Consider the following 72,089-nt stretch of genomic DNA (forward strand, 5'->3'; position numbering starts at 1 on the left):
GACCCCCAGAAATGGCAGATGGGTTAATGTAGGTTCTGGAAGTCTTAGAGTGGTGGATAGAAGACATGTCCCACAGTCGGTGGTTCTCCATAATTCATTTGCAGCACTCTCAGAATGTAAGGACAACATGGATATGGACTCAAGCACAGAGGGTGAGAAACCATCGACTCCTATGTCTAATGTATGCAACAAAAAAGATAAAGTGAAGTCTCAAAGGATGCAGCTGTTGCTGGGTGATTCAATCATTAGAAGTGTGGAGCTTAAAGAAAATGGTTTTGTGAGATGTCTCCCTGGGGCTACTGCTAGAAGAGATAGAAGACGTATTATTAATATTGTTAAGCAAGCAAAGCAGGAAGGGGACGTGGATGTTCTTGTCCATCTAGGGACAAATGACCTGGCTTGCAATGAAGTGTCAGAGGTGAAAAAATCTTTTATCACACTTGGTAATGACGTACAGGATTTTGCATCCACCATTTCATTTTCTGAAGTTCTGCCTGTGCATAATGTTCAGAATGATAGGCAGAGGCGCATAAAGGAGTTCAACATATGGCTTGGTAAATGGTGTCAAGAGCAAGGATTTGGCTTTGTTTCTCATGATAGCTCTACTTGGAATAGAAAGGAACTGTACAAAAAAGATGGTTTGCATCTTTCTCTCAAAGGAACAAATGTACTTAGTGAACAACTCCAAGAATTTGCGAAAGAGTATTTAAACTAGGAAGGGGGGGCAAAAGAGTGAAAATAAAATAGTCCAATTGCCCCCCGAAACAATGCCAGAACAGGTCAGAAGCACAGAGGTTAAGAAATGATAAGATCAGAGTCCTGTCTACAAATGCTCGCAGTTTAGGTAAAAAAATCAATGAACTTGGGTCAATAATGGCATCTGAGAATATAGATTTAGTGGCTGTTACGGAGACATGGTTTAATGAAAGAAATGACTGGGACATAACCATACCAGGGTACTCTTTATACAGAAGAGACAGAGAAGGCAAGAAAGGAGGAGGAGTGGCCCTGTATGTGAAAGATAGCATTAAATCTAACCTAATACAAGTTGGTGAGGCCAACATAGAGTCAGTTTGGGTTACGTTGAAGTTTGCTAACCATGCAGTAACTCGTGTAGGTGTGATATATAGACGACCTGGTCAAGTTAAAGAACTAGATGATCTACTAGTTGAAGAAATAGCTAAAATGACAATGAAAGGAGAAGTTATCATTATGGGAGATTTCAATCTTCCAGATATAAACTGGAAAACCAAAATAGCAAGTTCTACCAGGAGTACAGATATTCTAAATTCCCTACTGGGGTTATCTCTACAACAAGTGGTTGAGGAGCCAACCCGGAGGGAGGCCATTTTGGATTTGGTATTCACAAACGGGGATTCGGTATATGATGTCATTGTAGGCGAAACCTTGGGATCTAGTGATCACCAGTCAGTGTGGTTTAATATAAGAACTGTGAAAGAGTCCCACCACACAAAAACAAAAGTTTTAGATTTTAGAAAAACAGACTTTTCAAAAATGAAATTAGTCATAAATGAGTCCTTATCAGACTGGAACGGATTACATGGAGTCCAGGAGAAATGGGACTACTTAAAAGGTGCATTATTGAAGGCAACAGAAAATTGCATTAGACTTGTCAGTAAAAGCAAAAAAAGGAGGAGACCAATGTGGTACTCAGCAGAAGTGGCCCAAATCATTAAAAATAAAAAGCTAGCATTTTGTAATTATAAAAAAAACCAGAGCAATGAAGATAAGGAAATCTACAAGATTAGGCAGAGAGAGGCCAAGCAAGTTATAAGAACTTCTAAAGCGCAGGCAGAAGAAAAACTAGCTCAGTCTATGAAAAAAGGGGATAAGACATTCTTCAGATATATAAATGAAAAAAGGAAATTAAAACAAGGAATAACTAAATTAAAAACAAAGGACGGAAGGTATGTAGAAGAGAATAAAGGGCTAGCCGACTGCCTTAATGAATACTTCTGTTCAGTTTTTACAAAAGAAAAAGGAGAAGGACCTCCACTAGAAAGAATGACTATTAAATCGTTTGATGCATGTATCTTTACAGAGGAAGATGTTCTAAGTTTGCTGTCTAAGGTGAAGACGGATAAGTCACAGGGGCCTGATGAGATACACCCAAAATTATTAAAAGAGCTTAGTGGTGAGCTGGCAAAACCGTTAACAGATTTATTTAACCAATCATTAGTAACAGGAGTCGTCCCGGAAGATTGGAAATTGGCAAATGTCGTGCCCATTCACAAGAAAGGTAGTAGGGAGGAATCGAGCAACTATAGACCAGTGAGTCTGACATCAATAGTAGGCAAATTAATGGAAACCCTATTAAAGGATAGGATTGTGGAACATCTAAAATCCCATGGATTGCAAGATGAAAAACAACATGGGTTTACTTCAGGGAGATCATGTCAAACAAATCTTATAGATTTTTTTGACTGGGTGAATAAAATAATAGACGGTGGAGGTGCAGTAGACATCGCATATCTAGATTTTAGTAAGGCTTTTGACACTGTCCCACATAGAAGACTTATCAATAAACTGCAGTCATTGAGCATGGACTCCCATATTGTTGAGTGGATTAGGCAGTGGCTGAGTGACAGACAACAGAGGGTTGTAGTCAATGGAGAACATTCAAAACAAGGTAATGTTACCAGTGGGGTTCCACAGGGATCTGTACTGGGACCGATTTTGTTTAATATCTTCATAAGTGATATTGCAAAAGGCCTCGCTGGTAAGGTTTGTCTTTTTGCTGATGACACAAAGATATGTAACAGGGTTGATGTTCCTGGAGGGAAACGCCAAATGGAAAAGGATTTAGGAAAACTAGAAGAATGGTCAGAACTCTGGAAACTGAAATTTAATGTGGATAAGTGCAAGATAATGCACCTGGGGCGTAAAAACCCAAGGGCAGAATATAGAATATTTGACACAGTCCTGACCTCAGTATCTGAGGAAAGGGATTTAGGAGTAATTATTTCAGAAGACTTAAAGGTGGGAAGACAATGTAATAGAGCAGCACGAAATGCCAGCAGAATGCTTGGATGTATAGGGAGAGGTATAAGCAGTAGAAAGAGTGAAGTGCTTATGCCGCTGTACAGAACACTGGTGAGACCTCACTTGGAGTATTGTGCGCAGTACTGGAGGCCATATCTCCAGAAGGATATAGATACTCTAGAGAGAGTTCAGAGAAGAGCTACTAAACTAGTACATGGATTGCAGGATAAAACTTACCAGGAAAGGTTAAAGGACCTTAATATGTATAGCTTGGAAGAAAGAAGAGACAGAGGGGATATGATAGAAACTTTTAAATACATAAAGGGAATCAACTCGGTAAAGGAAGAGAGCATATTTAAAAGAAGAAAAACTACCACAAGAGGACACAGTTTTAAATTAGAGGGGCAAAGGTTTAAAAGTAATATAAGGAAGTATTACTTTACTGAGAGAGTAGTGGATGCATGGAATAGCCTTCCTGCAGAAGTGGTAGCTGCAAATACAGTGAAGGGGTTTAAGCATGCATGGGATAGGCATAAGGCCATCCTTCATATAAGATAGGGCCGGGGCTATCCATAGTATTCAGTATATTGGGCAGACTAGATGGGCCAAATGGTTCTTATCTGCCGACACATTCTATGTTTCTATGTTTCTATGTTTCCATATATAGCTATGTCCAGATATGGAGTTAGTGCTTGGGGACACCCAGTGTATTTAAATCTAATTTAGCCTGTATTTCAGAAAAGTTTCTGCTGGAATTCAAGCTCACAACCTTCTATAGTAGAGGCAAGGCACTTAACCACTCAGCTATAATAGCTGCATAGCCAGTTTCTTAATAAAAAAAGACTTCTACTATATTGTACTTCTACTGAGACCTATACAGTAGAAGTCTCGTCTTTTTTTTTTTTTTTTTTAAGTGCCTGGCTATGTAGCTATATAGTGTGGTGATTAAAGTTGTGGGCTGTGATGCAGAAGCTGTGAGTTCAAATCCTGTCACAAATAGAGTTGAGCGAACATCTGGATGTTCGGGTTCGAGAAGTTCGGCCGAACTTCCCGGAAATGTTCGGGTTCGGAATCCGAACCCGACCCGAACTTCGTCCCGAACCCCATTGAAGTCAATGGGGACCCGAACTTTTCGGCACTATAAAGGCTGTAAAACGGCCCAGGAAAGGGCTAGAGAGCTGCAAAAGGCAGCAAAATGTAGTTAAAGGGCTTCTGTCACCCCACTAAAGTCTTTTTTTTTTTTTGGGCTAGTTAAATTACTTATCCTGCGATATATGAAAATATAATAGAGTTACTTACTTTGATTCAGCAGTTTCTTCTAAAAACGAACTTTTATAATATGTAAATTAGGTCTCTACCAGCAAGTAGGGCGGCTACTTGCTGGTAGCAGCTGCAGAAAACCGCCCCCTCGTCGTGTTGATTGACAGGGCCAGCCGGGATCTCCTCCTCCGGCCAGCCCTGTTCGCATTTTAAAAATCGCGCGCCTGTGTTCATTCTGCGCAGGCGCTCTGAGATGAGGAGGCTCGCCTCCTCAGAACTCCCTCAGTGCGCCTGCGCCGATGACGTCTTCTATTTCGGTGATGTCACCTCATCTCAGAGCGCCTGCGCAGAATGAACACAGGCGCGCGATTTTTAAAATGCCGACAGGGCTGGCCGGAGGAGGAGATCCCGGCTGGCCCTGTCAATCAACGCGACGAGGGGGCGGTTTTCTACAGCTGCTACCAGCAAGTAGCCTCCCTACTTGCTGGTAGAGACCTAATTTACATATTATAAAAGTTCGTTTTTAGAAGAAACTGCTGAATCAAAGTAAGTAACACCATTATATTTTCATATATCGCAGGATAAGTAATTTAACTAGCCCCAAAAAAAAAAATGACTTTAGTGGGGTGACAGAAGCCCTTTAAATCCCCTGCAAACAAATGTGGATAGGGAAATGAATTTAAATGAAAATAAAATAAATAAAAATTAACCAATATCAATTGGAGAGAGGTCCCATAGCAGAGAATCAGTCCTCATGTCATAGCAGAGAATCATGCTTCACGTCACCCACCACTGGAACAGACCATTGTCAGATATCTAGGCCCAGGCACCCAGGCAGAGGAGAGAGGTCCCATAGCAGAGAATCTGGCTTCATGTCAGCAGAGAATCAGTCTTCATGTCATAGCAGAGAATCAGGCTTCACGTCACCCACCACTGGAACAGTCCATTGTCAGATATTTAGGCCCCGGCACCCAGGCAGAGGAGAGAGGTCCCATAACATAGAATCTAACTTCATGTCAGCAGAGAATCAGTCTTCATGTCATAGCAGAGAATCATGCTTCACGTCACCCACCACTGGAACAGTCCATTGTCAGATATTTAGGCCCAGGCACCCAGGCAGAGGAGAGAGGTCCCATAGCAGAGAATCAGGCTTCACGTCACCCACCACTAAAACAGTCCATTGTCAGATATTTAGGCCCAGGCACCCAGGCAGAGGAGAGAGGTCCCATAGCAGAGAATCTGGCTTCATGTCAGCAGAGAATCAGTCTTCATGTCATAGCAGAGAATCAGGCTTCACGTCACCCACCACTGGAACAGTCCATTGTCAGATATTTAGGCCCCGGTACCCAGGCAGAGGAGAGAGGTCCCATAACAGAGATTCAGGCTTCATGTCAGCAGAGAATCAGTCTTCATGTCACAGCAGAGAATCAGGCTTCACGTCACCCAACATTGGAACAGTCCATTGTCATATAATTTAGGCCCCGGCACCCAGACAGAGGAGAGAGGTCCCATAACATAGAATCTGGCTTCATATCAGTGACTCAGCAGAGAATTAGTCTTCATGTCATAGCAGAGAATCAGGCTTCATGTCACCCACCACTGGAACAGGCCACTGTCAGATATTTTTAGGCCCCGGCACCCAGACAGAGGAGAGGTTCATTTAACTTTGGGTTGTCCCGCAATATAATGGTAAAATGAAAATAAAAATAGGATTGAATGAGGAAGTGCCCTGGAGTACAATAATATATGGTTAAGGGGAGGTAGTTAATGTCTAATCTGCACAAGGGATGGACAGGTCCTGTGGGATCCATGCCTGGTTAATTTTTATGAACGTCAGCTTGTCCACATTGGCTGTAGACAGGCGGCTGCGTTTGTCTGTAATGACGCCCCCTGCCGTGCTGAATACACGTTCAGACAAAACGCTGGCCGCCGGGCAGGCCAGCACCTCCAAGGCATAAAAGGCTAGCTCTGGCTACGTGGACAATTTGGAGACCCAGAAGTTGAATGGGGCCGAACCATCAGTCAGTACGTGGAGGGGTGTGCACAGGTACTGTTCCACCATGTTAGTGAAATGTTGCCTCCTGCTAACACGTTCCGTATCAGGTGGTGGTGCAGTTAGCTGTGGCGTGGTGACAAAACTTTTCCACATCTCTGCCATGCTAACCCTGCCCTCAGAGGAGCTGGCCGTGACACAGCTGCGTTGGCGACCTCTTGCTCCTCCTCTGCCTTCGCCTTGGGCTTCCACTTGTTCCCCTGTGACATTTGGGAATGCTCTCAGTAGCGCGTCTACCAACGTGCGCTTGTACTCGCGCATCTTCCTATCACGCTCCAGTGTAGGAAGTAAGGTGGGCACATTGTATTTGTAACAGGGATCCAGCAGGGTGGAAACCCAGTAGTCCGCACACGTTAAAATGTGGGCAACTCTGCTGTTGTTGCGCAGGCGCTGCAGCATGTAATCGCTCATGTGTGCCAGGCTGCCCAGAGGTAAGGACAAGCTGTCCTCTGTGGGAGGCGTATCGTCATCGTCCTGCGTTTCCCCCCAGCCACGCACCAGTGATGGGCCCGAGCTGCGTTGGGTGCCACCCCGCTGTGAACATGCTTCATCCTCATCCTCCTCCACCTCCTCGTCCTCCTCGTCCTCCAGTAGTGGGCCCTGTCTGGCGACATTTGTACCTGGCCTCTGCTGTTGCAAAAAACCTCCCTCTGAGTCACTTCGAAGAGACTGGCTTGAAAGTGCTAAAAATGACCCCTCTTCCTCCTCCTCCTCCTGGGTCACCTCCTCTTCCATTATCGCCCTAAGTGTTTTCTCAAGGAGACATAGAAGTGGTATTGTAACGCTGATAACGGCGTCATCGCCACTGGCCATGTTGGTGGAGTACTCGAAACAGCGCAACAGGGCACACAGGTCTCGCATGGAGGCCCAGTCATTGGTGGTGAAGTGCTGCTGTTCCGCAGTCCGACTGACCAATGCGTGCTGCAGCTGAAACTCCACTATGGCCTGCTGCTGCTCGCACAGTCTGTCCAGCATGTGCAAGGTGGAGTTCCACCTGGTGGGCACGTCGCATATGAGGTGGTGAGCGGGAAGGCCGAAGTTACGCTGTAGCGCAGACAGGCGAGCAGCGGCAGGATGTGAACGCCGGAAGCGCGAACAGACGGCCCGCACTTTATGCAGCAGCTCTGACATGTCGGGGTAGTTGTGAATGAACTTCTGCACCAAAAATTCAGCACATGCGCCAGGCAAGGGATGTGCGTCAAACCGGCTAGTCCCAGAGCTGCAACGAGATTTCACCCATTATCGCACACCACCAGGCCGGGCTTGAGGCTCACCGGCAGCAACCACTCGTCGGTCTGTTGTTCTATACCCCCCCACAACTCCTGTGCGGTGTGGGGCCTGTCTCCCAAACATATGAGTTTCAGAATGGCCTGCTGATGTTTACCCCGGGCTGTGCTGAAGTTTGTGGTGAAGGTGTGTGGCTGACTGGATGAGAAGGTGGAAGAAGAGGAGGAGGAAGCTGAGTAGGAGGAGGAGGAGACAGGAGGCAAAGAATGTTGCCCTGCGATCCTTGGCGGCGGAAGAACGTGCGCCAAACAGCTCTCCGCCTGGGGCCCAGCCGCCACTACATTTACCCAGTGTGCAGTTAGGGAGATATAGCGTCCCTGGCCGTGCTTACTGGTCCACGTATCTGTGGTTAGGTGGACCTTGCCACAGATGGCGTTGCGCAGTGCACACTTGATTTTATCGGATACTTGGTTGTGCAGGGAAGGCACGGCTCTCTTGGAGAAGTAGTGCCGGCTGGGAACAACATACTGTGGGACAGCAAGCGACATGAGCTGTTTGAAGCTGTGTGTGTCCACCAGCCTAAATGACAGCATTTCATAGGCCAGTAGTTTAGAAATGCTGGCTTTCAGGGCCAGGGAATGAGGGTGACTAGGTGGGAATTTACGCTTTCTCTCAAATGTTTGTGAGATGGAGAGCTGAACGCTGCCGTGTGACATGGTTGAGATGCTTGGTGACGCAGGTGGTGGTGTTGGTGGTACATCCCATGTTTGCTGGGCGGCAGGTGCCAACGTTCCTCCAGAGGCGGAGGAATAGGCCGAGGCGGCAGCAGCAGAAGAGGTAGCAGGGGAGCCTGAGTGACTTCCTTGTTTTTAAGGTGTTTACTCCACTGCAGTTCATGCTTTGCATGCAGGTGCCTGGTCATGCAGGTTGTGCTAAGGTTCAGAACGTTAATGCCCCGCTTCAGGCTCTGATGGCACAGCGTGCAAACCACTCGGGTCTTGTCGTCAGCACATTGTTTGAAGAAGTGCCATGCCAGGGAACTCCTTGAAGCTGCCTTTGGGGTGCTCTGTCCTAGATGGCGGCGGTCAGTAGCAGGCGGAGTCTCTTGGCGGCGGGTGTTCTGCTTTTGCCCACTGCTCCCTCTTTTGCTATGCTGTTGGCTCGGTCTCACCACTGCCTCTTCCTCCGAACTGTGAAAGTCAGTGGCACGACCTTAATTCCATGTGGGGTCTAGGACCTCATCGTCCCCTGCATCGTCTTCCACCCAGTCTTGATCCCTGACCTCCTGTTCAATCTGCACACTGCAGAAAGACGCAGAAGTTGGCACCTGTGTTTCATCATCATCAGAGACGTGCTGAGGTGGTATTCCCATGTCCTCATCATCAGGAAACATAAGTGGTTGTGCGTTAGTGCATTCTATGTCTTCCACCCCTGGGGAAGGGCTAGGTGGATGCCCTTGGGAAACCCTGGCAGCAGAGTCTTCAAACAGCATAAGAGACTGCTGCATAACTTGAGGCTCAGACAATTTCCCTGATATGCATGGGGGTGATGTGACAGACTGATGGGCTTGGTTTTCAGGCGCCATCTGTGCGCTTTCTGCAGAAGACTGGGTGGGAGATAATGTGAACGTGCTGGATCCACTGTCGGCCACCCAATTGACTAATGCCTGTACCTGCTCAGGCCTTACCATCCTTAGAACGGCATTGGGCCCCACCAAATATCGCTGTCAATTCTGCTGGCTACTGGGACCCGAGGTAGCTGGTTCACTAGGACGTGTGGTTGTAGCAGAACGGCCACGTCCTCAACCAGCACCAGAGGGTCCACTAACACCACCACGACCATGTACGCGTCCGCGTCCCTTACTAGATGTTTTCCTCATTGTTACCGTTCACCACAATAAAAAAAATATTATTTGGCCCAATGTATTGAATTCAAATTCAGGCCTTTTTTTTACAGACACCTAACACTATCTGGCTATCTATTTTGGTACCGTATAACACTAATACAGGCACAGCAGTAATGACAGATTTAGCTGAATATAAATTTGAGGCCTATTATTTAGGCGCTGGGTGACAGGTATACGTTTACAGACAGAATTAGACTTGGATATGCACAGTAGCGTGTGTGTGAAGTTATTGAGAATGACCCTTTTAGCACCATGAATCTAATATACCCTTTTAGGGATAGATTTAAAGTAGGCCTGATACAGCAGAAACCACTAATTTAGGAAATTGCTAGGTTGGGAATTGTATTTCAAACCAGAACAAAAACTGTGCTTTGACGGACACAATATAACTTCACCAGCTACAGCAATAGCCAGAGATTTAGCTGAATATAATTTTGAGGCCTATTATTTAGGCGCTGGGTGACAGATATACATTTACGGACAGAATTAGACTTGGATATGCACAGTAGCGTGTGTGTGAAGTTATTGAGAATGACCCTATCAGCACCTTGAATCTAATATACCCTTTTAGGGATAGATTTAAAGTAGGCCTGATACAGCAGAAACCACTAATTTAGGAAATTGCTAGGTTGGGAATTGTATTTCAAACCAGAACAAAAACTGTGCTTTGACGGACACAATATAACTTCACCAGCTACAGCAATAGCCATTGATTTAGCTGAATATAAATTTGAGGCCTATTATTTAGGCGCTGGGTGACAGGTATACGTTTACAGACAGAATTAGACTTGGATATGCACAGTAGCATGTGTGTGAAGTTATTGAGAATGACCCTATCAGCACCTTGAATCTAATATACCCTTTTAGGGATAGATTTAAAGTAGGCCTGATACAGCAGAAACCACTACTTTAGGAAATCGCTAGGTTGGGAATTGTATTTCAAACCAGAACAAAAACTGTGCTTTGACTGACACAATATAGCTTAACCAGCTACAGCAATAGCCGGAGATTTAGCTGAATATAAATTTGAGGCCTATTATTTAGGCGCTGGGTGACAGGTATACGTTTACGGACAGAAATAGACTTGGATATGCACAGTAGCGTGTGTGTGAAGTTATTGAGAATGACCCTATCAGCACCTTGAATCTAATATACCCTTTTAGGGATAGATTTAAAGTAGGCCTGATACAGCAGAAACCACTAATTTAGGAAATTGCTAGGTTGGGAATTGTATTTCAAACCAGAACCAAAACTGTACTTTGACGGACACAATATAACTTCACCAGCTACAGCAATAGCCAGAGATTTAGCTGAATATAAATTTGAGGCCTATTATTTAGGCGCTGGGTGACAGGTATACGTTTACGGACAGAATTAGACTTGGATCTGCACAGTAGCGTGTGTGTGAAGTTATTGAGAATGACCCTATCAGCACGTTGAATCTAATATACCCTTTTAGGGATAGATTTAAATAACCACACTATTGATGGTTAAATGGACTTGGTGGCAGCTTGCCCCTGATGTAGGATATAGCCAAAAGATAACCACACTATTGATGGTTAAATGGACTTGGTGGCAGCTTGCCCCTGATGTAGGATATAGCATAAAATAACCACACTATTGATGGTTAAATGGACTTGGTGGCAGCTTGCCCCTGATGTAGGATATAGCAAAAAATAACCACACTATTGATGGTTAAATGGACTTGGTGGCAGCTTGTGCTGGCGCACCACAAGCCACAAAATGGCCGCCGATCACCCCAGAAAAATGTGACTGAAAAACGCTCTGGGCAGCCTAAAAACAGTGAGCAATTGAATAGCAGCAGTTCAATGATCCACAGCTGTAGATCGATCACTGTCTTAAGTGTTTTGGAGGAGTTAATCACTGCCTAATCTCGCCCTAACGTCGCAGCTGCAACCTCTCCCTACACTTGTAACAGCAGAGTGACGTGCAGCGCTACGTGACCCAAGCTTATATAGAGGCTGGGTCACATGCTGCACTGGCCAATCACAGCCATGCCAATAGTAGGCATGGCTGTGATGGCCTCTTGGGGCAAGTAGTATGACGCTTGTTGATTGGCTGCTTTGCAGCCTTTCAAAAAGCGCCAAGAAAGTGCCGAACACCGAACCCGAACCCAGACTTTTATGAAAATGTTCGCGTTCGGGTTCGCTCATCCCTAGTCACAAACTTTTTCAGAAATAGAGGCTAAACTTAATTTTGACATTTTATATATATATATATATATATATATATATATATATATATGTATATATATGTTTTTAGCCATAATATATTTACACATATTATTATATTTAGTACAGACCAAAAGTTTGGACACACCTTCTCATTCAAAGAGTTTTCTTTATTTCCATGACTATGAAGGCATCAAAACTATGAATTAACACATGTGGAATTATATACATAATAAACAAGTGTGAAACAACTGAAAATATGTCATATTCTAGGTTCTTCAAAGTAGCCACCTTTTGCTTTGATTACTGCTTTGCACATTCTTGGCATTCTCTTGATGAGCTTCAAGAGGTAGTCCCCTGAAATGGTCTTCCAACAGTCTTGAAGGAGTTCCCAGAGATGCTTAGCACTTGTTGGCCCTTTTGCCTTCTTTCTGCGGTCCAGCTCACCCCAAACCATCTCGATTGGGTTCAGGTCCGGTAACTGTGGAGGCCAGGTCATCTGGCGCAGCACCCCATCACTCTCCTTCATGGTCAAATAGCCCTTACTTTCAAAGTTTTCCCAATTTTTCGGCTGACTGACTGACCTTCATTTCTTAAAGTAATGATGGCCACTCGTTTTTCTTTACTTAGCTGCTTTTTTCTTGCCATAATACAAATTCTAACAGTCTATTCAGTAGGACTATCAGCTGTGTATCCACCTGACTTCTCCTCAACGCAACTGATGGTCCCAACCCCATTTATAAGGCAAGAAATCCCACTTATTGAACCTGACAGGGCACACCTGTGAAGTGAAAACCATTTCAGGGGACTACCTCTTGAAGCTCATCAAGAGAATACCAAGAGTGTGCAAAGCAGTAATCAAAGCAAAAGGTGGCTACTTTGAAGACCCTAGAATATGACATATTTTCAGTTGTTTCACACTTGTTTGTTATGTATATAATTCCACATGTGTTAATTCATAGTTTTGATGCCTTCAGTGTGAATCTACAATTTTCATAGTCATTAAAATAAAGAAAACTCTTTGAATGAGAAGGTGTGTCCAAACTTTTGGTCTGTACTGTATATCTATGCACAGTTGCAATAAAAAGTATGGGAACCCTTTGGAATGATATGGATTTCAGAACAAATTGGTCATAAAATGTGATCTGATCGTCATCTAAGTCACAACAATAGACAATCACAGTCTGCTTAAACTAATAACGCACAAAGAATTAAATGTTACCATGTTTTTATGCCGCGGGCATCCTCCACCGTATGCATTTTGCTGGGGATTGCCATTAGCAACGGGCCACAAGTGCAGGATTTGCTCCCGTGTATATATGCACAACTGCATGTGGGTTCGAGCACCTCCTGCTAATGCCAACCTGTCTTCTTAGTTTGTATATATAGATTCCTGGAGGTGTATAAACTCCAATTTAAATGTGCCTGTTTTCCATCTACAGGCCACATTTAGGTGCACCTGTGAGGCCTGGGACATATCAGCCAGTCTTGAGTGGGACTCGCAGACTCCTCCCTCCTCCCATTGCAAGCATGGCTACATGCTGGAGGTAACTGGTGAGCTGTTTGTGAGTCGGCCTTATGCTCCTGTAATTTGCCCACTGGCTCCTTGTATCGCCCATATGGCTCAGGTAGGAGAGTGTTAGGTCCCGGGCTACTTGAGAAACCTTGGCGTGGTGCCCGGGCTTAGACATGTTCTACACCGTAGAACATGTTGACTAATCTCTCAATTTTAAAATCAGTTTGAGGGTTTAGTGAGACTACAGAGTGCACCTGTGTTTGTTATTGTTTTGTTATATTGTTATATTAATTATGACATCCGCACTTGTTACCTTGTGTAGGATGTCTATTGTGGTACTTGTGGTTCGCCGCGGGCATCCTCCACCGTATGCATTTTGCTGGGGATTGCCATTAGCAACGGGCCACAATGTAGGATTTGCTCCCCTGTATATATGCACAACTGCATGTGGGTTCGAGCACCTCCTGCTAATTCCAACCTGTCTTCTTAGTTTGTACATGTTTTTATTGAACACACCATGTAAACATTCACAGTGCAGGTGGAAAAAGTATCTGAACCCTTGGATTTAATAACTGGTTGAACCTCCTTTGGCAGCACTAACTTCAACCAAACGTTTCCTGTAGTTGAAGATCAGACGTGCACAACATTCAGGAGTAATTCTTGACCATTCCTCTTTACAGAACGGTTTCAGTTCAGCAATATTCTTGGGATGTCTGGTGTGAATCGCTTTCTTGAGGTCATGCCACAGCATCTCAATCGGGTTGAGGTCAGGACTCTGACTGGGCAACTCCAGAAGGCTATTTTCTTCTGTTTAAGCCATTCTGTTGTTGATTTACTTCTATGCTTTGGGTCGTTGTCCTGTTGCAACACCCATCTTCTGTTGAGCTTCAGCTGGTGGACAGATGGCCTTAAGTTCTCCTGCAAAATAAATGTCTTGATAAACTTGGGAATTCATTTTTCCTTCGATGATAGCAATCCCTCCAGGCCCTGACGCAGCAAAGCAGCCCAAAACCATGACGCTCCCACCACCATACTTCACAGTTGGGATGAGGTGTGCTGTGCCTCTTTTTCTCCACACATAGTGTTGTGTGTTTCTTCCAAACAACTCAACTTTGGTTTAATCTGTCCACAGAATATTTTGCCAGTACTGCTGTGGAACATCCAGGTGCTCTTGTGCAAACTGTAAACGTGCAGCAATGTTTTTCTTTGGACAGCAGTGGCTTCTTCTGTGGTATCCTCCCATGAAATCCATTCTTGTTTAATGTTCTACGTATCGTAGATTCGCTAACAGGAATGTTAGCATATGCCAGAGACTTTTGTAAGTCTTTAGCTGACACTCTAGGATTCTTTTTCACCTCATTGAGCAGTCTGCGCTGTGCTCTTGCAGTCATCTTTACAGGACGGCCACTCTTAGGGAGAGTAGCAGCAGTGCTGACCTTTCTCCATTTATAGACAATTTGTCTTACTGTGGCCTGATGAACAGCAAGGCTTTTGGAGATAATTTTATAACCCTTTCCAGCTTTGTGCAAGTCAACAATTTATAATCGTAGGTCTTCTGAGAGCTCTTTTGTGCAAGGCATCATTCACATCAGGCAATGCTTCTTGTGAAAAGCAAACCCAGAACTGGTGTGTGTTTTTTATAGGGCAGGCAGCTGTAACCAACACCTCCAATCTCATCTCATTGAGTGGACTCCAGTTGGCTTACACCTCACTCCAATTAGCTCTTGGAGATGTCATTAGTCTAGGGGTTCACATACTTTTTCCACCTGCACTGTGAATGTTTACATGGTGTGTTCAATAAAAACATGGTAACATGTAATTCTTTGTGTGTTATTAGTTTAAGCAGACTGTGATTGTCTATTGTTGGGACTTAGATGAAGATCAGATCACATTTTATGACCAATTTGTGCATAAATCCATATCATTCCAAAGGGTTCACATACTTTTTCTTGCAACTGTATTCTTAGATAACACCCAGCTTTAATATGTTGTTTTGGGGGCCACTGGTCTATAATCACTTTTTATAGACAAGACGTGGCACTCTTGTCTATTTTAACCACCTGCCATCTGGGCCATTTGCCCCCTTCCTGACCAGGCCTGATTTTGCAAAACTGACATATCTCACTTTATGTGGTAATAACTTTGGAACGCCTTTATTTATCCAAGTCATTCAGAGATTGTTTTTTCGTGACACATTGTACTTCATGATAGTCATAAATTTGAGTCAATATATTTCATCTTTATTTATGAAAAAATCCCAAATTTACCCAAAAAATTGAAAAATTCGCAATTTTCTAAATTTCAATTTCTCTGCTTTTAAAACAGAAAGTGATACCTCATAAAATATTTATTACTTAACATTCCCCATATGTCTACTTTATGTTGGCATCATTTTGGAAATGTCATTTTATTTTTTTAGGACGTTAGAAGGCTTAGAAGTTTAGAAGCAATTCTTCAAATTTTTAAGAAAATTGCCAAAACCCACTTTTTAAGGACCAGTTCAGGTCTGAAGTCACTTTGTGGGGCCTACATAGTGGATACCCCCATAAATGACCCCATTGTAGAAACTACACCCCTCAAGGTATTCAAAACCGATTTTACAAACCTTGTTAACCCTTTAGGCGTTCCACAAGAATTAAAGGAAAATGGAGATCAAATTTTTAAATTTCACTTTTTTGGCAGATTTTCCATTTTAATCAATTTTTTTCTTTAACACATCGATAGTTAACAGCCAAACAAAACTGAATATATATTACCCAGATTCTGCGGTTTACAGAAACACCCCACATGTGGTCATAAACTGCTGTATGGGCACACGGCAGAGGCGCAGAAGAAATGGAACTCCACATGGTTTTTAGATGCCATGTCCCATTTGAAGCCCCCTGATGTACCCTTACAGTAGAAACTCCCAAGAAGTGACCCCATTTTGGAAACTAGGGGATAAGGTGCCAGTTTTATTAGTACTATTTTTGGGTACATATGATTTTTTGATCATTCATTATAACACTTTATGGGGCAAGTTGACCAAAAAATTGGTTGTTTTAGCACAGTTTCTATTTATTTATTTTTACAGCATTCACCTGAGGGGTTCAGTCAAGTGACATTTTTATAGAGCAGATTGTTACGGATGTGGCGATACCTAATATGTATACTTTTTCTCATTTATTAAAGTTTTACACAATAATAGCATTTTTGAAACAAAAAAAATATGTTTTAATGTGTCCATGTTCTGAGAGCTATAGTTTTTTTATTTTTTGAGAGATTTTCTTATGTAGGGGCTCATTTTTTGCGGGATGAGGTGACGGTTTTATTGGTATCATTTTGTGGGACATACGCGTTTTTGATCACTTGGTGTTGTACCTTTTGTGATGCAAGGTGACAAAAATTGCTTGTTTTGACACAGTTATTTTTTTTTTTTTTACGGTGTTCACCTGAGGGGTTAGCTCATGTGATATTTTTATAGAACTGGTTTTTACGGACGCGGCAATACCAAATATGTCTATTTTATTTTTTCTATTTTTAACTTTTTTTTTTATTCCTTACTTGGGGACTTTTTTTTTTTTACATGTGAAACTTTTTTTTTTTTTTTTTTTCAACTCTTTATTTTTTATTTTTTTATTTTACACTTTTCGTCCCCCATAAAGTCATACAAGACCTCTGGGTGACATTTACTTCACTTTTTCTTTTTTCCACTGTTGATTTCTCCTGTAACTGGGGCTGACATAGTAGCCCCAGTTACAGAAGAAATATACCCCGCAGAGAGGCTGTACAGCGTAATTCTGCGCTGTACAGCCTCAATGCAGGGCTGATCGAGGTCTCTGAAAGACCTCACACAGCCCCTGCACTCTCCTTTCACGGCGGTCACATGACCGCCGGGCCGGAACAGGAAGCGCACAGTGAGCGCTCGGTGAGCGCTGTGTCTGCAGCGATCCAGAAGGCAAGGACACCTGGGAACTGTCCCTGCCTTCTCTTAGGGTTGCCCTGCTGTCACTGACAGCGGGCAACCCGATAAGCAGCTGCACGATTAGCGTGCAGCTGCATTTTCTGAACGGACGTTTTAAAACGTGCGTTCAGAAATAGAGATCCACCCATAGGACGTTTATATCCTATGGGCGGACGGAAAGTGGTTAAATCATGGTGCTTGTTGTGCTGGCTTCCCAGCCAGAATCATACAATGACGAGATAAACAACAGCACTCAGTAGAGAACTTTTGTTCTGATTATTTATTTTATATGGCAACTTCAACAAATTGTGACGTTTCGGTCGTAGGACCTTTATCAAACACAAGTTGCCGTAGAGGAAGTGTATGAAAAGTAGATGGAGCTATATAGGGCTATTAGGCTCTATGGTGTATCCACACCCATATAAACTTGTTTATATGGGTGTGGATACACCATAGAGCCTAATAGCCCTATATAGCTCTATCTACTTTTCATACACTTACTCTACGGCAACGATGTGCACCTGCAACTATATGCAGGTGCACATCGCTATGGCGAAATACATATACAAAGAAAAAGACACAAATGCAATAGCACTCTGCAACCAGCATTCTGCCCTGCCTCTATGCTGGATGAGGCATTGGTGTACATTTTGGCCAAAGCGTAATAAGCCACTCACCACGTCAAGGTCGCTTCTATGGAGTGGTCCCTAACACTAGTTCCTACCTGTTTACGGGCCATGACATACATTACATGTATTTCGCCATAGCGATGTGCACCTGCATTTAGGGTTGTGCTGATTGAATCCCCCACATTTTTTCTTTGTAGTATATATTGGAGGCGTGGCGATCTCCATGCAGTCATGCACACCTGACCAGTCAATCTGTCCTGGAGGCTGGTTTTAAAGTCAGTATAAAACTGAGTCTGCTTATATAGCACCTACCAGTAGCCATTTGGCTCCAGGAGAAGTATATAGTGGGCTCAGCATGCATGTTGGTACTTGCATCCCTGGATTGGATGAAAGCTGTAATGGCACCGAACGGGGTTAAAAGCAGAGTGTGCTTGGTGTGCATGCTGCACCTGCATTCCCTGGACTTTGTGTGGCTGTCATGGCCCATAAACAGGTAGGAACTAGTGTTAGGGACCACTCCATAGAGGCGACCTTGACGTGGTGAGTGGCTTATTACGCTTTGGCCAAAATGTACACCAATGCCTCATCCAGCATAGAGGCAGGGCAGAATGCTGGTTGGAGAGTGCTATTGTATTTGTGTCTTTTTCATTGTATATGCATTTTGCCATAGCAATGTGCACCTGCATATAGGGTTGTGCTGATTGAATCCCCCACATATAAAATAAATAATCAGAACAAAAGTTCTCTACTGAGTGCTGTTGTTTATCTCGTCATTGGTCTATAATCACACTAGTTATAAAAATGTTTTCCTTTAAATTTTCTCACTGTGTGTAGCAGAGGTAACGCAGTGAAAGCAGATAAATTTCATCAGTAACCAAATACACCATTGGAAAAGTATATTCTTAGATAACACACCGCTTCAATATGTCGTTTTGGGGGCCACTGGTCTATAATCACACCAGTTAAAAAAAAAAATTACTTAAAATTTTCTCACTGTGTGCAGCAGAGGTAACGCAGTGAAAGTGGATACATTTCTGCAGTACCAAAATACACTATTTGAAAAGTATATTCTTAGAAAACACCCGGCTACAATATGTGGTTTTGGGGGCCACTGGTCTATAATCACACCAGTTATAATAGTTTTTTCTAATTGCGTTTGTCACTCTTTGTAGTTGTAGTATCGCTGCAGAACCGATCACCAGTCACAATGCTGCACTATAGAAATCCACTATAATATGCTTTCTATATTAGAAAGTATATTATAAGTGTATTACACCCCTATATACTGCACACCAATCAATAGTACACCTATACCAGTCCTTAAAAGGACTTTTGTGGCCCTATTAGCTAGTGTTTGGTGTCCCTAAGAGCCTGTTCCTGCTCCACACAGCAACCTCTCCCTACACTGACAAAAGACAGAATGTAAAATGGCAGCCAGATCAGGTCTATTTATAAGGTAGGGGGTATGTCCATGTGCGGAAATGTCTCAATTGGCTGTACTGTACCACCTGATGGATGTGTCATGGGTCAAAGTTCTTCACAATGTAAAAGAATATGGCGCAGGCGAATATCGCCATATGTTCACATGTTCGGCGAACCGCGAATGACTAAAGTTTGCCGCGAACCGACCACCAGGCGAACCGCAAGGCCATCTCTACTCCTAGGTCGCTGCTGGGAACGATGTAGTCCGAGTAGTACGCCACTTTTACAGACTGATAATAATACGCACAAAACCGAAGAGAAAATCGATTTTAGAGGAACATTTTTTAGGAAACATTCTTTTCTTTATATTTACTTGTATATAAAGTGCAAGGGCTGCCAAATATTACAAGGAAGAGGCACTATGATACAATCTGTATATCACATAAGGGAGGGCCTCATTCACATTGTGGTACAATTGTTCATGTAGTGGGACTCCTACACTCATAAAGCCTATGCACTAAGGGAAAAGGCTGCCAAAAATTACAATGAACCAGTACTCCAATACACCATTTATTACATATAAAGGAGGGCATCATACACACCCTTGAAAAATTATGATTGATTGCCTGCTGATCTGACCATCTAAAACATTAGGATTGTGGGTCTGCTGCTGAACTGACCCTCTAAAACATTAGGGGCGAGTGCCTGCTGCTGATCTGACCCTCTAAAACATTAGGGGTGATGGTTAGTGATGGCAGTTTGCGGTGAATTTTGCGCGTTTGCGATTCGCCAAACATGCGAACATATGGCGATGTTGATGTTCGCGTGCGCCATATTCTTTTGCATTGCGCTAAACCTTGACCCATGACACATCCATCAGGTGGAACAGGACATCGAATTGAGAAGTTTTAGCACATGGACACACCCCCAACACTATAACAGAACCCAATCTGGCCACCATTTTATATTATGTAACATATGAGAGTGAATCTAGATCACAGATGCTCAATGCTATGCTTTTGATATAACAACTGTTTTTCAGCATAATAAAACATGCCTTCTCAGCACAATTTATAATAAATATAACCCTCTACTATACACTAAAAGGAGGCATTGCTATAGAGTTTGATCAAAGAGCATAGGCCCACTTACCACGACAAGGTTGCCTCTTCAAGTGAGAGTCTGTGAACAGGTTAGCTTTTTGCACCTATTCACATTATGCGATGCTGCGCTGTGGCCATTGCTGCTTTTGTGCTGTGCTAATGGAGTGATGGGGCCCAGGGCCAGGGTGGCTTTGCCGCACAGTGGGGGTCCCGTCTCCTGCTGGTCCGGTGCGTGGGCGCCGGTGGGCGCCGCGCAGCGCCGAGCCAAAGCTAGAGTATGTCCCCTCTTGAAGAGGCAACCTTGTCGTGGTAAGTAGGTCTATGCTCTTTAATCAAAATGTATACCAATGCCTCCTTTTAATGCATAGTATAGGGTTATATTTAGGATAGAGGAAGGATGTTCCACAGGAGCGGAAGGGGTCGGGCAGGTGCACCAGGGCAGATCTTAAGTGGGAAGTTGGATAAGATGCGTGCGATTATGTCAAAGGACGCACCAGAGTTGGTTGAGTGGCTCACTCAGCCTTCCGCTTCTGCACCCTCCTTATCCTATGTATCTGCACCCTCCTCACTCTCTGTTATTTGCACCTCCAAAGACACCACCACCACCATAGCCCCTCCACTCGAGTCAGAGGAATTATTTTCCCATCCATTCCCAGACCTTACCGATGCGCAGCCATCCTTGGCATCGGATGAGGATAAGGAAGAGGAGGTAGCAACGGCCGCCACCCAGCAGTCTGACAACAGTACCCAGATCAGCCCAAGGAGGGTGTTCCCCGCTGTTGCTGCCTACTCCAAGATCTCTAATGTCTGTGTTGGTGAAGGTGACGATGATGACGTGTCGATGGACGTCACGTGGGTGCCCACAAGAGAGGAAGAGGAGGGGAGTTCAGCAGTGGCGTCTCTAGCTTTCAAATTTTGGGGGGGCACACTGGGGGCCAGGACAATAGTAGGGGGGGCAGCTATAACAACGATACATTTACACAAGTACGCTTAGAAATGCTGCAATACTTTACCCAATACCTAAAACCGCAACAGGGAAGAAAAGTCCAGCTGTCTGTGGATGACACTTTTATAGAGAGGGGGATCTGTGGGTGCCACATACCGTATATAGCATCTTATGCTATATGTGTCATCCACAGATCCACCCCATGACAGTGTCATCCCCATTTCCCCCTCCATAACAGTGTCATCCACAGATCTCCCTCCCTATAAAAGTGTCATCCACAGATCTCACTCCCCGCCTAATAAAACCCACCATAATGCCCCCCCAGTAGAAATAATTCTCCTTATAATGTGCAAAACATACCCCCTTATGCCCCCAGTCGAGCTAAGTCCCCCATAATGTGACAGTATAAAATACCCCTATATAGTGCCCCAGTAAATGCCTCCATAGTGCTCCTCTTCCCCCTTCCTGCTAGTGCCCCCCATAATGTACCAGTATAAAATGCCCCATATATCGTGCCCCAGTAGATGCCCTCAGTGTCCCCCATAATTTGCTAGTATAAAATACCCCTTCTTAGTGCCCCCCGTAGAAGACTCCATAGTCCTCCTGTCTCCCCTTCTCCATAGTACCCACCATAATGTGTCCCAGTATAAAATGCTACTGTACAGACCCCCCCATATAAAACACCCCTTCTTTGTGGCCTCAGTAGATGCCCCTATAGTGCCCACCAATAATGTGCCAGTAAGAATTGCCCTCAATAACGTGCCACTGCCAGTAACAAGAGCCCCCCAATGTGCCAGTAATAAGCCCCCATCACATGCCAGTAACAAGAGCCCCCATCACGTGCCAGTAATAATCCCCCCATCACGTGCCAGTAATAAGCCCCCCATCACGTGCCAGTAATAAGCCCCCCAATGTGCCAGTAATAAGCCCCCATCACGTGCCAGTAATAATCCCCCCATTACGTGCTAGTAATAAGCCCCCAATCACGTGCCAGTAATAAGCCCCCCACCACGTGCCAGTAATAAGCCCCCCATCACGTGCCAGTAATAAGCCCCCCATCACGTGCCAGTATTAAGCCCCCCATGTTCCAGTATTAAGCCCCCATCATGTGCCAGTATTAAGCCCCCCATCGTGCCAGTATTAAGCCCCCCATCATGTGCCAGTATTAAGCCCCCCCATCATGTGCCAGTATTAAGTCCCCCCATCATGTGCCAGTATTAAGTCCCCCCATCATCATGTGCCAGTATTAAGCCCCCCCCATCATGTGCCAGTATTAAGTCCCCCCCATCCTCATGTGCCAGTATTAAGTCCCCCCATCCTCATGTGCCAGTATTAAGTCCCCCCATGATCATGTGCCAGTATAAAGTCCCCCCATCATCATGTGCCAGTATTAAGTCCCCCCCTATCATCATGTGCCAGTTTTAAGTCCCCCCATCATGTGCCAGTATTAAGTCCCCCCATTGTAATAAGCCCCCCCAATGTGCCAGTAACACTATTGAAAAAAAACAAAAAAAAAACAACACTTATACTTACCTCAGTGTCAGCGATGCGATGCAGACTCTTCCTGTGTCCCGCGCTGTAAGGCTCAGGCGGCGCGATGACGTCATCGCGCCGCCTGCGCCGGCCTCTGATAGGCTGCCGGCCTAGTGCCTGCAGACTATCAGAGGAAGGGGAAGGGACATGCCTCTCCCTCCCCTGCATCTCCGCTGTCACAGGCAGATTACAATGGAGATGAGCGCAATGGAAGCGCTCATCTCCCTGTGCCCGGCGGCCGCGGCTCCCTTAGGGGGGGGGGGCATTTTAGTTGTGGGGGCACAGCATGATGTAGGGGGGGCCGTGGCCCCCTCTGGCCCCCCCCTGGCGACGCCACTGGAGTTCAGAGGGAGAGACGGAGCAGCAGATAGGGAGAAGGAGAAAAAACAGGCAGAATTTGCAGGGCACAGGAGGCAAAAAGCAGACTGCAAATGTATCTGGAGCGAGCCATCCACCAAGCACAGTCACAGACATGTGATCTAGCAAACACGGACAGGGAAGGTACATAACTTACTGCCCACTGGGTAAACCTTCTGACAGCCATCAAGCATGTAACCCATCACACCCATGTGGATTTTGTGTTATCGCCACGGATTGCATGCGGGCCGGTCTCTTCTCCTCCTAGTCCATCCTCCGTCTCCTCCTCGGCTGACTCCTCCTTTTCAACTGATACCGCCTCTTTCGCTGCACTTCCCAAGCTCCCCAGAACCTATTTGACATACCAGGTGAGACGTTGCCATGCTGTGCTACGGCTGTTGTGCCTGGAAGCCAAGAGCCACACCGGTCCTGCACTGCTTTCAGCTCTGTGGTCACAGGCCGATCAGTGGCTAACCCCGCTCAATTTGACAGTGGGTAAAGTGGTGTGCGACAATGGTGCCAATCTGCTGAGTGCTCTGAAACAGGGCAAAATGACACACATGGCACACGTCCTGAACTTAGTTGTGCAGTGATTTGTTGCCAAATAACCCGGGGTCCAGGATGTCTTGCGGCAGGACAGAAAAATCTCTGGCCATTTTAGAAGATTTTACACGGCCATGGCTCACCTTGCTGATGTTCAGCGGCGATCTACTTGCCCATAAGACATCTGATTTGTGACTGCTCGACACGCTGGAACTTCACCTTGTATATGCTTGATAGGCTGCTCAAGCAGAAACATGCTGTTCATGACTACTTGTATGAACTCTGCGGCAGGACAGGTTGTGCGGAGCTTGGTTTCTTTTCACCCCACCAGTGGCTGCTCATGGGGGGGCTACTCCATCTGAGACAAGTCAGCAGGAGTCTGAAGAGGAGTCAGAGGAGGATGGTGGCTGGGGGGAGGAGGAAGAGCAAGAAGAGCAGGCTTTAAACTTTTCGGGTTTCCCTGGTGTTGTCCGTGGCTGGGCGGAGGAGACCAAGGACGTCATCCTCCTCGGCGATGAGCAGGAGCCAGGGCGCTCCACCACTTCATGTTCCAGTGTTTGAAGAGGGACCCCCGTATAAAAAGCATAAAGGGCAAGGACCAGTACTGGGTGGAAACGTACTTAGACCCCCGGTACAAATACAAAATGGCGGACATGTTACCAGCATCACAAAGGGCTGTCAGAATGCAGCATTTCCAGGCCTTGCTGTGAGAGATGCTGCATTCTGATGTTGCGGGGGCTGGCAGAGAAATTTCCACACCCAGAGAAACAGTTGCGAGTACCAATCCTACAGCACATGCAAGAAGAGTGCGGTTTGAAGATGTTGGTCACTTTGGATATGAGTTCATTCTTGCAGCCAACCCATCGACAGCCGCCCTCCGGATCCAGCCTCAGGGAACGCTTAGACCAGTAGGTGTCTGACTACATCGGGTTAATGATGGACGCTCTGAGTGAAGTGAGGAACTCCTTGACTACTGGGTGTGCAGGCTTGACCTGTGGCCAGAGCTGGCACAATTTGCCATGGAACTCTTGGCTTGCCCCTCGTCCAGTGTCCTATCCGAAAGGACGTTCAGTGCAGCAGGGGGGTTAGTGACCGAAAAGCGCACTCGCCTAGCTCACGACAGTGTGGACTACCTCACATTTTTAAAAATGAATGAGGCATGGATCTCGGAGGAATGACATAATGTAATTGAATTTCCTCATGCCAGCCACACATATCCACCACCACCCAGAACATAGAAAGGACTTTGCCTTAGGTATATATAGCGGCATAAAAGGCCTTTTATGTCACATAAATGGCTAATTTGTGGGGCCTCTACTGGCCGACAGTTACATATTTATCCTGTGACTGCCTAATGTACCTCCAGCCACAGAATCCAAAGTTCTTTGCTGTCAGGTGAATGACTATTGGCTAATTTTGGGCGCCTATACTGGGGGTATCCCTGGTGTATACTTTTCGGGGATCCCATATTTATCCTGTGACCACCTAATGTACCTCCAGCCACAGAATCCAAAGTTCTTTTCTGTCAGGTGAATGCCTATTGCCTAATTGCTGGGGCCTATACTGTCCGACAGTTAAATTTTTTAGCTCTAGCCACATAATCACACCCTTGTCTCACTCCTCTGCCTCTCATTATGGTGGCATATGAACCACATTCACCATAAGGACCTTCTAATGTCACAGGGTCATGTGACTGTTCCCTCACCCCATACTGTGCTCCTCAACCTCGTACTGTGCCTTCTTATACCCTGCATTGAGCCCTCTTACCACACCCTGTGCAGTGCCCCTAGTCAATCCCTGTACTGTGCCCTCTTATACCCTTTTATCCGTTCACGGCATGGCAGTGATATCCGGTCAATGTACAGAGGTGTTATCCTGTCAATGTATGGCGGTGGTATCCAATAACTGGATGGCCATAACTGTATCCCTTTTTCTGTCCACGCCATCCTTTTTTAGACCTGGCATGAGCGGGAAAAATATGCAGATTGTGGTGCTAAGGACCTTTGCGCCACAATCTGTGTCATAAATACTAGTGATGAGCGGCGGGCAATATTTGAATTTGCGATATTTTGCGAATATTTTGGCGAATATTCGCTATATATTTGAGAATTCGTGATCTCCAGGCATTATTTTCTTGATTGCGAAAATTCGCATAAAATTCGCATAAACATTTTCACATAAAAATTTGCATGAACTGGTATTTTAAAAAAATCTAATATTTGCGATTACGAATATATTTTGGGATATTCTAAATATTCCCGAATTCTCGAAGTGCCGATATTCGCAATTAAAATTCACAATTCGAATATTCGTGATCAACACTAATAAATACGCCTAACATAGACTTATTTCTATATAATAAATGGCCACCTAATTGTATTATTATTCGGGGGTAGGGCTAATATCTTTATATTATATAGATTCTAGTGTATTATACTGTGCCCGGTATTTCCCAATAGAAAATGATCCTTGGGAAACATAGTCCTCATCCCTGAGGACTCAGGATCAGGAAGTGCTCTGTCAGTACAATGCGGCCTCCACTCTCCGCCATGCTGCTCCGCTGTGTACTGGTGCTTATTCTTCTGACACTAGGGCTGGTTTCACATCCTATTTTTGCCATCTATTTAATGCATATCAAAAATGTATGCGTTAACGTATGCCTCAGACTGATGCCGTACAGTGGTGCCCATTCACCATACAGTTCCATGGTTGAAAAAAAATGTACATTGACATATGCATTTTTTTTTATGGACTCTGCAGGATACAAAAACGTGGAGTGCTGCACATTTGCATACATCAAACCGATAGGAAATAGCATTTTTCTAGGCTCCAGCAGGGCACATTTAAGATTTACCTTTAAAAAGCATAGAAATGGCCCCTGATTAAAATACATATTTTTTGTGGTAATTTTTGCCAATGATCCCCCTCTGGTATATCACTGTCAATGTTGTGGGACTATTTGTGTACTTCTAGTAAGTGTTTGCTGGCTGCAAATATAACCTGAAGTTTTTTCAGGTTCGCCTGCTATTCAAGTGAATGGGGCCAGCCGCGAACACGCGGTTCGCAAACATTTGTTTGCGAACGCGCATTCGCGTTCGCGAATTGTCTAGGCCGATGTTAGTCCATCACTAGTGAGGGTCTTCTGCCTAGCTGACCTTCTAAAACATTAGGAGTGAGGGCAGCCTAATAAGCATGTTGATATGATGGAGAAGGAGGAGCTCGAGAAAAGGAATATTGAACCATATACCCTGTAACGGACCGTTTCAGCAGACAAGGGGTTAAAATCCGTTTAGGCGATATGCCCCTTTCTGAGAGACAGGCACAGCTACTGCAGAACACCAACACCCGAACTGGATACAAAATAGCACTCCAAACTGGGACCTCACGAATAGCTGCTAGCAGACGAACCGGAATCAGCTTACACTCCTGGCAATCAGTCTCTAACAGCATACAGCGGATCCCCCCAATAACGAGACAAGGCTCCGTGTTGAGGGTCAAGCAGTGGTCTGAGGTGCTGGCACACCCAGCCTGGTTTTTGTTACAGTTGTTTGCAAATACAGGTCCGCCCACAGGGAGGTATAAAACAACCAAGCCCATCTGGTGTACACGCCCCTAGGGGACCAGAATGAAGACTGTGACATAGGACAGATATGCAGCACTGTAGGATACACAGAGACAATACATCCCCACAATGCATCATGGTTTCCTCCTCTCTGCCCTGGAGACACCCGAGGCGTAATCCAATTATCTCTCAAGACAAAGAGAAATCACCAATACACATGTGGATATAACAGGACAGACATCACCATTTAAACACACAATGGGACAATGGCACAATAGAAACACACCCAGCATATTCCTCCCAAGCTGACAAGTTACACTTATTATAAATTGTTACAACTTTGTGAGTTTACATAGGCCGTACATATAACTTACATCAATTTAAACTGTATAACTTGGGGACAAACCTATCCAAAATTCACATGAATAGGTTCAGGGGTTTAAAAGTTAGTATGGGCCATAATCCTGAGGCAAGAGGCTGATAAACAGGCCTCTCCAAAACGCAGTGGCGAGGTTGGTTTCGCCACATACCATTTTTTGTAGTGGAAGAGGTGCATGGGAATATACCATAAAAGCCACATTTAAAATGCCTTTATGTTCAGCCGCTTTCCTCTGGTCTTTATTTTGATGAGTCAACTTTCAGCATTTTCAGTTGACAGGCGGATGTGCTTATCAATTATTATGCCCCCAGCAGCAATAAATACTCGTTCTGACAAAACGCTGGCACCAGGGCAGGCCAGCACCTCCAAGGCGTAGAGTGCCAGTTCGTGCCACATGTCCACCTTGGACACCCAATAGTTGTAAGGCACAGAGGGATCACTGAGGACGCTGACATGGTCTGCTATGTACTCCTTCACCATCTTCCAAAACTTTTCCCTCCTTGTGACACTAGGCCACGCATCATGGTGAGGGTGCTGGTGGGGTGTCATAAAACTGTCCCAGGCCTTTGAGAGTTGCCCTGCCTCTGTTGGAACTGCTGTGTGTTCCCCTCGTCTCCCCTCTTCGGTTGCCCAAGTAACTACGTACTCTGTTGCCAGCGTAGTCAGCTGGAAATTTTTGGAGCAATTTTTCCACAAGGACCTTCTGGTATTGCACCATTTTGCTAGTCCTCTCCACCACAGGAATGAGAGATGAGACGTTCTCTTTGTAGCGGGGTTCGAGAAGTATAAGGCGAGGGTTACGGGAAAGGCAGCATAACATAAAGTCAGCCATGTGTGCCAGAGTCCAGACAGACAAGACTTTGCTGTCCTCATCAGGAGGATGACTCTCAATCTCTTCATCCTCTTCCTCGTCTACGGCCCATCCACGCCGAACAGATGGAATAAACCTGCTATGGGTATTACCCTCTGTAGCGGAGGCAACCGTCTCCTGCTTCGATTCCTCCTCCTCATCATCATCCAATTCGCGCTGAGAAGACGAACTGAGGGTGGTCTGGCCATCACCCTGTGTACTGTCTTCCCCCATTTCCACCTCTTCCACATGCAAATCGTCCGCCTTCATTGTGAGCAGCGAGCGTTTCAGTAGACACAGAAGTGGTATGGTTACGCTGATAATAGCAGCATCGCCGCTCACCATCTGTGTTGATTCCTCAAAGTTGCGTAAAACCTCACAGAGGTCAGACATCAATGCCCACTCGTCGCTTGTGAAGAGCGGAATCTGACTGGAACGTGGAGTTCCAGCACATACTCACGTCACACAACAGTCGGTGAGCTGGCAATTGCAAGCGCTGCTGCAGCATTACCAGACCAGCAGCAGCTGTAGACTACTTTCGGAAATGGGCACACGTGGCACACCTTCACCAGTAGCTCAGGCAAAATAGGGTAGGTTTTGAGAAATCGCTGAACCATTAAGTTGAACACATGGGCTAGGCATGGTATGTGTGTGAGCTTGCTGAGCTCCAAAGCCGCCACCAAGTTACGGCCATTATCAGACACAACCATCCCTGGTTGTAGGTTGAGTGGCTAGAGCCAACAGCTCAGTCTGGTCCCTTATACCCTGTCACAGCTCTGCGGTGGTGTGCTGCTTGTCATCTACGCAAATTAGTGTCAGCACATCCTGTTGCCGCTTCCCAACTGCAGTGCTACACTGCTTCCAGCTACTGACTGATAGCTGACTGGTGCTGCAAGATGAGAATTCAGAGGTGGAAGTGGAGGAGGAGGTAGAGGAGGAGAAGGAGTGGTTTAAGCTACTAATGTAGGTGGTGGCAGAAATCCTGATGGAAGTAGGGCCCACAATTCTTGGCGTCAGTCGCAGGACATGACTCGCTCCTGGCCTCCACAACGTTCACCCATTGTGCCATCAGGGAAATGTAGTGTCCCTGGCCAAAAGCACTTGTCCATGTGTCAGTCGTTAAGTGGACCTTCCCAATAACTGCGTCGGTCAGGGCACGGGTGATGTTATGGGACACATGCTGGTGTAAGGCAGGGACAGCACACCTTGAAAAATAGTGGTGGCTGGGGACTGAGTAACGAGGGACAGCCACCTCCATCAGGCTGTGGAAAGCCTCTGTGTCCACAAGCCTAAATGGCAACATTTCCAGGTCCAGCAATTTGGAAAGGTGCACATTTAATGCTATGGCGTGTGGGTGGGTGGCTGGGTATTTGCACTTTCGTTCAAAGGCCTGGGGTATGGACATCTGTACACTGTGCTGGGACACAGAAGTGGATGTGCTAGATGATGGTGCTCGCACAGGTCCAGGTGTAGAGCAGTAGGCATCCAGGCCTGCATCTTGGAAAGTGAATTTTCCAGCACATAACACAGGGGAAGAGGAGGCTGTGGTGTGACCCGCAGACACAGATTGTGGACCCAGGCGTTCGTCCCACTTGGATGCTTGGATGCCATGTGGAGGATCATGCTGGTGGTGGTGAGGTTGCTAGTGTTCACGCCCTGGCTCATTTTCGTATGGCACAGGTTGCAAACTACTATTCTTTTGTAGTTTGCGCCATACTGTGGAACATCTACCCCTTGACAATGGAGATTTCCGCAAGTGGTTGCTTCGTGGAACAGTAGCGGTCTTGTCTGGTGTGGCCCGCCTTCTCCTTTTTGGCACCCCACTGGCTCTTCCATTCTGTTGCGGTGCTGGTGGATCTCACGTTGTCGTGCCTCTCTGTGGCCCCCTCATGCTGCTGCAACCTCTGCAATCTCTCATCGTCATGCCACTCTGTGGCCTCCTGATGCAGCTGCCACCTCCACACTATGTCACCTTGCCGCTCTCTGGTCTCCTGATGCTGTCACCACCTCCACACTATGTCACCTTGCCACTCTGTGGTCTCTTGATGAAGCTGCCACCTCCACACTCGGTCATTATGCCACTCTTTGGCCTCCTACTGATGCTGCTGCTGCCCACATCTTCAGACTTTGTCATTGTGCCACTCGGTGGCCTTCTTCTGATGCTACCGCCACATTCTGCAATTGTGCCACTCAGTAGCCTTCTCCTGATTCTGCTTCTGCTGGTGGCTTCCTCATACTGCTGCCACCTCCACACTCGGTCATTGTGCTACTCGGTGGCCTCCTCATACTGCTGACACCTTCACACTCTGTCATTGTGCCACTCGGTGGCCTTCTCTTTATGCTGCTACAGCTGCTGCTGCTGCCACCTCCAGACTCTGTCATTGTGCCACTTGGTGGCTTCTTCATACTGCTGCCACCTCCACACTCGGTCATTGTGCCACTCAGTGGCCTTCTACTGATGCTGCTACGGCTGCTGCCACCACCTCCAGATTCTGTCATTGTGCCACTCGGTGGCCTCCTACTGATTCTGCGGCTGCTGCTGCCACCTCCACACTCTGTCATTGTGCCACTCTGTGGCCTCCTGATGCTGCCGCCAACTCCACACTGTCATTGTGCCACTCTGTGGTCTCCTCATGCTGTTCCCACCCTCCCCACTTCATGACTGAGCCACTATTTTGCCTTTCTGTCTGGCTGAAATCCTCATTTGTTTGACCCTTCTTTTGATCTGTCAGAACGAAGGAAAAATGAGACGCACAACGGATCCTGTCTGTGTAGCAACTGTAAGGCCTGTATGGTCCTATCAGAATTGGCTAATGACTTGGTAGCCAAAAGCAGGAGTTGATACAAAACACAGAAGACATGCAAATATTCCGTTCACATGTCATCTTTGCTTTAGATCCAGTCCTGTTTTTTTTTTGCATTAGCAATACTGATGGATTATTAAGCAAATGCTGATCGATTGAAGGTGGATGCTCCACGTGACGTCAACACAAACTTACTGCTGACACCCTCTCCACTCTGTCGGGGGCTCTACTTGTATGAGCGTTTAATAGAACAGGTTCTGATAACATCTATGTGGAATCAGCTGGCAACGGTGGCAAGTGCACTTCTTCTTGGCACTAACATCGACCTGTAAGGTTGAGTTCATACTTGAGTTATTTGGTCAGTTTTGGCCCCGTGACTGCACTAATAAGTTAAAGAGGACCTTTCACTTGTAAAAACAATGTGAACTAAGTATGCTGATATATAGAGCGGCGCCCGGGGATCTCACTGCACTTACTATTATCCCCGGGCGCCGCTCAGTTCTCCCATTATGCCCTCCGGTACCTTTGCTCTTTAAGTTATAGTAGGCTGTGTCTTCCCTTGTCCTGTGGGCGTCTCCTTCTCCTAGGCTGCAGTGCTGGCCAATCGCAGCGCACAGCTCACAGCCTGGGAGAAAAAAAACCTCCCAGGCTGTGAGCTGTGCGCTGCGATTGGCCAGCACTGCAGCCTAGGAGAAGGAGACACCCACAGGACAAGGGAAGACACCGCCTACTATAACTGAAAGAGCAAAGGTACCGGAGCCTATAACGGGAGAACGGAGCGGCGCCCAGGGATAATAGTAAGTGCAGTGAGATCCCCGGGCGCCGCTCTATATGTCAGCTTACTTAGTTCACATTGTTTTTACAAGTGAAAGGTCCTCTTTAAGTGTGCAGTGATTCTAAGAGCCTGTCTCCTGCATGTCATACTGACTGACAGTTTTATTTCACTACCAAAGCAGACTCCCTATGCGTGTCACTACAAGGCACAATGTTCTACACCACTAAAAAGGCTCTTAGCAGCCAGGAAATAGCCATTTTTTAAATATAATTTGCCGCAAATATATTCGGATTGAACCAACTTTTTCCTGAAAAATTCTGCGAACCAGTGAATCGAATATTTAAAAAATTCGCTCATCTCTCATCATTTTTCCTGAAATGGCGGTAAAAATAAAGAAAATCATACTCGCCTTATCCATTTGATTGAAATGAGGCTGCCATGGCCATCTTGCTTCATGATCATGCGCGGAATCTCGTGTGCGGTGACGTATGAAGTCACTAGAGATGAAGCGAATAGAAGCTGACGAAGTGGAATTCAATCCGAATTTCAGGAAAAATTTGATTTGCACCGAAGCCGAATTTCCTCGCGCTTCGTGGTAACGAATCACATTTTTTTCCTAAAATGGCTGCTGCATGTGTGAGGGCATGGAGAAATAAACTCTGGAAAGGCGGGATCACCCATAATGCCATGCATGCAGCCAATCCGCAGCCAGCCAGGCCTGTGATGTCACAACCATATAAATAGCCTCAGCCATCTTGAATTCTGCAATTTTTCACTATACTTAGTGCAGGGAGAGACGTCAGCAGGCGCTAGGGACAGTGGTAGAAAAAAACGTCATTGTCCTAAAAAAACAATTTACATCTTCAGGGATTACTGACCAAATGCTGACTGAGTGAAGGCGGATGCTTCACAGACAGGATCCGTTCTTTGGCGGTTATTGTTCTGACGGATCAGAGGAAAAGCAAAATAATCAGTGACATCAACACAAACTTACTGATGACACCGTTTCCACTCTGTCGGGGGGGCTCTACTTGTATAAGCGTGTAACAGAACAGGTTCTGTAGACATCTATGTGGAATCAGCTGACGACGGTATAAAAGGAGAGCGCTTCTTCTTCCGCTAACATCGACCTGTAAGGCTGAATTAATACTTGAGTTATTTGGTCAGGTTTGGCCCTTGACTGCCCAAATAAGTGAAGTGTGCAGTGATTCTAAGAGCTCAGCCTGTCATCCGCATGTCATACTGACTCACAGTATTATTTCACTACAAAAGCAGACTCCCTATGCGTGTTACTGCAAGGCACAGTGTTCTACACCACTATAAAGGCTCTCTGCAGCCAGGAAATAGCAGTTTTTTTTATGTGATTCACCGCAAATAAATTCGGATCAAAAATTCGGCCGAATCTAATTTTTTTAAAATTTTCTCATCTCTACTCATAGAACAAAAAACACATAAAATTTATATATATTTACCTCCCACCCAAACTATAGAGATAGGCAATGAATTTTCCCTGCATTGGTCTATTCATTTTATAAAATGCACTGCTATGATTCCACCACTTTTGGGTGCCTTATAAAGTGATACATACAGTTACAAGGTCTTGACCCAGGTGATTGTTATCACAGAGGAAATCTATGTGCCCTCCTTATAGAAAAAAGTGGAGACAAGCGATCTTTTGGGCAGTTTGCAATAAGCCAGACCCCCTTTTCACACCTCTCTGTGAATCTTACAAATTTGAGCTTAGATCTTCTAGATCTGTTTTCTCTTAGATATGGTTTTATCCTCATTATCATTCAGCCATGCTTCCAGTTCATATACTTTCTCTCCTAGCTTCACCATATCAGATCTAATCAGAGAATCATCAGTTTTAATACAAGCTGTCTGTTGGGACAACTCCACCGCTGAATGTTACACCTACTCAGCAAGAAAAGAAGTAAATAAAATCAAAAAGATGCACTACCAAAAATGCTGTGCTATAAACAGCACTATTTGTCCTGAGGAACGCATTGCATTTATAGTATTATTTTTCTAATAACCATCATTAGTATCATAGTAACATAGTTTATAAGGCCGAAAAAAGACATCTGTTCATCTAGTTCGGCCTATTATCCTGCAAGTTAATCCAGAGGAAGGCAAAAAAAAAAAACCTGTGAGGTACAAGCCAATTTTCCCCACTTAAGGGGAAAAAAAATTCCTTCCCGACTCCAATCAGGCAATCGGAATAACTCCCTCGATTAACGATCCATCTCTAGTAGCTATAGCTTGTAATATTATTACACTCCAGAAATACATCCAGGCCCCTCTTGAACTTTTTTAGGCTACTTTCACACTAGCGTTCAGAGCGGATCCGTCTGGGGTCTGCCCAGACGGATCCGCTCATATAATGCAGACTTTGGATCTGTTCAGAACGGATCCGTCTGCATTATATTGTAGAAAAAATTCTAAGTGTGAAAGTAGCTTCAAGTCAATGGGGGACGGATCCGTTTGAAAATTGAGCCATATAGTGTCAAATTCAAACGGATCCGTCCTCATTGACTTACATTGTAAGTCTGGACGGATCCGCTTGCCTCCACACAGCCAGACGGACACCCGAACGCTGCAAGCAGTGTTCAGGTGTCCGCTTGCTGAGCGGAGCGGAGGCTGAACGCTGCCAGACTGATGCATTCTGAGCGGATCCGCGTCCACTCAGAATGCATTAGGGCAGTACGGATGTGTTCAGGGCCACTTGTGAGCCCCTTCAAACGGAGCTCACAAGCGGAGCCCCGAACGCTAGTGTGAAAGTAGCCTTAGTGAACTCACCATCACCACCTCCTCAGGCAGAGAGTTCCATAGTCTCACTGCTCTTTTATGTTTGTGTACAAACCTTCTTTCCACCAGACGCAGAGGATGTCCCCTCGTCACAGTCACAGTCCTGGGGATAAATAGATGATGGGAGAGATGTCTGTACTGACCCCTGATATATTTATACATAGTAATTAGATCTCCCCTCAGTCGTCTTTTTTCTAAAGTGAATAACCCTAATTTTGATAATCTATCAGGGTACTGTATCATTATCATTTGGTTCTCTATACCTATATTATACAAGACAACAATATTGATTATTGATTCCCTGTCTCTATTATTTGGGACTGAACTGTCTTTTTCAACGTTGAATTGCATGTGTTATTCAATAGTCATCATCATTATCTGGTCTTATTATACAAACAACCCTACTGAAGGATTATTACAAATTTAATGACTAGCATTATTGCAGGTATAATCATTTATTGTCAACATCTGGGATACGATCCAAGTTCCAGTCATTTACACCGCATACATGAAATGAGGCAGTTCGTCGGGAAAGGACTCTATATATAGATCATGCTTGATTAAACTAGACCATTCTATGTATAAGATCTGGAAATCAGTAGTTGCAATTATAGTATAATAGTATACCAAATACATCAAATAATGTATTCCATGGTAACAGCATGCCATATTGAAGATAATATGCCTCTACACAAAAAGCTTCAGTGGAACATTTTAATGTTATTTTATTTTAGATTTTGAAGTAAATTTTTGGACCAGGATTTATACTGATTTTATTGCTATCGTTGTCTGGATTTTAATAATTGTTACTTATATGAATATACAATACATGATTCAATCAAAAGGATTTTTTTTTTTTGTGAGGCAGTGTTTCTTTTTTATTTTATTTACTGCTTTCTTACTGAGTAGGGGTAGTCAGCTATGTGTGCACCCATAAATCCCTTTCATCAATTAGGATCAGTGAGCTACTGTTTGGTCCATTCAGGTGAATGTTACACGTATGAACAACTCTGTAGATATCAGATAAACTGGGTTCCTCTACTGTAGGCAAGTCCATTTGTGGTGATTGTGAATCCAGAAAAAGATGAGCCAGTATTTCACCTGACATGTGAAGTGCAGACTCTCCCTGCTTCATGCCAGTACATATATCAACTTGCTGATTGCAGTCTCCTGTACCAACCTTATAGTTCTGTTGCAAATCCACATTTAACCCCCTAGTTTATACTCCTTTCTTACAGAGGATATTATGGGTATCAATAGAGGATTGAAAACTATCAAGCCCTGCTTTTTCCTGATTTTTACAAGACATTTTAGGAGTGCCTGGATTCACACTTTGCACAGATCCCATTGTCAGGGGCGGACACAGACAGCAGAGGGCCCCTGTGCAAATAATGTGCCTGGGCCCCTTTCCTTCCCCCCCCAAGCCAAATTCTCAACATAACCTATTCCATCCTAACATTACTTATAGCAATACAAAACATACAAATTAAGGCTACTTTCACACCTGCGGAACTACGCTCCGGTCACCTGATCCGGCAGAGACTGCATGGAATTGGCCGGACACAAACTCAGGCATGCAGCGGTTTGTGTCCCTCTGATTCTCTGTATTTTTGCCAGATTGTGGCCGATCTCTGCCAGTCCCCATTATAGTTAATGTGGCCGGCGGACATTCTGTCTGCATTCAGCAGTGCTGGAGCATTCCGGCAGGCTGTTCTCTGCTGGAAAAGCCTGACAGAATCACTAATTCAAACGTGATGGTAGCCTAATTCAGGTCCACATACCTCTTAAATCCAGGGACGTCTTCTTTGATGTAAATGTTCTCATCTTCTCCTTTCAGACCACACCGCCATGATGATTTATTTCAGTCATCTCTTCTCTCTGCAGGGTTTGACAGACAGACATCTTAGTTTCCTAGTTTTCCATCATCCGCCCACCTAATCAACACCCCTCTAATACTGTGCCCGCTGTGCTCCCTATACATGTTACACACAGATAGTTCCCCTTCAATAATTATTGGTACACAGTGTCCTAAAAAATAACTGCGCCAAGGAAACTGTGTCCCTGACATTAATAGTGTAAACATAATGTTCCCCAAAAATAATTTTTCTAAGCTGATACTGTGCCAGGGTGCCCCCCACAGTAACAGTGCTCCCCAAAATTCCACCAATAGAAATTATTATCTACCAGACAACACGTAGTAGTAATAGTGCCCCTACAGTAATAACGGCCCCACTGTGTCCCAGAAGTAATAATGCTCCCATAGTGCTCATACTAGTATTCAAGTTCCTCATAGTCCCTCAACTATAATAAAGCCCACCATAATGCCCCCAGTAGTAATAATTCTCTTTATAATGTGTAACAGTAGAAAAATGCCCCCTTATAATGTGCGCCAGTACATAAAAGTGCCCAGTTGTGTGGTAGTATAAAAAATACCTCCTCTTAGTGCCCCCTGTAGAGTCAGTGTCCCCATAGTACCCTCATAATGTGTGCCAATGCCCCCTACTGTGTGCCCAGAAAACACTCTTAGTGCCCTCAGTTGAGCCAAGGTCCCCATAGTGCCCTATAATTTGCACCAGTATAAAATACTCCTCTATCGTGCGCCTCCCCTTGTCCCCATGATGGCTGGCAATGTGCCAGTATAAAATGCCCCCGTAATGTGTGCCAGTATATAAGATGGGGTCACCAGTAGATGCCCCCATAGTGCTACTCCCCCCTTCTCCATAGTGCCCCCCATGTGTGCTAGCATATAATATAGGGCCCCCATAGTGCTACTCCCCCTGCATAGTGCCCCCCATGTCTGCCAATATATAAGATAGAGCCCCAGAAGATGCCCCCACAGTGCTCCTCCCCCCTTCTCCATAGTGCCCCCTATGTGTGCCAGTATATAAGATTAGGTCCCCATAGTGCTCCTCCCCTCCATAGTGCCCCCCATGTGTGCCAGTATATAAAATAGGGCCACAATAGTACTCCCTCCCTCTATAGTGCCCTCACGTGTGTCAGTATTTAAAATAGGGCCCCCATAGTGCTCCTCCCCCTCCATAGTGGCCCCCATGTGTGCCAGTATATAAAATAGGGCCCCAATAGTACTCCCCCCTCCAAAGTGCCCCCACGTGTGTCAGTATTTAAAATAGGGCCCCCATAGTGCTCCTCCTTCCCCTCCATAGTGCCCCCCATGTGTGCTAGTACATAACATAGGGCCCCCAGTAGTGCCAGATAGGGCCCCTAGTAAAGTGTAAAAAATATAATTATAATAAACTCACATACTTACCTCCTTGCCGCTTTCAGCGATGCGATGCATGTCTCTTCCGGCCTGTGTCCCGCGCTGTACGGCTTTGCGCTGCCTGCACCGCCCTCTGATAGGCTACAGGCACTAGGCCTGCAACCTATGAGAAAACTGGGGAAGGGAGACGCCTCTCCCCTGCCCCACAATGGAAGCGCTCATCTTCCCTGCTGCCGGTAAGAAGGGGCCCCCTCCTGCTCTGGGCCCCTGTGCAGCCGCATCGGCTGCACAGGCGGTATGTCTGCCCCTGCCCATGGTAGAATTAGACTTCTTGCACATGAACGTATTTTCTTTCCGTGTCCGTTCCATTTTTTTGGCGGACTGTATGCGGAACCATTCATTTCAATGGGTCCGCAAAAAAAAAGGAAGGTACTCCGTGTGCATTCCGTATGTCCGTATTTCCGTTCCGCCAAAAAATAGAACATGTCCTATTATTGTCAGCATCACATATAAGGATAGTACTGTTCTATTAAAAAGAAAAAAAAAAAACATTGATGGCAGCAGCTGTGTTAAACAAGTTCAAATAGTTCAGTGACTGTGCCAGTAATATTACAAAGGATCCAACAATTCAACGGCAACAGAAGATTCAAATAGTCCAGTGACACCAGGAGCAACAGTACAGAAGCTCAAACCATTCAGTGTTTCACAAGCTCAACCCATTCAATGGCAGTAAGGGCTCATTCACACGAAAAAAAAAAGTTAAAATTATTTTTAGCTTGAAAAAAAAGTTAAATGCCTGTAAGTCAAAGAATGAAGCTCAGATAATAAAATTGCAAGTCTCCTTCACTGCTACCAGTTCATCTCACCATCAGAACAAGAACCACAGAAGAAATATAGGAGAAATATAAGATCTGTTTTTTGTGTAATCAACTTCAAAACAAAAATAGATAAATAAATACATAATGCAACAGCACTCTGCAAACACAAGCAATGAAGTAAATACAATTGTGCCATACTCATTATAGAAAATGTACTAATGATAATGCAACATTATAAATGTGAGATTATTGGCAAATACATTTTGTACAAAATTATTTGTGTCTATACTCCAACGACAAAGCAATCTCTTTAGGACTGGAACCTACACCAAATACTACCTTGTCTGGTGCCTCCATTAAATTCAGGGAATGCAGGTTCCACATGAATGCTGAGCCCACACTGTATTATGCCTCTTCTGGTGTCACAATGGCCTCCATTCAATTCAGCCACAACTCCAATGTAGACTGCAAAGAAGAAAAATGGGGGCTTATTCAGTACATCCCAATGTGCAGGTGCACGTTGCCATGGCCGAAAGCACAAAAGCAAAAACAAATGAAGTCAATGACAAGACGATCTCCTTAGGACAGGAACCTATACTATTTATGTCCTCCTTTGGTGCCATACTGGCCTACATTAAATTAAGGGAAAATCATCTTCTCGTAGCTCCAGAAGCATATTTTCAAGCTTAGTAGCAGCAGAACCCATGACTCAACAGGAGGCCCAAGACATGAGCAAGGGGGCAGCGGGGGAACTTCCTCCCACCTCACATGCTTCCTCCTCTTCTTCATGTTATTGAGATTAGTGTGTGAGATTTTTATGACTCTTTATATTATGATCTGTCCTCTTTGTGTTAAATTGTGTGACACTGATATAACACTTTTAATATGAAAGTCTAAGTGATTTATAAAAAGGCAGAACCTTAAAGTGTGCTATTTATAAAATGTGTCCTTTCAGAGAATGAACAATAGTCATTTGTACACAATCTATCAGCTAATTTTCTATCCAAGTTCAAGTTGTATGATCTAAACCAATTAACCTCAATTTATTTAACAGGCTGTTGAGAAGGACACCATCAAATCCATTAGCAAAGCACAAACAAACTATATACACTGCCCTCATCTTTATAATGATAATTAGTTTTCTGTTCCTCCCTGATGCTGTCATGATGAAGATACAGGCTAATAGATATTTAAGAGCCCACCATCACACTTAAAGGGGTTGTCAAACGAATGATTCTTTACACTTTCAAACCAGCACCTAGATCTGAATACTCTTGTAAATGCATGTAAGTAAAATGTTATAGTTACCCCGTGATTTTTTTAAATCGATCTGTTAACCACCACCTGCTGTTTGTACTTTTCCTTATTTCTCTGTCCACCTCATTGAGATGCTTGCATTTGCTCAGTTCTATTCATCAGCTACCATCAGGCCTATCTGTTCTTTTTCGCTGTCCTGCTCACTGAGATGGAAGAAAATGCTCTGTTCCATCCATCATCTTACATTAGCTGCAGTAGACAAGACAACCTCTGAGAAAGTGCACGCCCCTAGGTTTCCAACTTGAAATAAATCTAGCAGAATGATTGGAGCAATGAATGGGGAGATCTCTGCATATAAAGTACAGGGCTGGTTCTTGCTTTGTTAGAAAGAAGTTATCATATACTAGTTTATGCATGATTATTTTTTTTACATTGATTATGGGATAACCCCTTTAAAAGGGATTGTCTTATGAAGAATCTACAAGAATCAAGCATCAGCATGTGACTGGCCAACCAGTGTCACCGAGGATCCTCCGGTGGGCTCATGCTCTGATACCACCGTGGGGCCCAAAGGTCCAGGAGACAAATTATTTGAATCAAAACCTATTAGCTTTTTTTTATTTATTTTTTTGCTGATATGGTGATTTGACCCTGATAATTTCCTATGGCAAGCTCAAGAAACCCTGATAAGGTAATCACCATCTGGATTCAGAAGTCCATGGTGAAACACTGCTATCACTGGAGGAAGCTAAAAGAAAAGTGTAGAATGGCATGTCATAGTTTCAAAAGTACCGTGAACCATGCAAAACACAAATGGGCTCGTCCACCAGAGCAAAATATGCTCTTTGAGTTCTTAAGCAATGGATCACTATGTCTAAAAAGGAATTTGGAAGGGGATTATCTGATAAAGTTAACCCTTTAAGAAAAAAATAATTATCCAAAAACCTACCATTTTTTACATTAAAAAAAAAAGATTTTAATTTTCAGGCGTGACATTAGAATTAACAATACTAAACATTTTTGAAAAAAATGTTTATAGGTGTTTATACAATGTCAAAAGTTACATTTTTAACAGAGGAAATTTTCATCTAAAGAATAGTTTTGAGCGAATTTAAGTGGACTTCGATTTGCTGCAAAACCGAGTTTCCTTGTGCTTTGTGGTAAAGAATAAATTTTCCCTGAAATGGCGGTAAAAATTAGAAAAATCATACTCGCCTCCATTTCATTGAAAACAGGCTGCCATGGCCATCTTTCTTCATGATCATGCACGGAATCTCGTATGCGGTGACGTATGAAGTCACTAGAGATGAGCGAACCGAAGCTGACGAAGTGGAATTCAATCCGAATTTCAGGAAAAATTTGATTTGCACCGAAGCCGAATTTCCTCGCGCTTCGTGGTAACGAATCAAATTTTTTTCCTAAAATGGCTGCTGCACGTGTGATGACATGGAGAAAGGAACTCTGGGAAGGCGGGATCACCCATAATGCCATGCATGCAGCCAATCAGCAGCCAGCCAGCCCTGTGATGTCACAGCCTTATAAATAGCAGCAGCCATCTTAGATTCTGCCATTTACCAGTGTACTAAGTGCAGGGAGAGACATCAGCAGGCGCTAGGTATAGTGTTAGAAAAAACTTATTTGTGCTAAAAAAAAACGATTTACAAGTGCAGGGAAAGATTATTCAAGGTATAGGGAAAGGATAGGTAGGAATCATCCCACAGCTTTTATGTTGAAAGGGGTTCAGTAGGAGAGATTACAGCCTGGGTAATAGGAACAATCCGATTACACCTTGCAGCACTTACTGGGGATCCAAATGGCCATTATACAGCTCTGTAATTCCAGCAAACCGTTCTTATTAGGGTGCAAGTGCTGATTGATACAGGCATTAACAGGGTTTATTACAAGGCAATATTTCTACTGTACATCTTATTTGCCCTTATGCAGTGCAGTTATATGTTCTAAAGCATTTTTTGGCTTCTATTACTGGGAAAAAAGGGCTTATTTGCCGTTGTGTGGTGAAGTGCTAAAATTACAGCCCTTTTTTTTGTGTATTAGTGGCAAAAGTAAAATAAATTTGCTGCTCAGTGGTGCAGTTATCTGTTGTAAAGCCTTTTGTGCTATGTATTAGTGGAAAAAGAAAAAATATATTTGCCTCTCAGCGGTGCAGTTATCTGTTCTAAAGCCTTTTGTGACGTGTACTAGCGGAAAAAGAAAAAATATATTTGCCGCTCAGTGGTGCAGTTGTCTGTTCTAAAGCCTTTTGTGACTTGTATTAGTGGAAAAAGAAAAATATATATTTGCCGCTCAGCAGTGCAGTTATCTGTTCTAAAGTCTTTTGTGGCGTGCATTAGTGGAAAAAGAAAAAATATATTTGCCGCTCAGCGGTGCAGTTATCTGTTCTAAAGCCTTTTGTGGCGTGCATTAGCAAAACAATAAATGAAATATATATATCTTTGCCATACAGCGGTGCAGTTATATATTCTAAAGCCCTTTTTGCCCTGTATTAATAGCAAAATAAAAATACATTTGCCGTTAATCGTTGCACTAATATGTTGAAAAGCCTTTTGTGTAGTGTAAGGCCCCCTGCACACGACCGTTTTTTTCCCCCGTTTACTGGCCGTTTTTTGCGTTACGTAAACGGTCCGTCTACGGTCCGTCTACGGAACCATTCATTTCAATGGTTCCGCAAAAAAAAAGGGATGTACTCCGTATGCATTCTGTTTCCGTATTTCCGTTTTCCAATTATTGCCCGCAAATCACGTTCCGTGGCTCCATTCAAGTCAATGGGTCCGCAAAAAAACAAAATGCATCCGTATGTCTTCCGTTTCCGTTCCGTTTTTTGTGGAACCATCTATTGAAAATGTTATGCCCAGCCCAATTTTATCTATGTACTTACTGTATACTGTATATGCCATACGGAAAAACAGAACGGAAAAACGGAACAGAAAAGGAAACACAACGGAAACAAAAAATGGAACAACGGATCCGTTAAAAACGGACTACAAAACACTGAAAAAGCCATACGGTTGTGTGCAGGAGGCCTAAAAGTGGGGAAAAAAATAGAGCCTTATTGCCATTCAGCGGTGCAGTTATATATTCTAAAGCCCTGTCTGCCCTGTATTAGGGGCAAATGAAAAATATACTTGCCGTTCAGCGTTGCACTTATATGTTGAAAAGCCTTGTGTAGTGTAAAAGCGGAAACAAAATAGGGTCTAATTGCTGTCCAGCAGTGCAGTTATATATTCTAAAGCCCTGTCTTCCCTGTATTAGTAGCAAAAGAAAACATATTTGCCGTTAAGCATTGCACTTATATGTTGAAAAGCCTTGTGTAGTGTAAAAAAAATAGGGCCTAATTGCTGTTCAGCGGTGCAGTTATATATTCTAAAGCCCTGTCTGTCCTGTATTAGTGTCAAAATAAAAATATACTTGCCGTTCAGCGTTGCACTTATATGTTGAAAAGCCTTGTGTAGTGTAAAAGCGGAAACAAAATAGGGTCTAATTGCTGTCCAGCAGTGCAGTTATATATTCTAAAGCCCTGTCTTCCCTGTATTAGTAGCAAAAGAAAACATATTTGCCGTTAAGCATTGCACTTATATGTTGAAAAGACTTGTGTAGTGTTAAAGTGGAAAAAAAATAAGGCCTAATTGCCGTTTAGCGTGCAGTTATATATTCTAAATCCCTGTCTGCCCTGTATTAGTGGCAAAAGAAAAATATATTTGCCGTTCAACATTGCACTTATATGTTGAAAAGCCTTGTCTAGTGGAAAAGTGGAAAAAGATAAAGGCTTATTTGCCGTTCAGCGGTGCAGTTATATGGGTATGGGCCAAAGTACATAGTGGTGAAATTTGTTATGTGAAACAGGCTTTTTTTGGGAACATTGATGGGTGATTGTAGACCTCCTTTTGCTGTATAGACTGAATTACATAGTTGTGGGTCCTGCAGTAAACATAATGAAGACACCACTTGGCCTTCACCATCTATTCACAATGAAATCAAGCAGCTTCAGTAAGGGTATTTTCACACTTGCATTGTTGGATTCCGGCAGGCAGTTCCGTCGCAATCCGGCAATCTGCATGCAAAAGGATAGCATTTGTAGATGGAGCCGGATGCGGATCCGTCTGACAAATGCATTGCAATACCGTATCCATCTCTCTGGTTGTCATCCGGAAAACGGATCCGGTATTTATCCTTTTTCAGGTTTTTAAAGGTCTACGCATGTGCAGACTGAAAAACCGGATCCGTTTTTTCGGAACACTTGGGCAGGATCCGGCATTAATGCATTTTAATGAAAAATAATTCCGGATCTGGCATTCCGGCAAGTGTTCCGGAATTTTGGATGGAGAAAATACCGCAGCATGCTGCGGTATTTTCTCCGTCCAAAAACCATACAGTGACTGAACTGAAGACATCCTGATTAGAGTTGAGCGGACACCTGGATGTTCGGGTTCGACGGGTTCGGCCGAACTTCACAAAAAAGTTTGAGTTCGGGACCCGAACTTGACCCCGAACCCGAACCCCATTGAAGTCAATAGGGACCCGAGCTTTTGAGCACTAAAATGGCTGTAAAAAAGTCATGGAAAGGGCTAGAGGGCTGCAAATGGTAGCAAAATGTGGTTAAGAGCATGGCAAGTGCTCTGCAAACAAATGTGGAAAGGGAAATGACTTAAAATAACATAAAATACGTAAAAATAAAAAATAATAATCTTGATCTAGGAGGACAAGGTCCATATGGAATAGGAGGTTGAGGAGGTGGTGGATGTGGCGGTGTAGGTGGAAGGTGGAGGATGAGGAGGTAGCCTACACTGCTTTTTGGTTTTATTTTTTATTTTTTTTAATTTAAATTAGGGTACACCCCAAAACATTGGGAAATATAACCTGTTATAATCCCCTCCAGCCGTGCTAAACAAATGTTCAGACACTAGGTAGAGCAGGGGTATATCACAGCCAAAAATTGGTGAATGTCACCCAACTATGTAACAGAAAAATTAGTGAAATTTATTAACCTGTCTAATAGGTAGAGCAGGGTTATATCTTAGCCAAAAATTGGTGAATTTCACCCGAAAATGTAATAGACAAATTACTGAAATTTGTTTACCTGTCTACTAGGTAGAACAGGGGTATATAACAGCAAACAATTTGTGAATTCCACCCGAAAATGTAACTCACAAATTAGTGAAATGACATAAAATAAAATACGTACAAATAAAAAAAAATCTTTTTATGTATGCGGTGGATGTTCATATGGAGTAGGAGGTTGAGGAGGCGGTGGACGGACAAGGTACGGACAAGTTCTGTGGGATCCATGCCTGCTTCATTTTAATGAATGTGAGCTTGTCCACATTGGCAGTGGACAGGCGGCTGCGCTTGTCTGTGATACCGCCCCCTGCCGTGCTAAACACACGTTCAGATAATACACTGGCTGCAGGGTAGGCCAGCACCTCCAAGGTGTAAAGGGCAAACTCAGGCCATGTGCCCAATTTTGGAAACCCAATAGTTGAAGAGGGCAGACCCATCATTCAGTATGTGTAGGCGTGTGCACACATACTGGTCCACCATGTTGGTGAAATGCTGCCTCCTGCTAAGACGTTCCATATCAGCTGGTAGTTGTAGCATGCTGACAAAGCTTTTCCACATATCGGCCATGCTAACCCTGCCTTCTGAGGTGCTGGTGGTGCCCCAGCTGCGTTGACGACCTCTTCCTCCTTCTCTGCCTTCACCTTGTGCTTCCACTTTGCCCCCGCTGTCAGGTGGGAATGCCACCAGCAGCGCGTCTACCAGCGTGCTCTTGTACTCGCGCATCTTACGATCACGCTCCAGTGATGGAAATAAGGACGGTATGTTGTCCTTGTAACAGGGATCCAGTGGGGCCACCCAGTAATCAGCACAAGTTAGAATGTGGGCAATTCGGCGGTCATTGCGGAGACACTGCAGCATGTAATCGCTCATGTGTGCCAGGCTGCCCAGAAGCAACGACAAGCTGTCCTTTGTGGGAGGTGTATCGTCTGTGTCCTCTGTATCCCCCCAGCCACGCAGCAGTGATGGCCATGAGCTGGTTTGGGTGCCACCCTGCTGTGAACACGGTTCCTCCTCCTCCATCTCCTCATCCTCATCCTCCACCTCATCATACTCCAGAACTTTGGCCTGGCTGGACAATTGTAAACCTGGCGTTTGTGGGTGCAGGAACCCACCCTCGGAGCCACTTGTGAAGTACTGGCCGGAATCCCTATGAAATGATCCCTCTTCCTCCTCCTCCTCCTGTGCCACATCCTCTTCCATCATCACCAGAAGCGTTTTTTCAAGGAGGCATAGAAGTGGGATAGTAACGCTGAGAACGGGGTTATCGGCACTGGCCATGTTGGTGGAGTACTCGAAACAACACAACAAGGAACACAGGTCATTAGTGGTGAAGTGGTGCTGTTCCGCAGAGATGAAACTCCACTATCGTCTGCTGCTGCTCGCACAGTCTGGCCAGCATGTGCAAGGTGGAGTTCAACCTTTTGGGCACGTCGCATATGAGGCGGTGAGCGGGAAGGCCGAAGTTACGCTGCAGCGCTGACAGGCGAGCAGCAGCAGGGTGAGAACGCACCCACAGAAGGCCCGCACTTTCTGCAGCAGCTCTGACATATCGGGGTAATTTTTAAGGAGCCTCTGCAACACCAAATTCAGCACATGCGCCAGGCAAGGGATGAGTGTCAAAACAGCTAGTCCCAGAGTTGCTACAAGATTTTGCCGATTATCGCCAAGCTGGACTTGAGGCTCACTGGCACCAACCACTCATCGGTCTGTTGTTCCACAGCTCCTGCGCGGTGTGGGGTTTGTCCCCCAAATAGATAAGTTTTAAAACTGCCTGCTGTCATTTACCCTTGGCTGTGCTGAAGTTGGTGGTGAAGGTGTTACGCTGACCGGATGAGGAGGCGGTAGAGGATGGGAAAGTGGAGTAGGAGGCAAACAGGAGGCAAACTGAAGCGCCCTGCAATACTCGATGTTGGAAGAACATGCGCCAAACTGTTATCCGCCTCAGGCCCAGCCGCCACTGCATTTACCCAGTGTGCTGGTAGGGAGATATAATGTCCCTGACCATGCTTACTGGTCCATGTATCCGTAGTTAGGTGTCCCCAACTTGGTTGTGCAGGGAAAGGATGGCTCACCTGTAAAAGGAGTGGCAGCTGGGCAGGACGTACTGTGGGACAGCCACCGCCATAAGGTTTTTAAAACTTTCTGTCTCCACCAGACGGAATGACAGCATTTTAATTGCCAGTAATTTTGAAATGCTTTCAGGGCCAGTGATCGCGGCTGGGTAGGGGGGCACTTCCTCTTCCGCTCCAGTGTTTGGAAGATGGAGAGCTGAACACTTCCGTGGGACATTGTGGAGATGCTTGGTGACCTAGGTGGTGGTGTTGCTGGCAGATCCTCTGTTTGCAGGGTGGCAGGTGCCACTGTTACTCTAGAGGTGGAAGAAGAGGCTGAGACTGCAGCAGAAGAGGAAGCAGGAGGAGCCAGAGACCTTTCTTTGTTTTTGATGTGTCTACTCCACTGCAGCTCGTGCTTTGCACTTAGATGCCTTGTCATGCAGGTTGTGCTCAGGTTGAAAACGTTTATGCCTCATTTCAGGCTCTGGTTGCACAGTGTCTTGTCGTCAGTACATTGTCTGAAGAACTGCCACGCCAGGAAACTCCTTGGAGCTGGCTTTGGTGTGCTCGGTCCCTTGCTGCGTTGGGCAGTAGCAGGCGTATTGTCAAGGGGATGGCCGCTCCGCTTTTGCACCCTGCTCCCTCTTCTGCTGTGTTGGTGGCTCTGTGCGACCACCGCCTCTTTCTCCGAACTACACAGGTCACTCGCATGACCTTGATTCCATGTGGGGTCAAGGACCTCATCGTCCTCCACATCATCTTCCACCCAGTCTTCACCCCTGCCCTCCTTGTCAGTCTGCACACTTTCGAAAGCCACAGCAGTTGGCACCTGTGTTTCGTCATCATCCGAGACATGCTGCAGGGGTCCTCCTATGTACTCATCTTGAAACATGAGTGGTTGGGCATCGGTGCACTCAATCTCTTCCACTTCTATGGCAGGGCTATGTAGATGGCCCTGGGAAACCCTGCTAGCAGAGTCATCAAAAAGCAGAAGAGACTGCTGCATGACTTGGGGCTCAGACTGCTTGGCTGATTTGCAAGGGGGTGAGGTGAAAGACTGATGGACATCGGCTGCAGGTGCTAACTCTGATCTTTCAGCAGGAGACTGGGTGGGAGACAATGTGAAGGAACTGGAGGCACTGTCAGCAACCCAATCTACTATCGCCTGTACTTGTTCTGGCCTCACCATTTGTAGAGCAGCATTAGACCTGACCAAATAACGCTGAAGGTTCTGTCGCCTACTCGTACCTGAGGAAGGTGTTTCACTTGTGCGTCTAGCTGGCACAGATCGACCACGTCCTCTCCCTGCAACAGGAGCTCCACCAGCAGCACCACGAATGGGGCCACGTCCCTTATTCAACGCTCTCCTCATTCTCCGCAAATTTAGTATTTTTCCCAAAATGGGTGTTTTTTTTATAACAGAAGATAACAGCAGTATCTAACGCATGCATTTCACAGTGACCGATGTAGTAAAGGCTGCAAATTTAGCATTTTTTCCAAAATTGGTGTTTTTTTTATAACAGAAGATAACAGCAGTATCTAACGCGTGTATTTCACACTGACAGATGCAGCAAAGGCTAAAAATGTAGTATTTTTCCCAAAATGGGTGTTTTTTTTTTATAACAGAAGATAACAGCAGTATCTAACGCGTGTATTTTACACTGACACATGCAGGAAAGGCTGCAAATTTAGTATTTTTCAATAATGGGTGTATTTTTTTATAACAGAAGATGACAGCAGTATCTAACGCTTGTATTTCACACTGACAGATGCAGTAAGGGCTGTAAAATTTAGTATTTTGCCCAAAAAGGATGTTTTTTAAAACCGAGAAAAATAATTGCAGTATTTCAAGCTTAAATTGCACACTGACAAATGCTGCATAGGCCCCAGATGGAGGGTATTGCCAAAAAATGGGTGCTTTTTTAAACCCAGAAAACTATCGCTGTATTTCAAGCTTGTATTTAACAATAACAGATGCAGCAAACGCCGCAAAATTAGGATTTTGCCCAAAATAGGTGTTTTTTTTTTAAATAACAGAAGATGACAGCAGTATCTAACACGTGTATTTCACACTGACAGATGCAGCAAAGGCTAAAAATGTAGTATTTTTGCCAAAATGGGTGTTTTTTTATAACAGAAGATAACAGCAGTATCTAACGCGTGTAGGTGTTTTTTAAATAACAGAAGATGACAGCAGTATCTAACGCTTTCACACTGACAGATGCAGCAAGGCTGTAAAATTTAGTATTTTGCCCAAAAAGGGTGTTTTTTAAAACCCAGAAAATTATTGCAGTATTTAAATATTTCAAGCTTAAATTGCACACTGACAAATGCTGCATAGGCCCCAGATGGAGGGTATTGCCAAAAATGGGTGCTTTTTTAAACCCAGAAAATTATTGCTGTATTTCAAGCTTGTATTTAACAATGACAGATGCAGCAAACGCCGGAAAATTAGGATTTTGCCCAAAATGGGTGTTTTTTTTTTAAATAACAGAAGATGACAGCAGTATCTAACACGTGTATTTCACACTGACAGATGCAGCAAAGGCTAAAAATGTAGTATTTTTGCCAAAATGGGTGTTTTTTTATAACAGAAGATAACAGCAGTATCTAACACGTGTATTTTACACTGACAGATGCAGTAAGGGCTGTAAAATTTAGTATTTTGCCCAAAAAGGGTGTTTTTTAAAACCGAGAAAAATAATTGCAGTATTTCAATCTTAAATTGCACACTGACAAAAGCTGCATAGGCCCCAGATGTAGGGTATTGCCAAAACTGGGTGCTTTTTTTAAATCCAGAAAATTATTGCTGTATTTCAAGCTTGTATTTAACAATGACAGATGCAGCAAACGCTGCAAAATTAGGATTTTGCCCAAAATGTTTTCTTTTTTAATAACAGAAGATGACAGCAGTATCTAACACTTGTATTTCACACTGACAGATGCAGCAAGGGCTGTAAAATTTAGTATTTTGCCTAAAAAGGGTGTTTTTTAAAACCCAGACACTCTGACAAATGCGGCATAGGCCATAGATCGAGGGTCTTGCAAAAAATGGGCGATTTTTTTAAACCCAGAATATAATTGCAGTATTTCAAGCTTCTATTTGACTGTCACAAATGCACATATGCTATGCTGGTGCACAGAACTTACATAAAATGGCCACCACCGCCCACCTAATTAACAGACGGATAAAAGTTTTTTTTTCTGTGTCACTTGGCTCAGGGCTGGGTAAAAAGATTGTGCACTGCACCCACAAAACAAAATCTAGGTAGATCGCTGAGTTACGGTAACAAGCACTTCAGATTAAAGATTCTGTCCTATTCTCTCCCTCACAGCAGCAGCAGCATTCTATCCCTACACTAATCAGAGCAGAGTGACGTGCAGCGCCATTAGTAGGCATGGCTAAGATGGCTTCTAAGGGCACACAAGTTAAATGCTTGTTGATTGGTTGCTCTGCAGCCAAAAGCACCATTAAATCGCCAAACACCGAACCCGAACTTTTACAGAAAATTTCAGGTTCGGGTCCGGGGTCCAAAAATCCAAAAGTTCGGTACGAACCCGAACTTTACAGTTCGGGTTCGCTCAACCCTAATCCTGATGCATACTGAACGGATTGCTCTCCATTCAAAATGCATTAGGACGGTTCTCAGTACCACAAAAGTTTAACGCAAGTGGGAAAGTACCCCAAGTTGAAAATATTCATGTGTTTTTATCTGCTCCGTCTGACTTCTATCTCCACAGCACACAAAACATGACAGGAGAGCCTCTGCTTTGGAGTTAAAGTCCAGTCTTCTAAGATCAGAAGTTCCATGAGAATTGTGCGTAACATTCTTGCTCCCTGTGCAAAGCCATAAACAAAAGGACTCCGTAGGCAAAATAAAAATATATTCGCCGTTCAGCGTTGCACTTATATGTTGAAAAGCCTTGTGTAGTGTAAAAGTGGAAAAAAATAATGGCCTATTTGCCGTTCAGCGGTGCAATTATACAGGGAGTGCAGAATTATTAGGCAAATGAGTATTTTGACCACATCATCCTCTTTATGCATGTTGTCTTATTCCAAGCTGTATAGGCTCGAAAGCCTACTACCAATTAAGCATATTAGGTGATGTGCATCTCTGTAATGAGAAGGGGTGTGGTCTAATGACATCAACACCCTATATTAGGTGTGCATAATTATTAGGCAACTTCCTTTCCTTTGGCAAAATGGGTCAAAAGAAGGACTTGACAGGTTCAGAAAAGTCAAAAATAGTGAGATATCTTGCAGAGGGATGCAGCACTCTTAAAATTGCAAAGCTTCTGAAGCGTGAGCATCGAACAATCAAGCGTTTCATTCAAAATAGTGAACAGGGTCGCAAGAAGCGTGTGGAAAAACCAAGGCGCAAAATAACTGCCCATGAACTGAGAAAAGTCAAGCGTGCAGCTGCCAAGATGCCACTTGCCACCAGTTTGGCCATATTTCAGAGCTGCAACATCACTGGAGTGCCCAAAAGCACAAGGTGTGCAATACTCAGAGACATGGCCAAGGTAAGAAAGGCTGAAAGACGACCACCACTGAACAAGACACACAAGCTGAAACGTCAAGACTGGGCCAAGAAATATCTCAAGACTGATTTTTCTAAGGTTTTATGGACTGATGAAATGAGAGTGAGTCTTGATGGGCCAGATGGATGGGCCCGTGGCTGGATTGGTAAAGGGCAGAGAGCTCCAGTCCGACTCAGACGCCAGCAAGGTGGAGGTGGAGTACTGGTTTGGGCTGGTATCATCAAAGATGAGCTTGTGGGGCCTTTTCGGTTTGAGGATGGAGTCAAGCTCAACTCCCAGTCCTACTGCCAGTTTCTGGAAGACACCTTCTTCAAGCAGTGGTACAGGAAGAAGTCTGCATCCTTCAAGAAAAACACGATTTTCATGCAGGACAATGCTCCATCACACGCGTCCAAGTACTCCACAGCGTGGCTGGCAAGAAAGGGTATAAAAGAAGAAAATCTAATGACATGGCCTCCTTGTTCACCTGATCTGAACCCCATTGAGAACCTGTGGTCCATCATCAAATGTGAGATTTACAAGGAGGGAAAACAGTACACCTCTCTGAACAGTGTCTGGGAGGCTGTGGTTGCTGCTGCACGCAATGTTGATGGTGAACAGATCAAAACACTGACAGAATCCATGAATGGCAGGCTTTTGAGTGTCCTTGCAAAGAAAGGTGGCTATATTGGTCACTGATTTGTTTTTGTTTTGTTTTTGAATGTCAGAAATGTATATTTGTGAATGTTGAGATGTTATATTGGTTTCACTGGTAAAAGTAAATAATTGAAATGGGTATATATTTGTTTTTTGTTAAGTTGCCTAATAATTATGCACAGTAATAGTCACCTGCACACACAGATATCCCCCTAAAATAGCTAAAACTAAAAACAAACTAAAAACTACTTCCAAAAATATTCAGCTTTGATATAAATGAGTTGTTTGGGTTCATTGAGAACATGGTTGTTGTTCAATAATAAAATTAATCCTCAAAAATACAACTTGCCTAATAATTCTGCACTCCCTGTATATTCGAAAGCCCTTTTGCAGTTTGGACTGAATTATGTAGTGGTGAAATTTTTAATGTGAAAATTGATGGGTACAACTCTTTTTGCTGTATGGGCCGAATGACATAGTAGTGGAATTTTTTTAATGTGAAACAGGCTTTTGTTGGGAAAATTTATGGGTGATTATACACCTCCTTTTGCTGTATGGGCCGAATTGCGTAGTGGTGAATTTTTTTTATTTCAAACATGTTTTTTAGGGGTGGAAAATTGATGGGTGATTGTACACCTTTTGCTGTACGGTTCAAATTGCGTAGTGGTGAAATTTTTTATGTGAAACAGGCTTTTTGGGGAAAATTGATGGGTGATTGTACACCTCATTTTGCTGTATGAACCGAATTATGCAGTAGTGAAATTTTTTTATTCAAACATGCTTTTTTGTGGGGGGAAATTGATGGGTGATTGTACACCTTTTGCTGTATGGTCCGAATTACGTAGTGGTGAAATTTTTTATGTGAAACAGGCTTTTTGGGGGAAAATTGATGGGTAATTGTACACTCCCTTTTGCTGTATAGCCCGAGTTACGCAGTGGTGAAAATTTTAATTTCAAAGCAAACTCCACTGCTCTGTATCTCTTGTGAAGTCAATGTCTCCAACTATGCCCCTCTCGTGATTTACAGCAAATAAAAATTTTTCATGTAGAGATCCAAGAATTATGTTGGAGGCATGTAGTGTATGCAAGCCATGTCCGACCCCTCTCATCACTCTCACGCTGTTCTGCACCTAGTTTGCCTGGGCGAACGGAGTCACACAGGGGAGGAACTGTTTTGTGTCCGTCAACAAGAAAACAAATCCTGGCTTTCTCCGCGACAACTGTAAATCGGAACCATGGTGACCGACAACGGTAAGAACACGGTGTCCACCCGTTGGAATTCCACCCTGCTTATGTTGGACCGACTATACGAACAGAGAAAGGCCATCGATTTCTTGATGTTCTAAGTGGTAGGAGTAGTCCCCTGTGCAACTTCGATGACAGACAGTGGCAGCTCATGTGTGACACCTACCGTTTGCTCAGGCCCTTTGAGGAGGCCACAATATTTTTCAGTCGCCAGGACTACGGGATGAACGATGTCCTTCCACTGCTTCATATCCTGGAACAGATGATGGTAAACTGGCTGGTCAGGGGACTGGAGATGTGGCGCCTACATCTCACGACCACATAAGCCCTGTGGGGGCTGAACTGGAGGAGGAGGAGGACATTGGAGCACAAGCAATGTGTAGCGAAATGGGTGGTTTTTCTACATAGGTGACAGGAGAGGAGGAGCAGGAACAGCCGGAGGAGCTACAGGGCAATAATAAAGATGAGGCAGAGGACCCAGACACACCGTGGCAGTATACAGTGGAGATGGAAGCAGAGAGTCCCGCTGATTCACTAGCACAAATGGCCCACTGCATGCTCACTTGCTTGCATAGTGACAGCCTAATTGTCACCATTTGGCAAAGGGATGACTTCTGGCTCTCCACCTTGTTGGACCCTTGCTACCAGTCCAAAATGGGGGCCTTTTTTACACCCTCTGAGAGGTAGGACAAACTAAACTACTATTGAGACATCCTATGTAGTCAGTTGGCCGCTGCCTATCTGCGCTATCGTCCATCCTCTCGCAGGTCTGACTGGTGGGTCCCTCTGCACTCACATTCCACTGCCATGGCTGCTGGGGAGGGGGGGTGGCAGTACCAGCTCCATCAGCAGCAGCCTGAGTATAGAGTCGCTGATGAGCAGCTTTCTTCACCCGCCTAGTGAAGAAACTACTCACCAGTAGCTAGACATAGAACCTGAACCAGCAGGTGGTGGCATACTTGGAATGCACCCTGCCAGCCATCATTGAAGATCCACTGGACTACTGAACAGCCAAACTGTCCTGCCCAGCCTGTAGTGTAACATCAGAATGGGTGTTTAGTGCAGCGGGGGCCATAGTTACCCCAATGAGAACTCGCCTGTCCAAAATGTGGAGAGACTGACCTTTGTCAAGATGAATCAGGCGTGAATCAGCCAGGATTTCCACCCATCAATGCCTGATGCATCAGACTAGATCATCCATGGTGCCACACCAACACTTTGACAAAAGAGACCGGTTTCTTCTGGCTACCTGCCTCAGCTACTATTCTGATGCTGCCACCCACCTGATGTCACCTTGACACTCTGTTGTCTCCTGATGCTGCTGCTACCTCCGCAATATGTCACCTTGCCTCTCTGTGGCCTCCTCATGCTGCGCCACCTCCACACTCTATCATTGGGACACTCTGTGGTCTCCTCATGCTGCTTCCACCTCTTCACTGTCAAAGGGCCACTCTGTGGACTTCTCTTGCTGTTACCACCCTCTCTACTTCATGGCTGGGCCACTATTTAGCCTTTTTGACTTGGCTGACATCATGATTTATTTGACCCTTCTTATGATCTGTCAGAAGGAAGGAAAAATTATATGCACAACAAATCCTCTCCGTGTAGCAGCTGTAAGGCCTGTATGGTCCCATCAGAATTGGCTTATGATTTGGTAGCCAAAAGCAGGAGTGGGTACAAAACACAGAAGACATGCAAATATTCAGTTCACATGTCATATCTGTTTTGGATCCACTCCTTTTTTTTGGCATTAGCAATAGTGATGAATTACTGACTGACTAAATGCTTACTGAGTGAAGGCGGAAGCTCAACAGACAGGATACTTTTGTGGGTTATTGTTCTGACGGATCAGAGGAAGGGCAAAATAATCAGTGACGTCAACACAAACTTACTGCTGACAACCTCTCCACTCTGTCCGGGGGCTCTACTTGTATAAGCTTTTAATAGAACAGGTTCTGTAGACATCTATTTGGAATCAGCTGACGACGTTGTGAAAGGAGTGCGCTTCTTCTTGGCGCAAACATCGACCTGTAAGGCTGAGTTCATACTTGAGTTATATGGTTAGTTTTGGCCCCGTGACTGCCCAAATAAGTTAAGTGTGCAGTGATTCTAAGAGCGACGCCTGTCATCTGCATATCATACTGACTCACAGTATTATTTCGCTAGCAAAGCAGACTCCCTATGCGTGTCAATGCAAGGCACAGTGTTCTTCACCACTACAAAGGCTCTCTGCAGCCAGGAACTAGCCCTTTTTAAACGAAATTTGCCGCAAATATATTCAAACCGAACCGAATGTAAAAAAATAAAAATAATCAGGGAACCGGCAAATCGAAATTTTGAAAAATGTGCTCATCTCTAGAAGTCACCATGTCTGCCATGGAGTGATGGAGTCATCACGCACCGTGCTAAATTTTGCGTGGGGTCTTTAAACAAAATGCTCATGTTGGCCTCTTCGTGCTCAAATTGGTAAGGTACTGTACAATAAAAATTTTTTAACAGAACAACCCCTGAAAGGCCTGCCAATTTATCTAATTTGAACCCCTTAAATGCCGCGATCATTGCTAATTGTGGCATTTGATGGGTTTAATTATGGGGGACAGTGAAATCGCCGTCCCCCGTCATTACACCCAGTAGTGAAAAGAAATGCGCTTCATGATGAAGTTATTCATAACAAATCTAATTCTCTTGTAAAATTTGGCAAAGCACCCAAATTTAATTTTTAAGAACTTTGTTGATTTCTACTAACGAACATGCATGGTAAAAATAATAAATGTTTAACAAATGCTGAGCAAACATTCCATAAAATGTATGTTATTATAACTTTGTTGGAAAATGCTATGTATACAAAGATTCATTTAATTATATTGAACTTAGTTGACTTTTTGCTAGGATCTTGGGAAGCGATGGGAAAAATAAATCTGCCAATAAGCTGAAAATTTGACATTTCTTTGTTTTTGCACATCAATAATGTCAGTTTCTGCACAGTATCTCCACTGCCTACACATAATTCAGCAAATTTTATTTTTTTCTTCTGCAACACATTGTCACACTTATCTTTTATTAAAATAAAACTACCAAATATTATTTTGATTAATGTGAAAATTTTTCATTTATAAATTACTTCTACTGTTTCTATTTTCTATGACAAAATTGACTGTAATACGAGGCTGACTCACAACCAGTATGCTACTCTATTATTGACCAAGGAGAAAATTAAACTAGAGGGCCCTCTCTAAACAGCGGACTGATGAGCCACCCAGCCATGCAGGAACGCTGTATTTTGGCAGACATGGCTTCCATTCTATTCTAATTCTCTGTTTGGAGAGAGGTCTCTATTTTAATTTTTACCTTAGGCAAAAATAGAGTGATCAAACAAGATAAAATCTTTATTACTATAGGAATGAGAACTTGGCTAACCAGAAAACTTATAGTTCCAAACTTTTGTTGCAAAGAGGCCCCTTCATTATTCAGCTATATAAAGGATGATTAAATGATGCCACACCAAGACATTTACATGTTCACCTGACTATGTTCAAAAATAGCAGTTCTGTGCGAAGCGATACTCCTAAGCGGATCAATACTCACATAATTGCCCCACATGGGCTACACGTGAATTCCTGGATACTAAGTATCCTGTAAGAAAAATTAACACTGATATGGGCTACATCAATCCCATCAATGCGACAAGGTCCCGCATCCCCATCCCACACCATTCTCTACACAGAGAGACTCCATGTGCTCTCACCACGATCCATGTCATCTTCCCACAGAGCCCTGAATCCTCATTCTTGTAACTAGTACAGTCATTTTCTCCTACTTCCCTCTATGCGTACTACCCTCCTGTCCTTCTCTTACAGACCCAATCCCTACTCCTTTTCCATAGATATGGCCTTACTATTTTAATATCCATAACTATCATAATGCTATCTCCTGGTATTGTGAGTACTATGTACCGTAAGGCCAAACCAAACCTAGAAAGCCCTTCTTTTTCTTTCAATTAGGAACTACCTCAGTACATGCAAACAGATTTTATATCTCACTCTATATTTAACCCGTTGGGTTGTGATGTGTTCATATTATAAATCCGTTCTGCCTCTTTTTTATTTACATATTTAACAGGGTCATCCCCTCTCCATTTATTCCATACTAACTCTAACCCCATAAACTTCAGACCATCTGGATTCTTATTATAAACTTTCTTAAAATGTGTCAAAAACACTATGCGCCTCCAGCCCCTTTCTGATGTTTTACTCATTCTTATCTTCAGTTTCCTGAGTGTTCTTCCTATGTAATGGCATTTACAGGAACACTTCAACACGTATATAACTCCTGTACTTTCACAAGATAGGTGACCTTTTACTTTCAATTCCTTATTATTTGCCATTGCAACAGTATTGTTTCTGTTCATACTCCTTCTTTCTCCTTCCGGTCTGTTTTTACATACAAAACAGAAGCCGCACCATGTGAACATGCCACTTATGGGCTGCGGTTCCCCTTTCTGCAAGCAGCTATGTATGATTTTATCTTTAAATTGTTGGGGCTCGTTTAAATATAAACGGAAGTCTCTCTGGAATAGAATGGCCTAAACCCGGATCATTTCTCAAGATTCCCCAGTTTTTCTTAAAGGGTTTCTACCACCAGAAATACTGTTATGTAGCTGACTGACATTAGCGATTCGCTAATGTCAGCACTACATAACAGTATGTTTCTAACATTGGTCCCTGCAGCCGTTTTTGTTAAAAAAGCACTTTTATAGATATACTAATGAGCCTCTAGGTGCTATGTGGGCGTCATTAGCACCTAGAGGGCTCCGTCCACTAACCATTTCAGCCGCCCATCGCGTCCCTCCAGCCCGCCCCGCTCCTGTTGATTGAAGTGAAACTTCTCAGTATCTCGTACCAATTCCCACGCCTGCGCCGTGCGCTTCTGTATTCTCCCGGCGTCGGCTTCCTCACTGCGCCTGCGCCAACTACGTTACAATGAGGAAGCCGGCACCAGGAGCGCGGCATTCACTCACTGCGCCTGCGCCGAATACAGAAGCGCACGGCGCAGGCGCGGGAATTGGTACGAGATACTGAGAAGTTTCATGTCAATCAACAGCAGTGGGGCGGGCTGGAGGGACGCGATGGGCGGCTGAAATGGTTAGTGGACGGAGCCCTCTAGGTGCTAATGACGCCCACATAGCACCTAGAGGCTCATTAGCATATCTATAAAAGTGCTTTTTTAACAAAAACGGCTGCAGGGACTAATGTTAGAAACATACTGTTATGTAGTGCTGACATTAGCGAATCGCTATATCAGTCAGCTACATAACAGTATTTCTGGTGGTAGAAACCCTTTAATTACATCTTTGATCTGAGGACACATTGTGGAGAGAAGGCAAACCTATATTTACCAGTCGGTTTTTATTTTTTATTTCTTCCCTTCATTTTCTTTATACCTTTGTAGGATTTTTTTTCACTCTGTTCATCATAATCTCTTATTTTTTAACAATTTCTTTTTATTCTCTGAAATTGACCTACGGGGATGTTTTTTATCCAGGGTTTATGATGGCAGCTGCTGACATCGATATAACCATTGCGATCTGTGGGTTTGAAAAAGGTCCTCCACTATAATTTCTAAATCGAGGAAGTTAACAGTTTTTCTGCTAGTGTTTTACATATATTTAATATTTGTTATCATTTGATATACACAATAAATTATTTCAGAGCCGCTTCCTCCCCTTTCCAGATACACAGACAGTCATCTATGTATCTTTTCCACAGAATAAGACAGCCATCACCCTTCTCTCTACTTAGTAAGGGGTCCATATATATATATATATATATATATATATATATATGCTCCCAATATGCCATGAATAAATAGGTGAAACTGGGTGTGAATCGTCGTACCATGGGTCTGCAGGTAAAAACAATACCGTACCAAAAATAATTATGATGTAAGCAAAAATCTATGCAATCCAAAATGAAGCTCTTTTGGTTCTTTTTAAGTTCCTCATCTCTATGTAGATAATATTCTACTGCTGTCAGGCCTACTTATTTCGCTATAATAGTGTACATGGACGTCACTTCTACTGTCACTAGGAACATATCACCAGTAAAGGATTGTTGTTATTTTAATATCTTCAGGACTTGCCCTGTATCTTTAAGAAAAGAGGGGGTTGTTGGTATATATTTTTGAAGAAAAATATACACATAATCAAAGAATCTGATTGTGATAGACTATCCCTGAAACTATAGGTCTTGCAGGGGGGTTGACAGGGTCTTTATGTACTTTGGGTAGGAAATATATCACCAGTGTATTAGGGTGAGAATTATTAAGGTAATCATATTCTATCTTGTTTACAATTTCATGTTTAATCCTCTATCTAATAGTTCTTTTAGTTCTTTCTTATAGTTTATGACTGGATTCCCTTTTAATAGCTTATAAGTGGTTTGATCGCCAAGTATATTCATCATCACTTGTTCATATTTTTCTTTATTAAATACCACTATTCCTCCCCCTTTGTCAGACAGTTTAATTACTATTTTGTCATTTTTCTCTAGACCTTAAGGGGCCTCACTCTTTCCTAATTAAATTCATATCTCTTTTACAATTGTAGTTAATATTCTCTAATCCTTTTAGTACACCCCTTTTAAAGGCTTCTTTACATTTATTGTCTTTATTTTTTGGATAAAAGGTGGACTTATTCTTCAGAGTAGTGTGTATGTGGATATTCTCTACTGTCTGGTTCTTAGTTAAATTTTCTGTATTTGAAGTAATATATCTATTAATGTTTCTATTGGCTCACGGTTATTTGGTAATATATGATATTTATGTAGGCTGGATCATTACAGATGCAACGATACCAAACATATGGGGGAGGGTTTTTTTTTGCAATATTTTTCATGGAAAAGTGTATATTCAATGGAAAAAAATGTGTTTTTTAACTGGAATCTTTTTTTATTTAGCAAATGTTTTTTTTATTTTTATTTTTTTACTTTTTTGCCCTTAATAGTCCCACAAAGGGACTATAACAGACAATATTCAGATTTATTTTAAAATGCAATGCACTATTTCTATAGTGCATTGCATTTTAATGGGACTGACATTGACTAGCAGGCTACACCAAAGAGGCGCAGCCTGCAGGAAACTACTCAAGGCAGGCTTGGCGCCTACATCAAGCCTTGGTCAGCCTTTACACGCATCGGCACACCGCGATCGCATTTGCAAGGTGCCGAAGCGAAGGGAGACAGAGGGAGTCCACTCCCTTTGTCACCGATTTACATGTGGCGGACGCAATTGCCCACGGCATACAAAGTGTCAAACAGCCAAGATCATCACTCCTGTTGGTCTGGGCTGTTAGAGCAGGACCGCGACTCTCATGTGAAAAGGCGGCGTCCCAGCAAAAGGCCCCTTAGTGATCTCCATAATAAGCATATGGGTGGTCACTAAGGGGTTAAACCTGTCAAAAGATTTAGATTGCTCATTCATCGAGTAATCAGTGGCAGTATTACACTGCCAGATGATCGCCTATGAGCTTAACTGCAAACACTCACTAATACAGGCTTTAGGAGTTCCAAGATTTAAAGTCAGTCTGCTGTGGTATAAGAATGGGAAGTCTTTCCATGTAATAAGTTGAAAATACAGATGGTAAAAGGAGTCTTTTAGGGAAATTTATCATGTCAGGCATACCCATACGCCAGTCTTGATCTCACTGAGCTGGAGTGAGATGCACTTATTAAGAGGCAGATGCATGTTAATAAATTAGCAGCATCTTTGCCTGCTATTCACCGGAAAATGTTTTTGCCAGCCAGGGGCTGTTGCAGACTTCAGCTATAAAATATAGTGTATTGGGGGGCACTCAGCTATTCAGCACTGCACGGAATTGCAATAGTATGATGTAGGAAACATATTTATTAAAAAGAAAAAAAAACAATATGCAAATGCACACAAATGTGATCCGTGGCTGCTGAGCCCGGCACCCTTTATGGATTTAGTCCGACCCAGCAACGATCACACAAGCCAGAACAGATGCAATCAGTGAATATTCCCCTGATTATGTAACGCACCTAGTTGATCAGTTAGGATCTCAACTGCGGAAGCAATGGACATCCACTATTATCCCACCGCCCTTGTTTTTGGCTGTGGGATTTGCGGTTACTCAGTATGTACCCCAGGCGTCTCTCTCAGTCTTGGGCGGAGAGTTTGGGGTAGCAAAATCATTTACCGCTATCCATCTAATTAGTTACTGCTGGAAAGGAAGGTCCCCCAGTATTACAGGAGTCACAAGTTAGTATAAGCTTGTGCACAGTTCAGAGTTAGTATATAGTATGCCTCAGTTTAGTATATAGTATGCCATAGGTTCAGGGTTAGTATATAGCATGTCCACAGTTTAGTATATAATATGCAGCAGGTTCAGAGTTAGTATAGCATGTCCTCAGTTTAGTATATAATATGCAGCAGGTTCAGAGTTAGTATAGCATGTCCTCAGTTTAGTATATAATATGCAGCAGGTTCAGAGTTAGTAAAGCATGTCCTCAGTTTAGTATATAATATGCAGCAGGTTCAGAGTTAGTATAGCATGTCCTCAGTTTAGTATATAATATGCAGCAGGTTCAGAGTTAGTATAGCATGTCCTCAGTTTAATATATAATATGCAGCAGGTTCATAGTTAGTATAGCATGTCCTCAGTTTAGTATGTAGTATGCAGCAGGCATATACTTGCGGTTAGGAAGCCAGCAGTGGGGAAGCCAGTGGCAAGAAGGTAGGCAGTCCTTCACAATGTTGTTAGGGATTCAGGTCTGGATATGTGGACAGAGTCCTCAGATGCAATGGAGCTAGCAGGGTGCGCACTCCATTAGTGGAACACCCTGCTTAGCACCTGTCTTCTATTTAAGGCCCGGAGGTAAGTGGGCGGAGTCACAGGGAGCCGCTGCGATCCAGGCTGTACTGTTACAGATTATCAATAACTGGGCATTCACTACACATATGTAACAAATGGGTATAACATAGTTGGCCAACTAAAAGGAAAAATAAAAAACAATTATTAAAAAATATATAAAAAATCCAATAGACTGTTGAAAAATGTAATAAGGCTGTCCAGATCGCTCAGTATAATGTTCCCATATATAGGAGTTAGTAGGATTTCATTAGTCCTGTTTTTTCCGCCCCATAAGACGCACTTTTTCCCCCCAAAAAATGGGGGAAAATGCCCCTGTGTCTTATGGGGCGAATGCTGACACTTTTACATCGCAGGCTGCGATGTATCAGCGAGCGGGGAGGGGCTGGGAGAAGGAGCTGGGGGCCAGCAATTGTGGCGGGGCCGTTGCAGTCACTGTAATCCGCCCCGCCGCTACAGTGCTGCATTATACAAATATAACATGTCTCATTCAATTGAAAGTGATTAAACATGCCCCCCCCACTTTTAATATTACCGTACACCCTAACAGCTTCTGTAGAATGCAGGGCGGCCGGCCGGACGGGAGGCAGCGTAACTCCCTGATGTCACGTGCCTGCGCTGCCTACTTTATGAATGAAGCAGGCGGCGCAGGCACGTGACGTCAGTGAGTGACGCGCCGGCCGCCCGACCTGCCTGCGTTGTACAGAAGCTGTTAGGATGTACGTAATATTAGGAGTGAGGGGGCATGTTTAATCACTTTTAATTGAATGAGACATTTTATATTTGTATACTGCAGCACTGGAGCGGTGGGGGGGAGGAAATCTGTCTGACAGTTTTATGGGGGACACCTGTGGATGGCACTGTTATGGGCTGGGGGGTCTGTGGATGGCACTGTTATGGGGTGGGGGGTCCATGGATGGCACATATATAACAGTGCCATCCACAGATCCCCCATAACAGTGCCATCCACAGATCCCCCATAACAGTGCCATCCACAGATCCCCCATAACAGTGCCATCCACAGATCCCCCATAACAGTGCCATCCACAGATCCCCCATAACAGTGCCATCCACAGATCCCCTATAACAGTGCCATCCACAGATCCCCTACAACAGTGCCATCCACAGATCCCCTATAACAGTGCCATCCACAGATCCCCCATAACAGTGCGTCATCCACAGATCCCTCATAACAGTGCCTTCCACAGATCCCTCATAACAGTGCCATCCACAGATCCCCCATAACAGTGCCATCCACAGATCCCCCATAACAGTGTCAGCCACAGATCCCTCATAACAGTGTCAGCCACAGATCCCCCTGTAACAGTATCCTTCACAGATCCCCCCATAACAGTGTCTGTCACAGATCCCCCCATAACAGTGCGTCATCCACAGATCCCCCCATAACAGTGCGTCATCCACAGATCTCCCATAACAGTGCGTCATCCACAGATCCCCCATAAAAGTGCCATCCCCAGATCCCCCCATAACAGTGCCATCCCCAGATGCCCCCATAACAGTGTCCTCCACAGATCCCCTGTAATAGTGCCATCCACAGATCCCCAGTAATAGTGCCATCCACAGACCACCATTAGTTCCAAACCCACCAAAAGCACACCTTTAGGTTAAAAAATTTTTTTTCTTATTTTCCTCCCCAAAAACCTATGTGCGTCTTATGGGCCGGTGCATCTTATAGGGCGAAAAATACAGTATATTTAATTACAGTTCATCCTTGATTAGTCCAGCATTTATATGGTGCTCCGAATAGTATTGCGATTTATATATTACTGTACTGTCACGTTGGACTGATAATTGACATACTAGGATGAGTACGCAACATGTCACTATAAAATGCATATATATTTTTATTTTTGCTCTGTGATCACAAACAACTAATCTGGTCCACTCTGTCACTGCTACCTGATCTTTTTATTGTCACCTCACCTCAATAATGAAACACCCTTTATAAGGAGCTAATCAATAAGTTACTGAAAGCCACTGATGAAGGAGCAGTATGCCCCGAAACGCGTTGCTTGAATAGACTGTCAGCAATGATACAGCAGTAACTATATAGATAAAGATCGTCTTCCTTCAACCGCTATTATGCGCAGGAATTGATAAACATCCTCACTCCTACCTCCTGTGTTTGAATAGCGCTCCGTGTTCAAATAAGAGCTACGGCTTCGGACCACATGGGACGCCACGTAACAAACTGACTTAGGAGAGCAACAGTTACACAGTGAGTTTGGCAACATAGTTGCGAACGCAGGCACAAATAGCCCTCTACAGGAACGGTAGTAATGGATAATCTTCTTCACCATTACAAGTCATATGAGTCCACTTATGAAGATATGGTATTGAGGATTTAATTTATGAATATACATCAATGCGCAATATAAAGAGCAGTTGCGGCAAATATTTTCCATAATATGGACTTTGTTGCGCTCATTCTCATATTATTTCTATATTAACTAACATTGTTGGACATTGGAAACTGATTATCAGTGCAAAGTGACAGTACAGCGATATATAAATCGCAATACTATTCGGAGCACCATATAAATGCTAGACTAATCAAGGATGCACTGTAATTAGATATACTAATGAAATCCTACTAACTCCTATATATGGGAACTTTATACTGATCGATCTGGACAGCCTTATTACATTTTTCAGCAGTCTATTGGATTTTTATATATTTTTTATTCTTTTAATAATACTTTTATTTTTTTTCATTTTAGTTGGCCAACTATGTTATACCCATTTGTTACATATGTGTAGTGAATGACCGGTTATTGATAATCAGGGGAATATTCACTGATTGCGTCTTTTCTGGATGTGTCATGGTTGCTGGGTTGGACTAAATCCATAAAGGGTGCCTAGCTCAGCAGCCACGGATCACATTTGTGTGCATTTGCATATTGTTGTTTTTCTTTTTAATAAATTTGTTTTATACATCATACTATTGTTATTCCGTGCTGTGCTGAATAGCTGAGTGCCCCCCAATACACTATATTTAATTTTCCTTTCTCTACCGACATTGGGTGAGTCCTGGGGAGTGCACCGAACCATTGACCCTCAGATTGGTCGAGCCACTGTATTTTACTCTAGACTTCAGCTATAACTTACGCCAGTTTCTGAGGTAAGTTATAGTTAACCATTCAGGCTGTGCAAAACCCTACCCCTCTCGCTAAGTCCCACTCTCTTTGCTCACCACTTCAGAAAACTAGCAAGAAGTCTAAAAAGTCACAAATTACGGCACACATATGGCATAATTCTGCTTCACAATGATAGGAAGAGCCGACATCGAAGGATCAAAAAGCCAAATGTGTGATTTTTGTTTTACTTTTCAACAGTACCATAAAACCATTAGTAAAAATCCCCCTTTGTGTCAATGACTAGAAGATTCTTATGAATTAGAATTCTCAAATTTTCCTTTCTCTGTTATCCTTAATATTACCGTTCAGTATTAAAACTTTTAAACCTGTAAGTACCGTGTCCTGGTGTGGAAAAGAGTTTAGTCAAGGGTGTATACATATTCCTTCTGGTGGTGTGTCTGTGTAGATTATTCCTAGAAAGTAGTCTTTACTTTGTAAGCTTGTCTGATGGGCTAATACAAGTATTTTTTTTTCTGGTTAGCCAATACAGGTATCACACCTATAATACATCTCTTGTCTTTTTTGAAACAAAAGAATTTAACATCATATTGTCGTAGGCAGTTCAAAGTCTAGAAAGCTTTCCTAACCATAACTAGGTGTGTATTTGTCTAACTTGCTCAAGTTTATCTAAAACCAAAATATGGAGCAAATGTGCACATATTTTTGATTAAAGATGCACTACTTCATTATGTTTGTAGCTATTCTTCTGACTAGGGATAAGCGAAGCGAGCTTCAGATCCTAGATCTTAAGTTGCTTCATTCAAAACTTCAGTTTAATGCTGTACGGAGATCTGTCCCCGTACAGCATTAAAATGTATGGCTTCCGACAAGGCAAAGTCGGTCATTGTCTAAGTCTTGAAAAATCTTGCAAAAAAACATTTTAAAACTTGCATCCAAACTTTGCTTTGATTCCAACTGGTGCTTTGAAACCGAAGCCGAGTTCGGATCCAAGATTTAATTTTTATTTTAATCTTTTCAGTTTCGCTAGACTTCGGCAATAACTAACTTTGCTTCGTCGGAGGCCATACATTTTAATGCTGTGCAGAGACAGTTCTCAGTACACCAATAAACCAAAGTTTTGAGCGAAATGACTTCTGATCTAGGATATGAAGCTCGTTTCGCTCATCCCTACTTCTGACCTTTGTGTTTCAATGGTTACAAACTACAAACAAACCCTGAGTATAGTCCTATCTAGCAGTGCAAACAGATTGCCCTAGTGAAATAATCACTGTACATACTGTACATTCTATATAATGAATAGGTAAATATACTATGTGTCTCTTCCCCTTCTCACTATAGGTTTCATAAATAAAAAAGAAGTGTAATTAAAAGGATACCCATAGTAGATGATAAGGTTGTTTAAATGTATAAATCTGCACGTCAATCTGAATGAATCTTTGCTGTTTATCTGAATTGATATGTGAGAACCATTTAGATATTTATAAATAACAGAAATCTGTTAGAATACATCATTCCTAGGGCTAAAACAGGGTATTTAATTTCAAGGATTTTAGTAAACCTACAAATTGAATATGTCTAACAAACAACATTTAAAATAAAATAATATTTAACAAAATCATCTCTATTTGATAAATGAGTTCCAATTAAAATTAAACCTTCCTTTTTTATTTTTTTAACAAACTGATCCTTGGTTTGATGAGCTTATCTTGATTGTTTACATCTAATTTTAGACTAGTGGAAAATTACAACTTTATGATTTCTATGATTAATACATTTTCTTTAAAGCTATAGCAATTTGGCGTGGCAACAAACCTATCATTTCCAACCACAATAATCTTCTCAAAAAAAGCAAGGGTGCAAGTATACTAAATTAAAAGGAAATAAGGAAATATTTTCATAATGACTACAGATAAGCGAATCAAAGTTGACGAAGTGGAATTCTATCCGAATTTCAGGAAAAATTTGATTCGCACCGAATCCGAATTTTCTCATGCTTTGTGGTAACAAATCAAATTTTTTACCTAAAATGGCTGCTGAACGTGTTAAAAGGTTAAAAGGTATCAGTCAGGAGAAGGGTACAAAAGAATTTTCAAGGCATTAAATATACCATGGAACACAGTGAAGACAGTCATCATCAAGTGGAGAAAATATGGCACAACAGTGACATTACCAAGAACTGGACGTCCCTCCAAAATTTATGAAAAGACGAGAGGAAAACTGGTCTTGGAGGCTACCAAGAGGCCTAATGCAACATTAAAGGAGCTGCAGGAATATGCTGTCTGTGTGGTACATGTGACAATAATCTCCCGTATTCTTCATATGCCTGGGCTATGGGGTAGAGTGGCAAGACGAAAGCCTTTTCTCACGAAGAAAAACATCCAAGCCAGGTTACATTTTGCAAAAATACATCTAAAGTCTCCCAAAAGCATGTGGGAAAAGGTGTTATGGTCTGATGAAACCAAGGTTGAACTTTTTTGCCATAATTCCAAAAGATATGTTTGGTGCAAAAACAAAACTACACATCACCAAAAGAACACCATACCCACAGTGAAGCATTGTGGTGGCAGCATCATGCTTTGGGGCTGTTTTTCTTCAGCTGGAACTGGGACCTTAGTTAAGCTAGAGGGAATTATGAACAGTTCCAAATAACAGTCAATATTGGCACAAAACCTTCAGGCTTCTGCTAGAAAGCTGAACATGAAGAGGAACTTCATCTTTCAGCATGGCAACGACCTAAAGCATACATCCAAATCAACAAAGTAATGGCTTCACCAGAAGAAGATTAAAGTTTTGGAATGGCCCAGCCAGAGCCCAGTCCAGAATCTGATTGAAAATCTGTGGGGTGATCTGAAGAGGGCTGTCCACAGGAGATGCCCTCGCAATTAGAGTTGAGCGAACACCTGGATGTTCGAGAAGTTCGGCCGAACTTCCAGGAAATGTTCGGGTTCGGGATCCGAACTCGACTCGAACTTCGCCCCGAACCCGAACCCCATTGAATTCAATGGGGACCCGAACTTTTCGGCACTAAAAAGGCTGTAAAATAGCCCAGGAAAGGGCTAGAGGGCTGCAAAAGGCAGCAAAATGTAGGTAAATCCCCTGCAAACAAATGTGGATAGGGAAATGAATTAAAATAAAAATAAAATGAATTAAAATGAACCAATATCAATTGGAGAGAGGTCTCATGGCAGAGAATCAGGCTTCATGTCATAGCAGAGAATCAGGCTTCACGTCACCTACCACTGGAACAGGCCATTGTCAGATATTTAGGCCCCGGCACCCAGACAGAGGAGAGAGGTCCCATAGCAGAGAATCAGGTTTCATGTCACCCACCACTGGAACAGGCCATTGTCAGATATTTTTAGGCCCCGGCACCCAGACAGAGGAGAGAGGTCCCATAGAAGAGAATCAGGATTCATGTCATAGCAGAGAATCAGGCTTCAAGTCATAGCAGAGAATCAGGCTTCATGTCATAGCAGAGAATCAGGCTTCATGTCATAGCAGAGAATCAGGCTTCACGTCACCCACCACTGGAACAGGCCATTGTCAGATATTTAGGCCCCGGCACCCAGACAGAGGAGAGAGGTCCCATAGCAGAGAATCAGGCTTCATGTCACCCACCACTGGAACAGGCCATTGTCAGATATTTTTAGGCCCCGGCACCCAGACAGAGGAGAGAGGTCCCATAGCAGAGAATCAGGCTTCATGTCACCCACCACTGGAACAGGCCACTGTCAGATATTTAGGCCCCGGCACCCAGACAGAGGAGAGAGGTCACATAGCAGAGAATCAGGCTTCATGTCACCCACCACTGGAACAGGCCATTGTCAGATATTTTTAGGCCACGGCACCCAGACAGAGGAGAGAGGTCCTATAGCAGAGAATCAGGCTTCATGTCAAAGCAGAGAATCAGGCTTCATGTCATAGCAGAGAATCAGGCTTCAAGACATAGCAGAGAATCAGGCTTCATGTCATAGCAGAGAATCAGGCTTCACGTCACCCACCACTGGAACAGGCCATTGTCAGATATTTAGGCCCCGGCACCCAGACAGAGGAGAGAGGTCCCATAGCAGAGAATCAGGCTTCATGTCACCCACCACTGGAACAGGCCATTGTCAGATATTTTTAGGCCCCGGCACCCAGACAGAGGAGAGAGGTCCCATAGCAGAGAATCAGGCTTCATGTCATAGCAGAGAATCAGGCTTCATGTCATAGCAGAGAATCAGGCTTCACGTCACCCACCACTGGAACAGGCCATTGTCAGATATTTAGGCCCCGGTACCCAGACAGAGGAGAGAGGTCCCATAGCAGAGAATCAGGCTTCATGTCACCCACCACTGGAACAGGCCACTGTCAGATATTTTTAGGCCCCGGCACCCAGACAGAGGAGAGAGGTCCCATAGCAGAGAATCAGGCTTCATGTCATAGCAGAGAATCAGGCTTCAAGTCATAGCAGAGATTTAGGCTTCATGTCATAGCAGAGAATCAGGCTTCATGTCATAGCAGAGAATCAGGCTTCACGTCACTCACCACTGGAACAGGCCACTGTCAGATATTTAGGCCCCGGCACCCAGACAGAGGAGAGAGGTCCCATAGCAGAGAATCAGGCTTCATGGCATAGCAGAGAATCAGGCTTCACGTCACCCACCACGGGAACAGGCCATTGTCAGATATTTAGGCCCCGGCACCCAGACAGAGGAGAGAATCAGGCTTCATGGCATAGCAGAGAATCAGGCTTCACGTCACCCACCACTGGAACAGGCCATTGTCAGATATATAGGCCCCAGCACCCAGACAGAGGAGAGAGGTCCCATAGCAGAGAATCAGGCTTCAAGTCATAGCAGAGAATCAGGCTTCATGTCATAGCAGAGAATCAGGCTTCACGTCACCCAACACTGGAACAGGCCATTGTCAGATATTTAGGCCCCGGCACCCAAACAGAGGAGAGAGGTCCCATAGCAGAGAATCAGGCTTCATGTCACCCACCACTGAAACAGGCCACTGTCAGATATTTAGGCCCCGGCACCCAGACAGAGGAGAGAGGTCCCATAGCAGAGATTCAGGCTTCATGTCATAGCAGAGAATCAGGCTTAATGTCACCCAACACTGGAACAGGCCACTGTCAGATATTTTTAGGCCCCGGCACCCAGACAGAGGAGAGGTTCATTCAACTTTGGGTTGCCCCGCAATATAATGGTAAAATGAAATTAAAAATAGTATTGAATGAGGAAGTGCCCTGGAGTAGAATAATATATTGTTAAGGGGAGGTAGTTAATATCTAATCTGCACAAGGAATGGACAGGTCCTGTGGGATCCATGCTTGGTTCATTTTTATGAACGTCAGCTTGTCCACATTGGCTGTAGACAGGCGGCTGCGTTTGTCTGTAATGACGCCCCCTGCCGTGCTGAATACACGTTCAGACAAAACGCTGGCCGCCGGGCAGGCCAGCACCTCCAAGGCATAAAAGGCTAGCTCTGGCCACGTGGACAATTTGGAGACCCAGAAGTTGAATGGGGCCGAACCATCAGTCAGTACATGGAGGGGTGTGCACACGTACTGTTCCACCAATGTTGCCTCCTGCTAACACGTTCCGTATCAGGTGGTGGTGCAGTTAGCTGTGGCGTGGTGACAAAACTATTCCACATCTCTGCCATGCTAACCCTGCCCACAGAGGAGCTGGCCGTGACACAGCTGCGTTGGCGACCTCTTGCTCCTCCTCTGCCTTCGCCTTGGGCTTCCACTTGTTCCCCTGTGACATTTAGGAATGCTCTCAGCAGCGCGTCTACCAACATTCACTTGTACTCGCGCATCTTCCTATCACGCTCCAGTGCAGGAAGTAAGGTGGGCACATTGTCTTTGTACCGGGGATCCAGCAGAGTGGCAACCCAGTAGTCTGCACACGTTAAAATTTTGGCAACTCTGCTGTCGTTGTGCAGGCACTGCAGCATGTAGTCGCTCATGTGTGCCAGGCTGCCCAGAGGTAAGGACAAGCTGTCCTCTGTGGGAGGCGTATTGTCATCGTCCTGCTTTTCCCCCCAGCCACGCGCCAGTGATGGGCCCGAGCTGCGTTGGGTGCCACCCCGCTGTGAACATGCTTCATCCTCATCCTCCTCCACCTCCTCCTCTTCCTCGTCCTCCAGTAGTGGGCCCTGTCTGGTCACATTTGTACCTGGCCTCTGCTGTTGCAAAAAAAACTCCCTCTGAGTCACTTCTAAGAGACTGGCCTGAAAGTGCTAAAAATTACCCCTCTTCCTCCTCTTCCTCCTGGGCCACCTCCTCTTCCATCATCGCCCTAAGTGTTTTCTCAAGCAGACATAGAAGTGGTATTGTAACGCTGATAACGGCGTCATCGCCACTGGCCATGTTGCTGGAGAACTCGAAACAGCGCAACAGTGCACACAGGTCTCTCATGGAGGCCCAGTCATTGGT

This window comes from Bufo bufo, chromosome 3 (genome assembly GCF_905171765.1).
Source record: "Bufo bufo chromosome 3, aBufBuf1.1, whole genome shotgun sequence".
Taxonomy (NCBI): domain Eukaryota; kingdom Metazoa; phylum Chordata; class Amphibia; order Anura; family Bufonidae; genus Bufo; species Bufo bufo.